General features: G+C 45.6%; 2 protein-coding genes and 1 long non-coding RNA gene across 3 annotated transcripts; 2 read left to right on the top strand and 1 right to left on the bottom strand.

Moving 5' to 3' along the window:
• The first annotated feature begins 55269 nt into the window (after positions 1–55269).
• Positions 55270–56197, top strand: LOC141595902 (uncharacterized). The gene is made up of 3 exons (XR_012522332.1): positions 55270–55542; positions 55724–55975; positions 56076–56197. It is a non-coding gene; the product is annotated as an uncharacterized LOC141595902 (long non-coding RNA).
• A 24-nt stretch (positions 56198–56221) lies between these two features.
• Positions 56222–59050, bottom strand: LOC141595901 (accelerated cell death 11-like). The gene is made up of 5 exons (XM_074415856.1): positions 58672–59050; positions 58053–58254; positions 57786–57958; positions 56984–57129; positions 56222–56607 (listed from the first exon to the last, which is right to left on the bottom strand). Exons 2-5 carry the CDS (start codon positions 58245–58247, stop codon positions 56501–56503), a joined length of 621 nt encoding a protein of 206 aa, XP_074271957.1. The 5' UTR covers positions 58248–58254; positions 58672–59050; the 3' UTR covers positions 56222–56500.
• Positions 59051–61038: 1988 nt separating this feature from the next.
• LOC141595899 (CASP-like protein 2B1) lies at positions 61039–63154 on the top strand. Its single transcript, XM_074415854.1, has 4 exons — positions 61039–61436; positions 61788–62033; positions 62133–62265; positions 62690–63154. Exons 2-4 carry the CDS (start codon positions 61810–61812, stop codon positions 62939–62941), a joined length of 609 nt encoding a protein of 202 aa, XP_074271955.1. The 5' UTR covers positions 61039–61436; positions 61788–61809; the 3' UTR covers positions 62942–63154.
• The last annotated feature ends 8935 nt before the right edge of the window (positions 63155–72089 follow it).

Below are 72089 nucleotides of genomic sequence, written 5' to 3'. Positions count from 1 at the left end.
GAAGTGTATAATACACGGTTTTTCGGGATTCCGAGGTCCCGGAACAAAATTCTCCGAAATCGCATAGGATGTTCCTGGGGTCAGATAAAGCGGCCACGCAAAATTTGAGCACCAACGGAAGACATATAGGGGTGCCGGTGTGCGAGAAACCAGCATTCGCCGAAACTCGGATTATCGTGAAAATGCGTTAAAACTCGTTATTTGAGGCTGAAATTGAACAGGTTAACTCCGGAAATGAGCTAGAACGCGTGATTGAAAAACAGGGAGAAAAAGAAACCGGGTCCGGTACGACCTCCCGAACGGCTGAAATTGAAGTGTATAATACACGGTTTTCAGATTCGGGGTCCGGAAAAAATTCTCCGGAAATTGCATAGGATGTTCCCGGGTTCAAATAAAGCGGCCACGCAAAATTTGAGCACCAACGGAAGACATTTGGGGGTGCCGGTGTGCCAGAAACCAGCATTCGCCGAAACTCGGATTATCGTGAAAAATGCGTTAAAACTCGTTATTTGAGTCTGAAATCGAACAGGTTAACTCCTGAAATAAGCTAGGACGCGTGATTGAAAAACAGGGAGAAAAAGAAACCGGGTCCGGTACGACCTCCCGAACGGCTGAAATTGAAGTGTATAATACACGGTTTTTCGGGATTCCGGGGTCTCGGAACAAAATTCTCCGAAAATCGCATAGAATGTTCCTGGGGTCAGATAAAGCGACGACGCAAAATTTGAGCACCAACGGAAGACATTTGGGGGTGCGGTGTGCGAAACCAAAGATTCGCGAAACTCGGATTATCGTGAAAAATGCGTTAAAACTCGTTATTTGACGCTGAAATAGAACAGGTTAACTTCTGAAATGAGCTAGGATGCGTGATTGAAAAACAGGGACAAAAAGAAACCGGGTCCGGTACGACCTCCCGAACGGCTGAAATTGAAGTGTATAATACACGGTTTTTCGGGATTCATGGGTTCCGGAGCAAAATTCTGCGGAAATCGCATAGGATGTTCCTGGGGTCAGATAAAGCGGCCACGTAAAATTTGAGCACCAACGGAAGACATTTGGGGGTGCCGGTGTGCCAGAAACCAGAATTCGCCGAAACTCGGATTATCGTGAAAAATGCGTTAAAACTCGTTATTTGAGGCTGAAATCGAACAGGTTAACTCCTGAAATGAGCTAGGACGCGTGATTGAAAAACAGGGAGAAAAAGAAACCGGGTCCGGTATGACCTCCCGAACATTTGAAATTGAAGTGTATAATAAACGGTTTTTCGGGATTAGGGGTCCGGAACAAAATTCTCCGGAAATGCATAGGATGATCCTGGGGTCAGATAAAGCGGTCACGCAAAATTTGAGCACCAACGGAAGACATTTGGGGGTCTTTGGTGTGCGAAACCAAACGCATTCGCCGAAACTCGGATTATCGTGAAAAATGCGTTAAAACTCGTTATTTGAGGTTGAAATCGAACAGGTTAACTCCTGAAATGAGCTAGAACGCGTGATTGAAAAACAGGGAGAAAAAGAAACCGGGTCCGGTACGACCTCCCGAACGGCTGAAATTGAAGTGTATATAATACACGGTTTCGGGATTCGGGGTCCGGAACAAAATTCTCGAAATCGCATAGGATGTTCCTGGGGTAAGATAAAGCGGCCACGCAAAATTTGAGCACCAACGGAAGACATTTGGGGGTACTGGTGTGCCAGAAACCGGCATTCGCCGAAACTCGGATTATCGTGAAAAATGCGTTAAAACTCGTTATATGAGGCTTAAATCGAACAGGTTAACTCCTGAAATGAGCTAGAACGCGTGATTGAAAAACAGGGAGAAAAAGAAACCGGGTCCGGTACGACCTCCCGAACGGCTGAAATTGAAGTATATAATACACGGTTTTTCGGGATTCCGGGGTCCCGGAACAAAATTCTCCGGAAATCGCATAGGATGTTCCTGGGGTCAGATAAAGCGGCGACGCAAAATTTGAGCACCAACGAAAGACATTTGGGGGTGCGGTGTGCGAGAAACCAAAGCATTCGCGAAACTCGGATTATCGTGAAAAATGCGTTAAAACTCGTTATTTGACGCTGAAATAGAACAGGTTAACTTCTGAAATGAGCTAGGATGCGTGATTGATAAACAGGGACAAAAAGAAACCGGGTCCGGTACGACCTCCCGAACGGCTGAAATTGAAGTGTATAATACACGGTTTTTCGGGATTCCGGGGTCGCGGAACAAAATTCTCCGAAATTGCATAGGATGTTCCTGGGGTCAGATAAAGCGGCCACGCAAAATTTGAGCACCAACGGAAGACATATGGGGGTGCCGGTGAGTGCGAGAAACCAAGATTCGCCGAAACTCGGATTATCGTGAAAAATGCGTTAAAACTCGTTATTTGAGGTTGAAATCGAACAGGTTAACTCCTGAAATGAGCTAAGACGCGTGATTGAAACACAGGGAGAAAAAGAAACCGGGTCCGGTACGACCTCCCGAACGGCTGAAATTGAAGTGTATAATACACGGTTTTTCAGGATTCCGGGGTCCCGGAAAAAAATTCTCCAGAAATTGCATAGGATGTTCCCGGGTTCAAATAAAGCGGCCACGCAAAATTTGAGCACCAACGGAAGACATATGGGGGTGCCGGTGTGCGAGAAACCAGCATTCGCCGAAACTCGGATTATCGTGAAAATGCGTTAAAACTCGTTATTTGAGGCTGAAATCGAACAGGTTAACTCCTGAAATGAGCTAGGACGCGTGATTGAAAAACAGGGAGAAAAAGAAACCGGGTCCGGTACGATCTCCCGAACGGCTGAAATTGAAGTGTATAATACACGGTTTTTCAGGATTTCGGGGTCCCGGAAAAAAATTCTCCAGAAATTGCATAGGATGTTCCCGGGTTCAAATAAAGCGGCCACGCAAAATTTGAGCACCAACGGAAGACATTTGGGGGTGCCGGTGTGCCAGAAACCAGCATTCGCCGAAACTCGGATTATCGTGAAAAATGCGTTAAAACTCGTTATTTGAGGCTGAAATCGAACAGGTTAACTCCTGAAATAAGCTAGGACGCGTGATTGAAAAACAGGGAGAAAAAGAAACCGGGTCCAGACGACCTCCCGAACAAATTTGAAATTGAAGTGTATAATACACGGTTTTTCGGGATTCGGGGTCCCGGAACAAAATTCTCCGGAAATCGCATAGGATGTTCTGGGGTCAGATAAAGCGGCGACGCAAAATTTGAGCACCAACGGAAGACATTTGGGGGTGCGGTGTGCGAAACCGAAGATTCGCCGAAACTCGGATTATCGTGAAAAATGCGTTAAAACTCGTTATTTGAGGCTGAAATCGAACAGGTTAACTCCTGAAATAAGCTAGGACGCGTGATTGAAAAACAGGGAGAAAAAGAAACCGGGTCCGGTACGACCTCCCGAACGGCTGAAATTGAAGTGTATAATACACGGTTTTTCGGGATTCCGGGGTCCCGGAACAAAATTCTCCGGAAATCGCATAGGATGTTCCTGGGGTCAGATAAAGCGACGACGCAAAATTTGAGCACCAACGGAAGACATTTGGGGGTGCCGGTGTGCCAGAAACCAGCATTCGTCGAAACTCGGATTATCGTGAAAAATGCGTTAAAACTCGTTATTTGAGGCTGAAATCGAACAGGTTAACTCCTGAAATAAGCTAGGACGCGTGATTGAAAAACAGGGAGAAAAAGAAACCGGGTCCGGTACGACCTCCCGAACGGCTGAAATTGAAGTGTATAATACACGGTTTTTCGGGATTAGGGGTCCGGAACAAAATTCTCGGAAATCGCATAGGATGTTCTGGGGTCAGATAAAGCGACGACGCAAAATTTGAGCACCAACGGAAGACATTTGGGGTGCGGTGTGCGAAACCAAAGATTCGCGAAACTCGGATTATCGTGAAAAATGCGTTAAAACTCGTTATTTGACGCTGAAATAGAAACAGTTAACTCTCGAAATGAGCTAGGATGCGTGATTGATAAACAGGGACAAAAAGAAACCGGGTCCGGTACGACCTCCCGAACGGCTGAAATTGAAGTGTATAATACACGGTTTTGTCGGGATTCCGGGGTCGCGGAACAAAATTCTCCGAAATCGCATAGGATGTTCCTGGGGTCAGATAAAGCGGCCACGCAAAATTTGAGCACCAACGGAAGACATTTGGGGGTGCCGGTGTGCGAAACCGAAGATTCGCCGAAACTCGGATTATCGTGAAAATGCGTTAAAACTCGTTATTTGAGGCTGAAATCGAACAGGTTAACTCTGGAAATGAGCTAGGACGCGTGATTGAAAAACGGGGAGAAAAAGAAACCGGGTCCGGTACGACCTCCCGAACGGTAGAAATTGAAGTGTATAATAAACGGTTTTCGGGATTCGGGGTCCGGAACAAAATTCTCTCCGAAATTGCATAGGATGATCCTGGGGTCGAGATAAAGCGGTCACGCAAAATTTGAGCACCAACGGAAGACATTTGGGGGTCTTTGGTGTGCGAGAAACCAAGCATTCGCCGAAACTCGGATTATCGTGAAAAATGCGTTAAAACTCGTTATTTGAGGTTGAAATCGAACAGGTTAACTCCTGAAATGAGCTAGAACGCGTGATTGAAAAACAGGGAGAAAAAGAAACCGGGTCCGGTACGACCTCCCGAACGGCTGAAATTGAAGTGTATATAATACACGGTTTTTCGGGATTCCGAGGTCCCGGAACAAAATTCTCCGGAAATCGCATAGGATGTTCCTGGGGTCAGATAAAGCGACGACGCAAAATTTGAGCACCAACGGAAGACATTTGGGGGTACCGGTGTGCCAGAAACCGGCATTCGCCGAAACTCGGATTATCGTGAAAAATGCGTTAAAACTCGTTATTTGAGGCTGAAATCGAACAGGTTAACTCCTGAAATAAGCTAGGACGCGTGATTGAAAAACAGGGAGAAAAAGAAACCGGGTCCGGTACGACCTCCCGAACGGCTGAAATTGAAGTGTATAATACACGGTTTTTCGGGATTCCGGGGTCTCGGAACAAAATTCTCCGGAAATCGCATAGAATGTTCTGGGGTCGATAAAGCGACGACGCAAAATTTGAGCACCAACGGAAGACATTTGGGGGTGCGGTGTGCGAAACCAAAGATTCGCCGAAACTCGGATTATCGTGAAAAATGCGTTAAAACTCGTTATTTGTATTTGAAATAGAACAGTTAACTTCGAAATGAGCTAGGATGCGTGAATGAAAAACAGGGACAAAAAGAAACGGGTCCGCACGACCTCCCGAACATTTGAAATTGAAGTGTATAATACACGGTTTTCGGGATTCATGGGTTCCGGAGCAAAATTCTCGGAAATCGCATAGGATGTTCCTGGGGTCAGATAAAGCGGCCACGTAAAATTTGAGCACCAACGGAAGACATTTGGGGGTGCCGGTGTGCCAGAAACCAGCATTCGCCGAAACTCGGATTATCGTGAAAATGCGTTAAAACTCGTTATTTGAGGCTGAAATCGAACAGGTTAACTCCTGAAATTAGCTAGGACGCGTGATTGAAACACAGGGAGAAAAAGAAACCGGGTCCGGTATGACCTCCCGAACGGCTGAAATTGAAGTGTATAACAAACGGTTTTTCGGGATTCCGGGGTCCCGGAACAAAATTCTCCGGAAATGCATAGGATGATCCTGGGGTCAGATAAAGCGGTTACGCAAAATTTGAGCACCAACGGAAGACATTTGGGGGTGCTGGTGTGCCAGAAACCGGCATTCGCCGAAACTCGGATTATCGTGAAAAATGCGTTAAAACTCGTTATTTGAGGTTGAAATCGAACAGGTTAACTCCTGAAATGAGCTAAGACGCGTGATTGAAACACAGGGAGAAAAAGAAACCGGGTCCGGTACGATCTCCCGAACGGCTGAAATTGAAGTGTATAATACACGGTTTTTCAGGATTTCGGGGTCCCGGAAAAAAATTCTCCAGAAATTGCATAAGATGTTCCCGGGTTCAAATAAAGCGGCCACGCAAAATTTGAGCACCAACGGAAGACATTTGGGGGTGCGGTGTGCGAAACCAAAGATTCGCCGAAACTCGGATTATCGTGAAAAATGCGTTAAAACTCGTTATTTGAGGTTGAAATCGAACAGGTTAACTCTTGAAATAAGCTAGGACGCGTGATTGAAAAACTGGGAGAAAAAGAAACCGGGTCCCAGACGACCTCCCGAACATTACGAAATTGAAGTGTATAATACACGGTTTTTCGGGATTCCGGGGTCCCGGAACAAAATTCTCCGGAAATCGCATAGGATGTTCCAATGTTCAAATAAAGCGGCCACGCAAAATTTGAGCACCAACGGAAGACATTTGGGGGTGCGGTGTGCTTAAACCAAAGATTCGCCGAAACTCGGATTATCGTGAAAAATGCGTTAAAACTCGTTATTTGAGGCTGAAATCGAACAGGTTAACTCCTGAAATAAGCTAGGACGCGTGATTGAAAAACAGGGAGAAAAAGAAACCGGGTCCGGTACGACCTCCCGAACTACGAAATTGAAGTGTATAATACACGGTTTTTCGGGATTCTGGGGTCCGGAACAAAATTCTCCGGAAATCGCATAGGATGTTCCTGGGGTAAGATAAAGCGGCCACGCAAAATTTGAGCACCAACGGAAGACATTTGGGGGTACCGATGCGGTGTGCGAAAAAGCGCATTCGCGAAACTCGGATTATCGTGAAAAATGCGTTAAAACTCGTTATATGAGGCTTAAATCGAACAGGTTAACTCCTGAAATGAGCTAGAACGCGTGATTGAAAAACAGGAGAAAAAGAAACCGGGTCGGTACGACCTCCCGAGCAATTTGAAATTGAAGTATATAATACACGGTTTTCGGGATTCGGGGTCCCGGAAAAAATTCTCGAAATTGCATAGGATGTTCCGGGTTCAAATAAAGCGGCCACGCAAAATTTGAGCACCAACGGAAGACATTTGGGGGTGCGGTGTGCGAGAAACCAAAGATTCGCCGAAACTCGGATTATCGTGAAAATGCGTTAAAACTCGTTATTTGAGGCTGAAATCGAACGGGTTAACTCTGAAATGAGCTAAGACGCGTGATTGAAACGGGGAGAAAAGAAACCGGGTCCGACGACCTCCCGAAATTTGAAATTGAAGTGTATAATACACGGTTTTTCGGGATTCCGGGGTCCCGGAAAAAAATTCTCCAGAAATTGCATAGGATGTTCCCGGGTTCAAATAAAGCGGCCACGCAAAATTTGAGCACCAACGGAAGACATTTGGGGGTGCGGTGTGCGAAACCAAAGATTCGCGAAACTCGGATTATCGTGAAAAATGCGTTAAAACTCGTTATTTGAGGCTGAAATCGAACAGGTTAACTCCTGAAATAAGCTAGGACGCGTGATTGAAAAACAGGGAGAAAAAGAAACCGGGTCCGGTACGACCTCCCGAACAATTTGAAATTGAAGTGTATAATACACGGTTTTTCGGGATTCCGAGGTCCCGGAACAAAATTCTCCGGAAATCGCATAGGATGTTCCTGGGGTCAGATAAAGCGACGACGCAAAATTTGAGCACCAACGGAAGACATTTGGGGGTGCCGGTGTGCCAGAAACCAGCATTCGCCGAAACTCGGATTATCGTGAAAAATGCGTTAAAACTCGTTATTTGAGGCTGAAATCGAACAGGTTAACTCCTGAAATAAGCTAGGACGCGTGATTGAAAAACAGGGAGAAAAAGAAACCGGGTCCGGTACGACCTCCCGAACGGCTGAAATTGAAGTGTATAATACACGGTTTTTCGGGATTCCGGGGTCTCGGAACAAAATTCTCCGAAAATCGCATAGAATGTTCCTGGGGTCAGATAAAGCGACGACGCAAAATTTGAGCACCAACGGAAGACATTTGGGGTGCGGTGTGCGAAACCAAAGATTCGCCGAAACTCGGATTATCGTGAAAAATGCGTTAAAACTCGTTATTTGATTTGAAATAGAACAGGTTAACTTCTGAAATGAGCTAGGATGCGTGAATGAAAAACAGGGACAAAAAGAAACCGGGTCCGGTACGACCTCCCGAACGGCTGAAATTGAAGTGTATAATACACGGTTTTTCGGGATTCATGGGTTCCGGAGCAAAATTCTGCGGAAATCGCATAGGATGTTCCTGGGGTCAGATAAAGCGGCCACGTAAAATTTGAGCACCAACGGAAGACATTTGGGGGTGCGGTGTGCGAAAACCAAAGATTCGCCGAAACTCGGATTATCGTGAAAAATGCGTTAAAACTCGTTATTTGAGGTTGAAATCGAACAGGTTAACTCCTGAAATGAGCTAGGACGCGTGATTGAAACACAGGGAGAAAAAGAAACCGGGTCCGGTATGACCTCCCGAACGGCTGAAATTGAAGTGTATAATAAACGGTTTTTCGGGATTCGGGGTCCGGAACAAAATTCTCGGAAATGCATAGGATGATCCTGGGGTCGAGATAAAGCGGTTACGCAAAATTTGAGCACCAACGGAAGACATTTGGGGGTGTCTTTGGTGTGCGAGAAAGAAACGCATTCGCCGAAACTCGGATTATCGTGAAAAATGCGTTAAAACTCGTTATTTGACGCTGAAATAGAACAGGTTAACTTCTGAAATGAGCTAGGATGCGTGAATGAAAAACAGGGACAAAAAGAAACCGGGTCCGGTACGACCTCCCGAACGGCTGAAATTGAAGTGTATAATACACGGTTTTTCGGGATTCATGGGTTCCGGAGCAAAATTCTGCGGAAATCGCATAGGATGTTCCTGGGGTCAGATAAAGCGGCCACGTAAAATTTGAGCACCAACGGAAGACATTTGGGGGTGCCGGTGTGCCAGAAACCAGCATTCGCCGAAACTCGGATTATCGTGAAAAATGCGTTAAAACTCGTTATTTGAGGCTGAAATCGAACAGGTTAACTCCTGAAATGAGCTAGGACGCGTGATTGAAACACAGGGAGAAAAAGAAACCGGGTCCGGTATGACCTCCCGAACGGCTGAAATTGAAGTGTATAATACACGGTTTTTCGGGATTCCGGGGTCCCGGAACAAAATTCTCCGGAAATCGCATAGGATGTTCCTGGGGTCAGATAAAGCGACGACGCAAAATTTGAGCACCAACGGAAGACATTTGGGGGTGCCGGTGTGCGTAAACCAAGCATTCGTCGAAACTCGGATTATCGTGAAAAATGCGTTAAAACTCGTTATTTGAGGTTGAAATCGAACGGGTTAACTCTGAAATAAGCTAGGACGCGTGATTGAAAAACGGGGAGAAAAAGAAACCGGGTCAGGTACGACCTCCCGAAATCGAAATTGAAGTGTATAATACACGGTTTTTCGGGATTCGGGGTCCCGGAACAAAATTCTCCGGAAATCGCATAGGATGTTCCTGGGGTCGAGATAAAGCGACGACGCAAAATTTGAGCACCAACGGAAGACATTTGGGGGTGCGGTGTGCCGAAAACCAAAGATTCGCGAAACTCGGATTATCGTGAAAAATGCGTTAAAACTCGTTATTTGAGGCTTAAATAGAACAGGTTAACTCCTGAAATGAGCTAGGACGCGTGATTGAAAAACAGGGACAAAAAGAAACCGGGTCCAGACGACCTCCCGAACGGTTTGAAATTGAAGTGTATAATACACGATTTTTCGGGATTCCCGGAACAAAATTCTCCGTAAATCGCATAGGATGTTCCTGGGGTCAGATAAAGCGGCCACGCAAAATTTGAGCACCAACGGAAGACATTTGGGGGTGCCGGTGTGCGAAAACCAAAGATTCGCCGAAACTCGGATTATCGTGAAAATGCGTTAAAACTCGTTATTTGAGGCTGAAATCGAACAGTTAACTCTCGAAATGAGCTAGGACGCGTGATTGAAACACGGGGAGAAAAAGAAACCGGGTCCGTATGACCTCCCGAACGGCCGAAATTGAAGTGTATAATACACGGTTTTCGGGATTCCGGGGTCCGGAACAAAATTCTCCGAAATTGCATAGGATGATCCTGGGGTCGATAAAGCGGTCACGCAAAATTTGAGCACCAACGGAAGACATTTGGGGGTGCTGGTGTGCCAGAAACCGCATTCGCCGAAACTCGGATTATCGTGAAAAATGCGTTAAAACTCGTTATTTGAGGCTGAAATCGAACGGGTTAACTCCTAAAATGAGCTAGGACGCGTGATTGAAAAACAGGGAGAAAAAGAAACCGGGTCCGGTACGACCTCCCGAACGGCTGAAATTGAAGTGTATATAATACACGGTTTTTCGGGATTCCGGGGTCCCGGAACAAAATTCTCCGGAAATCGCATAGGATGTTCCTGGGGTCAGATAAAGCGACGACGCAAAATTTGAGCACCAACGGAAGACATTTGGGGGTGCCGGTGTGCCAGAAACCAGCATTCGCCGAAACTCGGATTATCGTGAAAAATGCGTTAAAACTCGTTATTTGAGGCTGAAATCGAACAGGTTAACTCCTGAAATAAGCTAGGACGCGTGATTGAAAAACAGGGAGAAAAAGAAACCGGGTCCGGTACGACCTCCCGAACGGCTGAAATTGAAGTGTATAATACACGGTTTTCGGGATTCTGGGGTCCCGGAACAAAATTCTTCGAAAATCGCATAGAATGTTCCTGGGGTCAGATAAAGCGACGACGCAAAATTTGAGCACCAACGGAAGACATTTGGGGGTGCGGTGTGCGAAACCAAAGATTCGCCGAAACTCGGATTATCGTGAAAAATGCGTTAAAACTCGTTATTTGACGCTTGAAATAGAACAGTTAACTCTCGAAATGAGCTAGGATGCGTGAATGAAAACAGGGACAAAAAGAAACCGGGTCCGCACGACCTCCCGAACATTTGAAATTGAAGTGTATAATACACGGTTTTTCGGGATTCATGGGTTCCGGAGCAAAATTCTGCGGAAATCGCATAGGATGTTCCTGGGGTCAGATAAAGCGGCCACGTAAAATTTGAGCACCAACGGAAGACATTTGGGGGTGCCGGTGTGCCAGAAACCAGCATTCGCCGAAACTCGGATTATCGTGAAAATGCGTTAAAACTCGTTATTTGAGGCTGAAATCGAACAGGTTAACTCCTGAAATTAGCTAGGACGCGTGATTGAAACACAGGGAGAAAAAGAAACCGGGTCCGGTATGACCTCCCGAACGGCTGAAATTGAAGTGTATAATAAACGGTTTTTCGGGATTCCGGGGTCCCGGAACAAAATTCTCCGGAAATGCATAGGATGATCCTGGGGTCAGATAAAGCGGTTACGCAAAATTTGAGCACCAACGGAAGACATTTGGGGGTGCTGGTGTGCCAGAAACCGGCATTCGCCGAAACTCGGATTATCGTGAAAAATGCGTTAAAACTCGTTATTTGAGGTTGAAATCGAACAGGTTAACTCCTGAAATGAGCTAGAACGCGTGATTGAAACACGGGGAGAAAAAGAAACCGGTCCGTGACGATCCCGAACGGCTGAAATTGAAGTGTATAATACACGGTTTTTCAGGATTTCGGGGTCCCGGAAAAAAATTCTCCAGAAATTGCATAAGATGTTCCCGGGTTCAAATAAAGCGGCCACGCAAAATTTGAGCACCAACGGAAGACATTTGGGGGTGCCGGTGTGCCGAAAACCAAAGATTCGCCGAAACTCGGATTATCGTGAAAATGCGTTAAAACTCGTTATTTGAATTTGAAATCGAACAAAGTTAACTCTGAAATAAGCTAGGACGCGTGATTGAAAAACAGGGAGAAAAAGAAACCGGGTCCGGTACGACCTCCCGAACGGCTGAAATTGAAGTGTATAATACACGGTTTTTCGGGATTCCGGGGTCCCGGAACAAAATTCTCCGGAAATCGCATAGGATGTTCCAATGTTCAAATAAAGCGGCCACGCAAAATTTGAGCACCAACGGAAGACATTTGGGGGTGCCGGTGTGCCAGAAACCAGCATTCGCCGAAACTCGGATTATCGTGAAAAATGCGTTAAAACTCGTTATTTGAGGCTGAAATCGAACAGGTTAACTCCTGAAATAAGCTAGGACGCGTGATTGAAAAACAGGGAGAAAAAGAAACCGGGTCCGGTACGACCTCCCGAACGGCTGAAATTGAAGTGTATAATACACGGTTTTTCGGGATTCCGGGGTCCCGGAACAAAATTCTCCGGAAATCGCATAGGATGTTCCTGGGGTAAGATAAAGCGGCCACGCAAAATTTGAGCACCAACGGAAGACATTTGGGGGTACCGATGTGCCAGAAACCGGCATTCGCCGAAACTCGGATTATCGTGAAAAATGCGTTAAAACTCGTTATATGAGGCTTAAATCGAACAGGTTAACTCCTGAAATGAGCTAGAACGCGTGATTGAAAAACAGGGAGAAAACGAAACCGGGTCCGGTACGACCTCCCGAACACGAAATTGAAATTGAAGTATATTAATACACGGTTTTTCGGGATTCCGGGGTCCCGGAAAAAATTCTCCGAAATCGCATAGGATGTTCCTGGGGTCAAATAAAGCGGCCACGCAAAATTTGAGCACCAACGGAAGACATTTGGGGGTGCCGGTGTGCGAGAAACCAAAGCATTCGCCGAAACTCGGATTATCGTGAAAATGCGTTAAAACTCGTTATTTGAGGCTGAAATCGAACAGTTAACTCCTCGAAATGAGCTAGAACGCGTGATTGAAAAACAGGGAGAAAACGAAACCGGGTCCGGTACGACCTCCCGAACGGCTGAAATTGAAGTATATAATACACGGTTTTTCGGGATTCCGGGGTCCCGGAAAAAAATTCTCCAGAAATTGCATAGGATGTTCCCGGGTTCAAATAAAGCGGCCACGCAAAATTTGAGCACCAACGGAAGACATTTGGGGGTGCCGGTGTGCCAGAAACCAGCATTCGCCGAAACTCGGATTATCGTGAAAAATGCGTTAAAACTCGTTATTTGAGGCTGAAATCGAACAGGTTAACTCCTGAAATGAGCTAGGACGCGTGATTGAAAAACAGGGAGAAAAAGAAACCGGGTCCGGTACGACCTCCCGAACGGCTGAAATTGAAGTGTATAATACACGGTTTTTCGGGATTCCGAGGTCCCGGAACAAAATTCTCCGGAAATCGCATAGGATGTTCCTGGGGTCAGATAAAGCGGCCACGCAAAATTTGAGCACCAACGGAAGACATTTGGGGGTGCCGGTGTGCGTAAACCAAACATTCGCCGAAACTCGGATTATCGTGAAAATGCGTTAAAACTCGTTATTTGAGGCTGAAATCGAACAAATTAACTCCTGAAATGAGCTAGGACGCGTGATTGAAAAACAGGAGAAAAAGAAACCGGGTCCGGTACGACCTCCCGAACGGCTGAAATTGAAGTGTATAATACACGGTTTTTCGGGATTCGGGGTCCCGGAACAAAATTCTCCGGAAATCGCATAGGATGTTCCTGGGGTCAGATAAAGCGCGACGCAAAATTTGAGCACCAACGGAAGACATTTGGGGGTGCGGTGTGTGTGCGGAAACCAAAGATTCGCCGAAACTCTGATTATCGTGAAAATGCGTTAAAACTCGTTATTTGAGGCTGAAATAGAACAAAGTTAACTTCGAAATGAGCTAGGATGCGTGATTGAAAAACAGGGGAAAAAGAAACCGGTCCGACGACCTCCCGAACGGTTGAAATTGAAGTGTATAATACACGGTTTTTCGGGATTCCGGGGTCCCGGAACAAAATTCTCCGGAAATCGCATAGGATGTTCCTGGGGTCAGATAAAGCGGCCACGCAAAATTTGAGCACCAACGGAAGACATTTGGGGGTGCCGGTGTGCCGTAAAACCAGCATTCGCCGAAACTCGGATTATCGTGAAAATGCGTTAAAACTCGTTATTTGAGGCTGAAATCGAACAAAGTTAACTCCCGAAATGAGCTAGGACGCGTGATTGAAAAACAGGGAGAAAAAGAAACCGGGTCCGGTACGACCTCCCGAACGGCTGAAATTGAAGTGTATAATAAACGGTTTTTCGGGATTCCGGGGTCCCGGAACAAAATTCTCCGGAAATGCATAGGATGATCCGGGGTCGATAAAGCGGTTACGCAAAATTTGAGCACCAACGGAAGACATTTGGGGGTGCCGGTGTGTGTGAAACCAAAGCATTCGCCGAAACTCGGATTATCGTGAAAATGCGTTAAAACTCGTTATTTGAGGCTCGAAATAGAACAGTTAACTCCTCGAAATGAGCTAGGACGCGTGATTGAAAAAAGGGAGAAAAAGAAACCGGGTCCGGCACGACCTCCCGAACGGCCGAAATTGAAGTGTATAATACACGGTTTTCGGGATTCATGGGTCCCGGAACAAAATTCTCCGGAAATCGCATAGGATGTTCCTGGGGTCAGATAAAGCGGCCACGTAAAATTTGAGCACCAACGGAAGACATTTGGGGGTGCGGTGTGCCGAGAAACCAAAGATTCGCCGAAACTCGGATTATCGTGAAAAATGCGTTAAAACTCGTTATTTGAGGTCGAAATGAAATCGAACAGGTTAACTCGAAATGAGCTAGGACGCGTGATTGAAACACGGGGAGAAAAAGAAACCGGTCCGGTATGACCTCCCGAACGGCCGAAATTGAAGTGTATAATACATGGTTTTTCGGGATTCTGGGTCCCGGAACAAAATTCTCCGGAAATCGCATAGGATGTTCCTGGGGTAAGATAAAGCGGCCACGCAAAATTTGAGCACCAACGGAAGACATTTGGGGGTGCCGGTGTGCCATAAACCAGCATTCGCCGAAACTCGGATTATCGTGAAAATGCGTTAAAACTCGTTATTTGAGGCTTGAAATAGAACAAAGTTAACTCCTGAAATGAGCTAGGACGCGTGATTGAAAAACAGGGAGAAAAAGAAACCGGGTCCGTACGACCTTCCGAACGGCTGAAATTGAAGTGTATAATACACGGTTTTCGGGATTCGGGGGTTCCGGAACAAAATTCTCCGGAAATCGCATAGGATGTTCCTGGGGTCGGATAAAGCGGCCACGCAAAATTTGAGCACCAACGGAAGACATTTGGGGGTGCGGTGTGCGAAACCAAAGATTCGCCGAAACTCGGATTATCGTGAAAATGCGTTAAAACTCGTTATTTGAGGCAGAAATCGAACAGGTTAACTCCTGAAATGAGCTAGGACGCGTGATTGAAAAACAGGGAGAAAAAGAAACCGGGTCCGGTACGACCTCCCGAACGGCTGAAATTGAAGTGTATAATACACGGTTTTTCGGGATTCGGGGTCCCGGAACAAAATTCTCCGGAAATCGCATAGGATGTTCCTGGGGTCAGATAAAGCGGCCACGCAAAATTTGAGCACCAACGGAAGACATTTGGGGGTGCGGTGTGCGAAAACCAAAGATTCGCCGAAACTCGGATTATCGTGAAAATGCGTTAAAACTCGTTATTTGAGGCTGAAATAGAACAGTTAACTCGAAATGAGCTAGGACGCGTGATTGAAAAACAGGGAGAAAAAGAAACCGGGTCCGGAACGACCTCCCGAACGGCTGAAATTGAAGTGTATAATACACGTTTTTCGGGATTCATGGGTTCCGGAACAAAATTCTCCGGAAATCGCATAGGATGTTCCTGGGGTCAGATAAAGCGGCCACGCAAAATTTGAGCACCAACGGAAGACATTTGGGGTGCCGGTGTGCGTAAACCGCATTCGCCGAAACTCGGATTATCGTGAAAATGCGTTAAAACTCGTTATTTGATTTGAAATCGAACAAAGTTAACTCGAAATGAGCTAGGACGCGTGATTGAAAAACAGGGAAAAAAAGAAACCGGGTCCGGTACGACCTCCCGAACGGCTGAAATTGAAGTGTATAATACACGGTTTTTCGGGATTCCGAGGTCCCGGAACAAAATTCTCCGAAATCGCATAGGATGTTCCTGGGGTCAGATAAAGCGCCACGCAAAATTTGAGCACCAACGGAAGACATTTGGGGGTGCCGGTGTGCGTAAACCAAAGATTCGCCGAAACTCGGATTATCGTGAAAAATGCGTTAAAACTCGTTATTTGAGGTCGAAATCGAACAGTTAACTCTGAAATGAGCTAGGACGCGTGATTGAAAAACAGGGAGAAAAAGAAACCGGTTCCGGTACGACCTCCCGAACGGCTGAAATTGAAGTGTATAATACACGGTTTTTCGGGATTCCGGGGTCCCGGAACAAAATTCTCCGGAAATCGCATAGGATGTTCCTGGGGTCAGATAAAGCGGCCACGCAAAATTTGAGCACCAACGGAAGACATTTGGGGTGCGGTGTGCCGAGAAACCAAAGATTCGCCGAAACTCTGATTATCGTGAAAATGCGTTAAAACTCGTTATTTGAGGCTCGAAATAGAACAGTTAACTCCGAAATGAGCTAGGATGCGTGATTGAAAAACAGGGACAAAAAGAAACCGGGTCCGGTACGACCTCCCGAACGGCTGAAATTGAAGTGTATAATACACGGTTTTTCGGGATTCTGGGGTCCCGGAGCAAAATTCTCCGGAAATCGCATAGGATGTTCCTGGGGTCAGATAAAGCGGCCACGCAAAATTTGAGCACCAACGGAAGACATTTGGGGGTGCCGGTGTGCCAGAAACCAGCATTCGCCGAAACTCGGATTATCGTGAAAATGCGTTAAAACTCGTTATTTGAGGCTGAAATCGAACAGTTAACTCCTGAAATGAGCTAGGACGCGTGATTGAAAAACGGGGAGAAAAAGAAACCGGGTCCCGGATGACGACCTCCCGAACGGGTGAAATTGAAGTGTATAATAACGGTTTTTCGGGATTCCGGGGTCCCAGAACAAAATTCTCCGGAAATGCATAGGATGATCCTGGGGTCAGATAAAGCGGTTACGCAAAATTTGAGCACCAACGGAAGACATTTGGGGGTGCGGTGTGCGTAAACGCATTCGCCGAAACTCCTGATTATCGTGAAAATGCGTTAAAACTCGTTATTTGAGGCTTAAATCGAACAAAGTTAACTCCCCGAAATGAGCTAGAACGCGTGATTGAAAAACAGGAGAAAAAGAAACCGGGTCCAGACGACCTCCCGAACGGCCGAAATTGAAGTGTATAATACACGTTTTTCGGGATTCCGGGGTCCCGGAACAAAATTCTCCGGAAATCGCATAGGATGTTCCCGGGTTCAAATAAAGCGGCCACGCAAAATTTGAGCACCAACGGAAGACATTTGGGGGTGCGGTGTGCGTGAAACCAAAGATTCGCCGAAACTCGGATTATCGTGAAAATGCGTTAAAACTCGTTATTTGAGGTTGAAATCGAAACAGTTAACTCGAAATGAGCTAGGACGCGTGATTGAAAACGGGGAGAAAAAGAAACCGGTCCGGTACGACCTCCCGAACGGTCGAAATTGAAGTGTATAATACACGGTTTTTCGGGATTCCGTGGTCCCGGAACAAAATTCTCCGGAAATCGCATAGGATGTTCCTGGGGTCAGATAAAGCGGCCACGCAAAATTTGAGCACCAACGGAAGACATTTGGGGGTGCCGGTGTGCGTAAACCAAAGATTCGCCGAAACTCTGATTATCGTGAAAATGCGTTAAAACTCGTTATTTGAGGCTGAAATCGAACAGATTAACTCCTAAAATGAGCTAGGACGCGTGATTGAAAACAGGGAGAAAAGAAACCGGGTCCGGTACGACCTCCCGAACGGCTGAAATTGAAGTGTATAATACACGGTTTTTCGGGATTCCGGGGTCCCGGAACAAAATTCTCCGAAATCGCATAGGATGTTCCTGGGGTCAGATAAAGCGGCCACGCAAAATTTGAGCACCAACGGAAGACATTTGGGGGTGCCGGTGTGCGAAAAACCAAAGATTCGCCGAAACTCTGATTATCGTGAAAATGCGTTAAAACTCGTTATTTGAGGCTCGAAATCGAACAAAGGTTAACTCGAAATGAGCTAGGACGCGTGATTGAAAAACAGGAGAAAAAGAAACCGGGTCCGACGACCTCCCCCGAACGGCCGAAATTGAAGTGTATAATACACGGTTTTTTTCGGGATTCTGGGGTCCGGAACAAAATTCTCCGGAAATCGCATAGGATGTTCCGGGGTCAGATAAAGCGGCGACGCAAAATTTGAGCACCAACGGAAGACATTTGGGGTGCCGGTGTGCGAAAAACCAAAGATTCGCCGAAACTCCTGATTATCGTGAAAATGCGTTAAAACTCGTTATTTGAGGCCGAAATCGAACAGTTAACTCGAAATGAGCTAGGACGCGTGATTGAAAACAGGGAGAAAAAGAAACCGGTCCGACGACCTCCCGAACGGCTGAAATTGAAGTGTATAATACACGGTTTTTCGGGATTCCTGGGTCCCGGAACAAAATTCTCCGGAAATCGCATAGGATGTTCCTGGGGTCAGATAAAGCGGCCACGCAAAATTTGAGCACCAACGGAAGACATTTGGGGGTGCCGGTGTGCGTAAACCAAAGATTCGCCGAAACTCTGATTATCGTGAAAATGCGTTAAAACTCGTTATTTGAGGCTGAAATAGAACAAAGTTAACTTCGAAATGAGCTAGGACGCGTGATTGAAAACAGGGACAAAAAGAAACCGGGTCCGTACGACCTCCCGAACGGCCGAAATTGAAGTGTATAATACACGGTTTTTCGGGATTCGGGGGTCCTGGAACAAAATTCTCCGGAAATCGCATAGGATGTTCCCGGGGTCAGATAAAGCGCCACGCAAAATTTGAGCACCAACGGAAGACATTTGGGGTGCCGGTGTAGAAACCAAAGATTCGCCGAAACTCGGATTATCGTGAAAATGCGTTAAAACTCGTTATTTGAGGCTGAAATCGAACAGTTAACTCCTGAAATGAGCTAGGACGCGTGATTGAAAAACGGGGAGAAAAAGAAACCGGGTCCGGAACGACCTCCCGAACGCCAGAAATTGAAGTGTATAATACACGGTTTTTCGGGATTCCGGGTCCCGGAACAAAATTCTCCGAAATCGCATAGGATGTTCCTAGGGTAAGATAAAGCGGCCACGCAAAATTTGAGCACCAACGGAAGACATTTGGGGGTGCGGTGTGTGTAAAAAAAAGATTCGCCGAAACTCTGATTATCGTGAAAATGCGTTAAAACTCGTTATTTGAGGTTGAAATCGAACAGGTTAACTCCTGAAATGAGCTAGGACGCGTGATTGAAAAACAGGGAGAAAAAGAAACCGGTCCAGTACGACCTCCCGAAACGGTCGAAATTGAAGTGTATAATACACGGTTTTTCGGGATTCAGGGGTCCCGAACAAAATTCTCCGGAAATCGCATAGGATGTTCCCTGGGGTCGATAAAGCGGCCACGCAAAATTTGAGCACCAACGGAAGACATTTGGGGTGCGGTGTGCGAAACCAAAGCATTCGCCGAAACTCGGATTATCGTGAAAATGCGTTAAAACTCGTTATTTGAGGCTTAAATCGAACAAGCAGGTTAACTCCTGAAATGAGCTAGACGCGTGATTGAAAAACAGGGAGAAAAAGAAACCGGGTCCGGTACGACCTCCCGAACGGCTGAAATTGAAGTGTATAATACACGGTTTTTCGGGATTCCGGGGTCCCGGAACAAAATTCTCCGAAATCGCATAGGATGTTCCTGGGGTCAGATAAAGCGGCCACGCAAAATTTGAGCACCAACGGAAGACATTTGGGGGTGCCGGTGTGCGAGAAACCAGCATTCGCCGAAACTCGGATTATCGTGAAAATGCGTTAAAACTCGTTATTTGAGGCTTAAATCGAACAGGTTAACTCCTGAAATGAGCTAGGACGCGTGATTGAAAAACAGGGAGAAAAAGAAACCGGGTCCGGTACGACCTCCCGAACGGCTGAAATTGAAGTGTATAATACACGGTTTTTCGGGATTCCGGGGTCCCGGAACAAAATTCTCCGAAAATCGCATAGGATGTTCCTGGGGTAAGATAAAGCGGCCACGCAAAATTTGAGCACCAACGGAAGACATTTGGGGGTGCCGGTGTGCCGAGAAAACCAAACATTCGCCGAAACTCTGATTATCGTGAAAATGCGTTAAAACTCGTTATTTGAGGTTGAAATCGAACAGGTTAACTCTCTAAATGAGCTAGGACGCGTGATTGAAAACCAAGGAGAAAAAGAAACCGGGTCCGGTACGACCTCCCGAACGGCTGAAATTGAAGTGTATAATACACGGTTTTTCGGGATTCGGGTCCCGAACAAAATTCTCCGAAATCGCATAGGATGTTCCTAGGGTAAGATAAAGCGGCCACGCAAAATTTGAGCACCAACGGAAGACATTTGGGGTGCCGGTGTGCGAAACCAAAGCATTCGCCGAAACTCGGATTATCGTGAAAATGCGTTAAAACTCGTTATTTGAGGCTTAAATCGAACAAGTTAACTCCTGAAATGAGCTAGAACGCGTGATTGAAAAACAGGGAGAAAAAGAAACCGGTACGACCTCCCGAACGGCTGAAATTGAAGTGTATAATACACGGTTTTCGGGATTCGGGTTCCCGGAACAAAATTCTCCGGAAATCACATAGAATGTTCCTGGGGTCAGATAAAGCGGCCACGCAAAATTTGAGCACCAACGGAAGACATTTGGGGGTGCCGGTGTGCGTAAAACCAAAGATTCGCCGAAACTCTGATTATCGTGAAAATGCGTTAAAACTCGTTATTTGAGGTTGAAATCGAACAGGTTAACTCCTGAAATGAGCTAGGACGCGTGATTGAAAAACAGGGAGAAAAAGAAACCGGGTCCAGTACGACCTCCCGAACGGCTGAAATTGAAGTGTATAATACACGGTTTTTCGGGATTCCGGGGTCCCGGAACAAAATTCTCCGGAAATCGCATAGGATGTTCCTGGGGTCAGATAAAGCGGCCACGCAAAATTTGAGCACCAACGGAAGACATTTGGGGGTGCCGGTGTGCCAGAAACCAGCATTCGCCGAAACTCGGATTATCGTGAAAATGCGTTAAAACTCGTTATTTGAGGCTGAAATCGAACAGGTTAACTCCTGAAATGAGCTAGGACGCGTGATTGAAAAACAGGGAGAAAAAGAAACCGGGTCCGGTACGACCTCCCGAACGGCTGAAATTGAAGTGTATAATACACGGTTTTTCGGGATTCATGGGTCCCGGAACAAAATTCTCCGGAAATCGCATAGGATGTTCCTGGGGTCAGATAAAGCGGCCACGCAAAATTTGAGCACCAACGGAAGACATTTGGGGTGCCGGTGTGCGTAAACCAAAGATTCGCCGAAACTCGGATTATCGTGAAAATGCGTTAAAACTCGTTATTTGAGGCCGAAATCGAACAAAGTTAACTCCGAAATGAGCTAGGACGCGTGATTGAAAAACGGGAGAAAAAGAAACCGGTCCCAGACGACCTCCCGAACGGCCGAAATTGAAGTGTATAATACACGGTTTTCGGGATTCCGGGGTCCCGGAACAAAATTCTCCGGAAATCGCATAGGATGTTCCTGGGGTCAGATAAAGCGGCCACGCAAAATTTGAGCACCAACGGAAGACATTTGGGGGTGCGGTGTGGCAGAAACCCAGCATTCGCCGAAACTCGGATTATCGTGAAAATGCGTTAAAACTCGTTATTTGAGGTTGAAATGAACAGTTAACCCGAAATGAGCTAGGACGCGTGATTGAAAACGAGGAGAAAAAGAAACCGGTCCGGTACGACCTCCCGAACGGCTGAAATTGAAGTGTATAATAAACGGTTTTTCGGGATTCGGGGTCCCGGAACAAAATTCTCGGAAATGCATAGGATGTTCCCGGGGTAAGATAAAGCGGCCACGCAAAATTTGAGCACCAACGGAAGACATTTGGGGGTGCCGGTGTGCCGAAACCAAAGATTCGACGAAACTCGGATTATCGTGAAAATGCGTTAAAACTCGTTATTTGAGGCTTAAATCGAACAAGGTTAACTCCGAAATGAGCTAGAACGCGTGATTGAAAAACAGGAGAAAAAGAAACCGGGTCCAGACGACCTCCCGAACGGCCGAAATTGAAGTGTATAATACACGGTTTTTCGGGATTCCGGGGTCCCGAAACAAAATTCTCCGAAATCGCATAGGATGTTCCGGGGTCGATAAAGCGGCCACGCAAAATTTGAGCACCAACGGAAGACATTTGGGGGTGCCGGTGTGCGAGAAACCAAAGATTCGCCGAAACTCTGATTATCGTGAAAATGCGTTAAAACTCGTTATTTGAGGCTGAAATCGAACAGGTTAACTCCTGAAATGAGCTAGGACGCGTGATTGAAAAACACGGAGAAAAAGAAACCGGGTCCGGTACGACCTCCCGAACGGCTGAAATTGAAGTGTATAATACACGGTTTTTCGGGATTCCGGGGTCCTGGAACAAAATTCTCCGGAAATCGCATAGGATGTTCCTGGGGTCAGATAAAGCGGCCACGCAAAATTTGAGCACCAACGGAAGACATTTGGGGGTGCCGGTGTGCGAGAAACCAAAGATTCGCCGAAACTCTGATTATCGTGAAAATGCGAAAACTCGTTATTTGAGGTGAAATCGAACAGGTTAACTCCCGAAATGAGCTAGGACGCGTGATTGAAAAACAGGGAGAAAAAGAAACCGGGTCCGTACGACCTTCCGAACGGCCGAAATTGAAGTGTATAATACACGGTTTTTCGGGATTCGGGGGTCCTGGAACAAAATTCTCCGAAATGCATAGGATGTTCCTGGGGTCAGATAAAGCGGCCACGCAAAATTTGAGCACCAACGGAAGACATTTGGGGGTGCCGGTGTGCCAGAAACCAGCATTCGCCGAAACTCGGATTATCGTGAAAATGTGTTAAAACTCGTTATTTGAGGCTGAAATCGAACAGGTTAACTCCTGAAATGAGCTAGGACGCGTGATTGAAAAACAGGGAGAAAAAGAAACCGGGTCCGGTACGACCTCCCGAACGGCTGAAATTGAAGTGTATAATACACGGTTTTTCGGGATTCCGGGGTCCCGGAACAAAATTCTCCGAAATCGCATAGGATGTTCCTGGGGTCAGATAAAGCGGCCACGCAAAATTTGAGCACCAACGGAAGACATTTGGGGGTGCCGGTGTGCCAGAAACCAGCATTCGCCGAAACTCGGATTATCGTGAAAATGCGTTAAAACTCGTTATTTGAGGCTGAAATCGAACAGTTAACTCCTGAAATGAGCTAGGACGCGTGATTGAAAAACAGGGAGAAAAAGAAACCGGGTCCGGTACGACCTCCCGAACGGCTGAAATTGAAGTGTATAATACACGGTTTTTCGGGATTCCGGGGTCCCGGAACAAAATTCTCCGAAATCGCATAGGATGTTCCTAGGGTAAGATAAAGCGGCCACGCAAAATTTGAGCACCAACGGAAGACATTTGGGGGTGCCGGTGTGCCAGAAACCAGCATTCGCCGAAACTCGGATTATCGTGAAAAATGCGTTAAAACTCGTTATTTGAGGCTTAAATCGAACAGGTTAACTCCTGAAATGAGCTAGAACGCGTGATTGAAAAACAGGGAGAAAAAGAAACCGGTCCGGACGACCTCCCGAACGGGCCGAAATTGAAGTGTATAATACACGGTTTTTCGGGATTCGGGTCCCGAACAAAATTCTCCGAAATCGCATAGGATGTTCCTAGGGTAAGATAAAGCGGCCACGCAAAATTTGAGCACCAACGGAAGACATTTGGGGGTGCCGGTGTGCGAAACCAAAGCATTCGCCGAAACTCGGATTATCGTGAAAATGCGTTAAAACTCGTTATTTGAGGCTGAAATCGAACAGTTAACTCCTGAAATGAGCTAGGACGCGTGATTGAAAAACAGGGAGAAAAAGAAACCGGTCCCGCACGACCTCCCGAACGGCCGAAATTGAAGTGTATAATACACGGTTTTTCGGGATTCGGGGTCCCGGAACAAAATTCTCCGAAATCGCATAGGATGTTCCTAGGGTAAGATAAAGCGGCCACGCAAAATTTGAGCACCAACGGAAGACATTTGGGGTGCCGGTGTGCGTAAAACCAAAGATTCGCAAACTCGGATTATCGTGAAAAATGCGTTAAAACTCGTTATTTGAGGCTTAAATCGAAACAGTTAACTCCTGAAATGAGCTAGACGCGTGATTGAAAAACAGGAGAAAAAGAAACCGGTCCCAGACGACCTCCCGAACTACCGAAATTGAAGTGTATAATACACGGTTTTTCGGGATTCCGGGGTCCCGGAACAAAATTCTCCGAAAATCGCATAGGATGTTCCCGGGGTCGGATAACGCGGCCACGCAAAATTTGAGCACCAACGGAAGACATTTGGGGTGCGGTGTGCGTAAAACCAAAGATTCGCCGAAACTCGGATTATCGTGAAAATGCGTTAAAACTCGTTATTTGAGGCTTAAATCGAACAGGTTAACTCCTGAAATGAGCTAGAACGCGTGATTGAAAACAGGAGAAAAAGAAACCGGTCCGTACGACCTCCCGAACGGCTGAAATTGAAGTGTATAATACACGGTTTTTCGGGATTCCGGGGTCCCGGAACAAAATTCTCCGAAATCGCATAGGATGTTCCTGGGGTCAGATAAAGCGGCCACGCAAAATTTGAGCACCAACGGAAGACATTTGGGGGTGCCGGTGTGCGAGAAACCAAAGATTCGCCGAAACTCGGATTATCGTGAAAATGCGTTAAAACTCGTTATTTGAGGCTGAAATCGAACGGGTTAACTCCTGAAATGAGCTAGGACGCGTGATTGAAAAACAGGGAGAAAAAGAAACCGGTCCGGTACGACCTCCCGAACGGCTGAAATTGAAGTGTATAATACACGGTTTTTCGGGATTCCGGGTCTCAGAACAAAATTCTCCGGAAATCGCATAGGATGTTCCCGGGGTCAGATAAAGCGGCCACACAAAATTTGAGCACCAACGGAAGACATTTGGGGGTGCCGGTGTGCCAGAAACCAAGATTCGCCGAAACTCGGATTATCGTGAAAATGCGTTAAAACTCGTTATTTGAGGCTTAAATCGAACAAGGTTAACTCCGAAATGAGCTAGAACGCGTGATTGAAAAACGGGAGAAAAAGAAACCGGGTCCGTACGACCTCCCGAACGGCTGAAATTGAAGTGTATAATACACGGTTTTTCGGGATTCCGGGGTCCCGGAACAAAATTCTCCGAAATCGCATAGGATGTTCCTAGGGTAAGATAAAGCGGCCACGCAAAATTTGAGCACCAACGGAAGACATTTGGGGTGCCGGTGTGCGTAAACCAAAGATTCGCCGAAACTCGGATTATCGTGAAAATGCGTTAAAACTCGTTATTTGAGGCTGAAATCGAACAGGTTAACTCTGAAATGAGCTAGACGCGTGATTGAAAAACAGGAGAAAAAGAAACCGGTCAGTACGACCTCCCGAACGGCCGAAATTGAAGTGTATAAATACACGGTTTTTCGGGATTCCGGGTCCCGGAACAAAATTCTCAGGAAATCGCATAGGATGTTCCTAGGGTAAGATAAAGCGGCCACGCAAAATTTGAGCACCAACGGAAGACATTTGGGGGTGCCGGTGTGCCGTAAACCAAAGATTCGCCGAAACTCGGATTATCGTGAAAATGCGTTAAAACTCGTTATTTGAGGCTTAAATCGAACAGTTAACTCCCGAAATGAGCTAGACGCGTGATTGAAAAACAGGAGAAAAAGAAACCGGGTCCGGTACGACCTCCCGAACGGCTGAAATTGAAGTGTATAATACACGGTTTTTCGGGATTCCGGGGTCCCGGAACAAAATTCTCCGAAATCGCATAGGATGTTCCTAGGGTAAGATAAAGCGGCCACGCAAAATTTGAGCACCAACGGAAGACATTTGGGGGTGCCGGTGCAAAGCGAAACCAAGCATTCGCCGAAACTCTGATTATCGTGAAAATGCGTTAAAACTCGTTATTTGAGGCTGAAATCGAACAAGGTTAACTCCGAAATGAGCTAGGACGCGTGATTGAAACACGGGGAGAAAAAGAAACCGGTCCGCACGACCTCCCGAACGGCCGAAATTGAAGTGTATAAATACACGGTTTTTCGGGATTAGGGGTCCGGAACAAAATTCTCCGAAATCGCATAGGATGTTCCTGGGGTAAGATAAAGCGGCCACGCAAAATTTGAGCACCAACGGAAGACATTTGGGGGTACCGGTGTGCCAGAAACCGGCATTCGCCGAAACTCGGATTATCGTGAAAATGCGTTAAAACTCGTTATTTGAGGCTGAAATCGAACAAGTTAACTCCCGAAATGAGCTAGGACGCGTGATTGAAAAACAGGGAGAAAAAGAAACCGGGTCCCAGACGACCTCCCGAACGGCCGAAATTGAAGTGTATAATACACGGTTTTTCGGGATCATGGGGTCCGGAACAAAATTCTCCGAAATCGCATAGGATGTTCCTGGGGTCAGATAAAGCGGCCACGCAAAATTTGAGCACCAACGGAAGACATTTGGGGGTGCCGGTGTGCGAAAACCATTCGCCGAAACTCGGATTATCGTGAAAATGCGTTAAAACTCGTTATTTGAGGCTTAAATCGAAGTGTTAACTCCCGAAATGAGCTAGAACGCGTGATTGAAAAACAGGGAGAAAAAGAAACCGGGTCCGGTACGACCTCCCGAACGGCTGAAATTGAAGTGTATAATACACGGTTTTTCGGGATTACGGGGTCCCGGAACAAAATTCTCCGAAAATCGCATAGGATGTTCCTGGGGTCAGATAAAGCGGCCACGCAAAATTTGAGCACCAACGGAAGACATTTGGGGGTGCCGGTGTGCCAGAAACCAGCATTCGCCGAAACTCGGATTATCGTGAAAATGCGTTAAAACTCGTTATTTGAGGCTGAAATCGAACAAAGTTAACTCCGAAATGAGCTAGGACGCGTGATTGAAAAAACAGGAGAAAAAGAAACCGGTCCGAGACGACCTCCCGAACTACCGAAATTGAAGTGTATAATACACGGTTTTTCGGGATTCGGGTCCCTTAGAACAAAATTTCCGAAATCGCATAGGATGTTCCCGGGGTCGATAAAGCGGCCACACAAAATTTGAGCACCAACGGAAGACATTTGGGGGTGCCGGTGTGCCAGAAACCAGGATTCGCCGAAACTCGGATTATCGTGAAAAATGCGTTAAAGCTCGTTATTTGAGGCTTAAATCGAACAAAGTTAACTCCCGAAATGAGCTAGAACGCGTGATTGAAAAACAGGGAGAAAAAGAAACCGGGTCCAGTACGACCTCCCGAACGGCCGAAATTGAAGTGTATAATACACGGTTTTTCGGGATTCGGGGTCCCGAAACAAAATTCTCCGAAATCGCATAGGATGTTCCTAGAGTAAGATAAAGCGGCCACGCAAAATTTGAGCACCAACGGAAGACATTTGGGGGTACCGGTGTGCGTAAAACAAAGCATTCGCCGAAACTCGGATTATCGTGAAAATGCGTTAAAACTCGTTATTTGAGGCTGAAATCGAACAGTTAACTTCGAAATGAGCTAGGACGCGTGATTGAAAAACAGGAGAAAAAGAAACCGGTCCGCACGACCTCCCGAACGGTGAAATTGAAGTGTATAAATACACGGTTTTTCGGGATTCCGGGGTCCCGGAACAAAATTCTCCGAAATCGCATAGGATGTTCCTAGGGTAAGATAAAGCGGCCACGCAAAATTTGAGCACCAACGGAAGACATTTGGGGGTACCGGTGTGCGTAAACCAAAGATTCGCCGAAACTCGGATTATCGTGAAAAATGCGTTAAAACTCGTTATTTGAGGCTTAAATCGAACAAAGTTAACTCCGAAATGAGCTAGACGCGTGATTGAAAAACAGGAGAAAAAGAAACCGGGTCCCAGACGACCTCCCGAACGGCTGAAATTGAAGTGTATAATACACGGTTTTTCGGGATTCCGGGGTCCGGAACAAAATTCTCCGAAAATCGCATAGGATGTTCCTGGGGTCAGATAAAGCGGCCACGCAAAATTTGAGCACCAACGGAAGACATTTGGGGGTGCCGGTGTGCCAGAAACCAGCATTCGCCGAAACTCGGATTATCGTGAAAATGCGTTAAAACTCGTTATTTGAGGCTTAAATCGAACAAAGGTTAACTCGAAATGAGCTAGAACGCGTGATTGAAAAACGGGGAGAAAAAAACCGGGTCTGTACGACCTCCCGAACGGCCGAAATTGAAGTGTATAATACACGGTTTTTCGGGATTCGGGGTCCCGGAACAAAATTCTCCGGAAATCGCATAGGATGTTCCTGGGGTCAGATAAAGCGGCCACGCAAAATTTGAGCACCAACGGAAGACATTTGGGGGTGCCGGTGTGCCAGAAACCAGCATTCGCCGAAACTCGGATTATCGTGAAAATGCGTTAAAACTCGTTATTTGAGGCTGAAATCGAACAAAGTTAACTCGAAATGAGCTAGGACGCGTGATTGAAAAACAGGGAGAAAAAGAAACCGGGTCCGGTACGACCTCCCGAACGGCTGAAATTGAAGTGTATAATACACGGTTTTTCGGGATTCCGGGGTCCCGGAACAAAATTCTCCGAAATCGCATAGGATGTTCCTAGGGTAAGATAAAGCGGCCACGCAAAATTTGAGCACCAACGGAAGACATTTGGGGTACCGGTGTGCGTAAACCCAAAGATTCGCCGAAACTCGGATTATCGTGAAAAATGCGTTAAAACTCGTTATATGAGGCTTAAATCGAACAGGTTAACTCCTGAAATGAGCTAGAACGCGTGATTGAAAAACAGGGAGAAAAAGAAACCGGGTCCGGTACGACCTCCCGAACGGCTGAAATTGAAGTGTATAATACACGGTTTTTCGGGATTCCGGGGTCCCGGAACAAAATTCTCCGGAAATCGCATAGGATGTTCCTGGGGTCAGATAAAGCGGCGACGCAAAATTTGAGCACCAACGGAAGACATTTGGGGGTGCCGGTGTGCCAGAAACCAGCATTCGCCGAAACTCGGATTATCGTGAAAAATGCGTTAAAACTCGTTATTTGACGCTGAAATAGAACAGGTTAACTTCTGAAATGAGTTAGGATGCGTGATTGAAAAACAGGGACAAAAAGAAATCGGGTCCAGTACGACCTCCCGAACGGCTGAAATTGAAGTGTATAATACACGGTTTTTCGGGATTCCGGGGTCCCGGAGCAAAATTCTCCGAAAATCGCATAGGATGTTCCTGGGGTCAGATAAAGCGGCCACGTAAAATTTGAGCACCAACGGAAGACATTTGGGGGTGTCGGTGTGCTAGAAACCAGCATTCGCCGAAACTCGGATTATCGTGAAAATGCGTTAAAACTCGTTATTTAAGGTTGAAATCGAACAGGTTAACTTCTGAAATGAGCTAGGACGCGTGATTGAAACACAGGGAGAAAAAGAAACCGGTCCCAGACGACCTCCCGAATTTGAAATTGAAGTGTATAAATACACGGTTTTTCGGGATTCCGGGGTCCCGGAACAAAATTCTCCGAAATCGCATAGGATGTTCCTAGGGTAAGATAAAGCGGCCACGCAAAATTTGAGCACCAACGGAAGACATTTGGGGGTACCGGTGTGCCAGAAACCGGTATTCGCCGAAACTCGGATTATCGTGAAAAATGCGTTTAAACTCGTTATATGAGGCTTAAATCGAACAGGTTAACTCCTGAAATGAGCTAGAACGCGTGATTGAAAAACAGGGAGAAAAAGAAACCGGGTCCGGTACGACCTCCCGAACGAATGAAATTGAAGTGTATAATACACGGTTTTTCGGGATTCCGGGGTCCCGGAACAAAATTCTCCGGAAATCGCATAGGATGTTCCTGGGGTCAGATAAAGCGGCGACGCAAAATTTGAGCACCAACGGAAGACATTTGGGGGTGCCGGTGTGCGAAAACCAAAGATTCGCCGAAACTCGGATTATCGTGAAAAATGCGTTAAAACTCGTTATTTGACGCTGAAATAGAACAGGTTAACTTCTGAAATGAGCTAGGATGCGTGATTGAAAAACAGGGACAAAAAGAAACCGGGTCCGGTACGACCTCCCGAACGGCTGAAATTGAAGTGTATAATACACGGTTTTTCGGGATTCGGGGTCCGGAGCAAAATTCTCGGAAATCGCATAGGATGTTCCTGGGGTAAGATAAAGCGGCCACGTAAAATTTGAGCACCAACGGAAGACATTTGGGGGTGCCGGTGTGCGAGAAACCAAAGATTCGCCGAAACTCGGATTATCGTGAAAATGCATTAAAACTCGTTTTTGAGGTGAAATCGAACGGGTTAACTCCTGAAATGAGCTAGGACGCGTGATTGAAAAACAGGGAGAAAAAGAAACCGGGTCCGGTATGACCTCCCGAACGGCTGAAATTGAATATATAATACACGGTTTTTCGGGATTCCGGGTTCCCGGAACAAAATTCTCCGGAAATCGCATAGGATGTTCCAAGGGTCAGATAAAGCGGCGACGCAAAATTTGAGCACCAACGGAAGACATTTGGGGGTGCCGGTGTGCCAGAAACCAGCATTCGCCGAAACTCGGATTATCGTGAAAAATGCGTTAAAACTCGTTATTTGACGCTGAAATAGAACAGGTTAACTTCTGAAATGAGCTAGGATGCGTGATTGATAAACAGGGAGTAAAAGAAACCGGGTCCGGTACGACCTCCCGAACGGCTGAAATTGAAGTGTATAATACACGGTTTTTCGGGATTCCGGGGTCCCGGAGCAAAATTCTCCGGAAATCGCATAGGATGTTCCTGGGGTCAGATAAAGCGGCCACGTAAAATTTGAGCACCAACGGAAGACATTTGGGGGTGCCGGTGTGCCAGAAACCAGCATTCGCCGAAACTCGGATTATCGTGAAAAATGCGTTAAAACTCGTTATTTGAGGCTGAAATTGAACAGGTTAACTCCTGAAATGAGCTAGGACGCGTGATTGAAACACAGAGAGAAAAAGAAACCGAGTCCGGTATGACCTCCCGAACGTCTGAAATTGAAGTGTATAATAAACGGTTTTTCGGGATTCCGGGGTCCCGGAACAAAATTCTCCGGAAATGCATAGGATGATCCTGGGGTCAGATAAAGCGGCCACGCAAAATTTGAGCACCAACGGAATACATTTGGGGGTGCCGGTGTGCCAGAAAACGACATTCGACGAAACTCGGATTATCGTGAAAAATGCGTTAAAACTCGTTATTTGAGGCTTAAATCGAACAGGTTAACTCCTGAAATGAGCTAGAACGCGTGATTGAAAAACAGGGAGAAAAAGAAACCGGGTCCGGTACGACCTCCCGAACGGCTGAAATTGAAGTGTATAATACACGGTTTTTCGGGATTCCGGGGTCCCGGAACAAAATTCTCCGAAATCGCATAGGATGTTCCTGGGGTCAGATAAAGCGGCCACGCAAAATTTGAGCACCAACGGAAGACATATGGGGGTGCCGGTGTGTGAGAAACCAGCATTCGCCGAAACTCGGATTATCGTGAAAATGCGTTAAAACTCGTTATTTGAGGCTGAAATCGAACAGGTTAACTCCTGAAATGAGCTAAGACGCGTGATTGAAACACAGGGAGAAAAAGAAACCGGGTCCGGTACGACCTCCCGAACGGCTGAAATTGAAGTGTATAATACACGGTTTTTCAGGATTCCGGGGTCCCGGAGCAAAATTCTCCGGAAATTGCATAGGATGTTCCCGGGTTCAAATAAAGCGGCCACGCAAAATTTGAGCACCAACGGAAGACATTTGGGGGTGCCGGTGTGCCAGAAACCAGCATTCGCCGAAACTCGGATTATCGTGAAAAATTCGTTAAAACTCGTTATTTGAGGCTGAAATCGAACAGGTTAACTCCTGAAATGAGCTAGGACGCGTGATTGAAACACAGAGAGAAAAAGAAACCGAGTCCGGTATGACCTCCCGAACGTCTGAAATTGAAGTGTATAATAAACGGTTTTTCGGGATTCCGGGGTCCCGGAACAAAATTCTACGGAAATGCATAGGATGATCCTGGGGTCAGATAAAGCGGCCACGCAAAATTTGAGCACCAACGGAAGACATTTGGGGGTGCCGGTGTGCCAGAAACCGGCATTCGCCGAAACTCGGATTATCGTGAAAAATGCGTTAAAACTCGTTATTTGAGGCTTAAATCGAACAGGTTAACTCCTGAAATGAGCTAGAACGCGTGATTGAAAAACAGGGAGAAAAAGAAACCGGGTCCGGTACGACCTCCCGAACGGCTGAAATTGAAGTGTATAATACACGGTTTTTCGGGATTCCGGGGTCCCGGAACAAAATTCTCCGGAAATCGCATAGGATGTTCCTGGGGTCAGATAAAGCGGCCACGCAAAATTTGAGCACCAACGGAAGACATTTGGGGGTGCCGGTGTGCGAGAAACCAGCATTCGCCGAAACTCGGATTATCGTGAAAATGCGTTAAAACTCGTTATTTGAGGCTGAAATCGAACAGGTTAACTCCTGAAATGAGCTAGGACGCGTGATTGAAAAACAGGGAGAAAAAGAACCGGGTCCGGTACGACCTCCCGAACGGCTGAAATTGAAGTGTATAATACACGGTTTTTCGGGATTCCGGGGTCCCGGAACAAAATTCTCCGAAATCGCATAGGATGTTCCTAGGGTAAGATAAAGCGGCCACGCAAAATTTGAGCACCAACGGAAGACATTTGGGGGTACCGGTGTGCCAGAAACCGGTATTCGCCGAAACTCGGATTATCGTGAAAAATGCGTTAAAACTCGTTATATGAGGCTTAAATCGAACAGGTTAACTCCTGAAATGAGCTAGAACGCGTGATTGAAAAACAGGGAGAAAAAGAAACCGGGTCCGGTACGACCTCCCGAACGGCTGAAATTGAAGTGTATAATACACGGTTTTTCGGGATTCCGGGGTCCCGGAGCAAAATTCTCCGAAAATCGCATAGGATGTTCCTGGGGTCAGATAAAGCGGCGACGCAAAATTTGAGAACCAACGGAAGACATTTGGGGGTGCCGGTGTGCCAGAAACCAGCATTCGCCGAAACTCGGATTATCGTGAAAAATGCGTTAAAACTCGTTATTTGACGCTGAAATAGAACAGGTTAACTTCTGAAATGAGCTAGGATGCGTGATTGAAAAACAGGGAGTAAAAGAAACCGGGTCCGGTACGACCTCCCGAACGGTATTTGTAATTGAAGTGTATAATACACGGTTTTCGGGATTCCGGGGTCCGGAACAAAATTCTCCGAAAATCGCATAGGATGTTCTGGGGACGAGATAAAGCGGCCACGTAAAATTTGAGCACCAACGGAAGACATTTGGGGGTGCGGTGTGCCAGAAACCAGCATTCGCCGAAACTCGGATTATCGTGAAAAATGCATTAAAACTCGTTTTTGAGGTGAAATCGAACAGGTTAACTCCTGAAATGAGCTAGGACGCGTGATTGAAACACGGGGAGAAAAAGAAACCGGGTCCGTATGACCTCCCGAACGGTGAAATTGAAGTGTATAATAAACGGTTTTCGGGATTCCGGGGTCCCGGAACAAAATTCTCCGGAAATGCATAGGGTGATCCTGGGGTCAGATAAAGCGGCCACGCAAAATTTGAGCACCAACGGAAGACATTTGGGGGTGCCGGTGTGCCAGAAACCGGCATTTGCCGAAACTCGGATTATCGTGAAAAATGCGTTAAAGCTCGTTATTTGAGGCTTAAAAATCGAACAGTTAACTCCTGAAATGAGCTAGAACGCGTGATTGAAAAACAGGAGAAAAAGAAACCGGGTCTGTACGACCTCCCGAACTACAGTGAAATTGAAGTGTATAATACACGGTTTTCGGGATTCCGGGGTCCCGGAACAAAATTCTCCGAAATCGCATAGGATGTTCCTGGGGTCAGATAAAGCGGCCACGCAAAATTTGAGCACCAACGGAAGACATTTGGGGGTACCGGTGTTTGAAAACAGCATTCGCCGAAACTCGGATTATCGTGAAAATGCGTTAAAACTCGTTATTTGAGGCTTAAATCGAACAAGTTAACTCCTGAAATGAGCTAGAACGCGTGATTGAAAAACAGGGAGAAAAAGAAACCGGGTCCGTACGACCTCCCGAACGGCCGAAATTGAAATGTGTATAATACACGGTTTTTCGGGATTAGGGGTCCGGAACAAAATTCTCGAAATCGCATAGGATGTTCCTGGGGTCGATAAAGCGGCCACGCAAAATTTGAGCACCAACGGAAGACATTTGGGGTACCGGTGTGTGCCGGAAAGCAAGCATTCGCCGAAACTCGGATTATCGTGAAAAATGCGTTAAAACTCTTATTTGAGGCTTAAATCGAACAGGTTAACTCCTGAAATGAGCTAGAACGCGTGATTGAAAAACAGGGAGAAAAAGAAACCGGGTCCGGTACGACCTCCCGAACGGCTGAAATTGAAGTGTATAATACACGGTTTTTCGGGATTCCGGGGTCCCGGAACAAAATTCTCCGGAAATCGCATAGGATGTTCCTGGGGTTAGATAAAGCGGCGACGCAAAATTTGAGCACCAACAGAAGACATTTGGGGGTGCCGGTGTGCCAGAAACCAGCATTCGCCGAAACTCGGATTATCGTGAAAAATGCGTTAAAACTCGTTATTTGAGGCTTAAACCGAACAGGTTAACTCCTGAAATGAGCCAGAACACGTGATTGAAAAACAGGGAGAAAAAGAAACCGGGTCCGGTACGACCTCCCGAACGGCTGAAATTGAAGTGTATAATACACGGTTTTCGGGATTCCGGGGTCCCGGAACAAAATTCTCCGAAATCGCATAGGATGTTCCTGGGGTCAGATAAAGCGGCCACGCAAAATTTGAGCACCAACGGAAGACATATGGGGGTGCCGGTGTGCGAGAAACCAGCATTCGCCGAAACTCGGATTATCGTGAAAATGCGTTAAAACTCGTTATTTGAGGCTGAAATCGAACAGGTTAACTCCTGAAATGAGCTAGAACGCGTGATTGAAAAACAGGGAGAAAAAGAAACCGGGTCCTGTACGACCTCCCGAACGGCTCAAATTGATGTGTATAATACACGGTTTTTCGGGATTCCGGGGTCCCGGAACAAAATTCTCCGAAATCGCATAGGATGTTCCTGGGGTCAGATAAAGCGGCCACGCAAAATTTGAGCACCAACGGAAGACATTTGGGGGTACCGGTGTGTCAGAAACAGGCATTCGCCGAAACTCGGATTATCGTGAAAAATGCGTTAAAACTCGTTATTTGAGGCTTAAATCGAACAGGTTAACTCCTGAAATGAGCTAGAACGCGTGATTGAAAAACAGGGAGAAAAAGAAACCGGGTCCGGTACGACCTCCCGAACGGCTGAAATTGAAATGTGTATAATACACGGTTTTTCGGGATTCCGGGGTCCCGGAACAAAATTCTCCGGAAATAGCATAGGATGTTCCAAGGGTCAGATAAAGCGGCCACGCAAAATTTGAGCACCAACGGAAGACATTTGGGACTGCCAGTGTGCCAGAAACCTGCATTCGCCGAAACTCGGATTATCGTGAAAAATGCGTTAAAACTCGTTATTTGAGGCTGAAATCGAACAGATTAACTCCTTAAATGAGCTAGGACGCGTGATTGAAAAATAGGGAGAAAAAGAAACCGAGTCCGGTACGACCACCTGAACGGCTGAAATTGAAGTGTATAACACACGGTTTTTCGGGATTCCGGGGTCCCGGAACAAAATTCTCCGGAAATCACATAGGATGTTCCTGGGGTCAGATAAAGCGGCCACGCAAAATTTGAGCACCAACGGAAGACATTTGGGGGTGCCGGTTTGCTAGAAACGAGCATTCGCCGAAACTCGGATTATCGTGAAAAATGCGTTAAAACTCGTTATTTGAGGCTGAAATCGAACAGATTAACTCCTGAAATGAGCTAGGACGCGTGATTGAAAAACAGGGAGTAAAAGAAACCGGGTCCGGTACGACCTCCCGAACGACTGAAATTGAAGTGTATAATACACGGTTTTTCGGGATTTCGGGGACCCGGAACAAAATTCTCCGGAAATCGCATTGGATGTTCCTGGGGTCAGATAAAGCGGCGACGCAAAATTTGAGCACCAACGGAAGACATTTGGGGGTGCCGGTGTGCCAGAAACCAGCATTCGCCGAAACTCGGATTATCGTGAAAAATGCGTTAAAACTCGTTATTTGACGCTGAAATAGAACAGGTTAACTTCTGAAATGAGCTAGGACGCGTGATTGAAAAACAGGGACAAAAAGAAACCGGGTCCGGTACGACCTCCCGAACGGCTGAAATTGAAGTGTATAATACACGGTTTTTCGGGATTCCGGGGTCCCGGAACAAAATTCTCCGAAATCGCATAGGATGTTCCTGGGGTCAGATAAAGCGGCCACGCAAAATTTGAGCACCAACGGAAGACATTTGGGGGTACCGGTGTGCCGGAAACCGGCATTCGCCGAAACTCGGATTATCGTGAAAAATGCGTTAAAACTCTTATTTGAGGCTTAAATCGAACAGGTTAACTCCTAAAATGAGCTAGAACGCGTGATTGAAAAACAGGGAGAAAAAGAAACCGGGTCCGGTACGACCTCCCGAACGGCTGAAATTGAAGTGTATAATACACGGTTTTTCGGGATTCCGGGGTCCCGGAACAAAATTCTCCGAAATCGCATAGGATGTTCCTGGGGTCAGATAAAGCGGCGACGCAAAATTTGAGCACCAACGGAAGACATTTGGGGGTGCCGGTGTGCCAGAAACCAGCATTCGCCGAAACTCGGATTATCGTGAAAAATGCGTTAAAACTCGTTATTTGAGGCTTAAATCAAACAGGTTAACTCCTGAAATGAGCTAGAACACGTGATTGAAAAACAGGGAGAAAAAGAAACCGGGTCCGGTACGACCTCCCGAACGGCTGAAATTGAAGTGTATAATACACGGTTTTTCGGGATTCCGGGGTCCGGAACAAAATTCTCCGAAAATCGCATAGGATGTTCCTGGGGTCAGATAAAGCGGCCACGCAAAATTTGAGCACCAACGGAAGACATTTGGGGGTGCGGTGTGCGAGAAACCAAAGATTCGCCGAAACTCGGATTATCGTGAAAATGCGTTAAAACTCGTTATTTGATGCTGAAATCGAACAGGTTAACTCCTGAAATGAGCTAGGACGCGTGATTGAAAAACAGGGAGAAAAAGAAACCGGGTCCGGCACGACCTCCCGAACGGCTGAAATTGAAGTGTATAATACACGGTTTTTCGGGATTCCGGGGTCCCGGAACAAAATTCTCCGAAATCGCATAGGATGTTCCTAGGGTAAGATAAAGCGGCCACGCAAAATTTGAGCACCAACGGAACACATTTGGGGGTACCGGTGTGTCAGAAACAGGCATTCACCGAAACTCGGATTATCTTGAAAAGTGCGTTAAAACTCGTTATTTGAGGCTTAAATCGAACAGGTTAACTCCTGAAATGAGCTAGAACGCGTGATTGAAAAACAGGGAGAAAAAGAAACCCGGTCCGGTACGACCTCCCGAACGGCTGAAATTGAAATGTGTATAATACACGGTTTTTCGGGATTCCGGGGTCCCGGAACAAAATTCTCCGGAAATCGCATAGGATGTTCCAAGGGTCAGATAAAGCGGCCACGCAAAATTTGAGCACCAACGGAAGACATTTGGGACTGCCGGTGTGCCAGAAACCAGCATTCGCCGAAACTCGGATTATCGTGAAAAATGCGTTAAAACTCGTTATTTGAGGCTGAAATCGAACAGATTAACTCCTGAAATGAGCTAGGACTCGTGATTGAAAAACAGGGAGAGAAAGAAACCGGGTCCGGTACGACCTCCCGAACGGCTAAAATTGAAATGTATAATACACGGTTTTTCGGGATTCCGGAGTCCCGGAACAAAATTCTCCGGAAATCGGATAGGATGTTCCTGGGGTCAGATAAAGCGGCGACGCAAAATTTGAGCAGCAACGGAAGACATTTGGGGGTGCCGGTGATTCAGAAACCAGCATTCGCCGAAACTCGGATTATCGTTAAAAATGCGTTAAAACTCGTTATTTGAGGCTGAAATCGAACAGGTTAACTCCTGAAATGAGCTAGGACGCGTGATTAAAAAACAGGGAGTAAAAGAAACCGGGTCCGTGACGACCTCCCGAACGATCGAAATTGAAGTGTATAATACGGGGTTTTTCGGGATTAGGGGTCCCGGAGCAAAATTCTCCGGAAATCGCATAGGATGTTCCTGGGGTCAGATAAAGCGGCCACGCAAAATTTGAGCACCAACGGAAGACATTTGGGGGTACCGGTGTGCGGAAACGCATTCGCCGAAACTCCTCGGATTATCGTGAAAAATGCGTTAAAACTCTTATTTGAGGCTTAAATCGAACAGTTAACTCCCGAATTGAGCTAGAACGCGTGATTGAAAAACAGGGAGAAAAAGAAACCGGACCGTACGACCTCCCGAACGGCCGAAATTGAAGTGTAATACACGGTTTTCGGGATTCCGGTACCCGAACAAAATTCTCCGGAAATCGCATTGGATGTTCCTGGGTCAGATAAAGCGGCGACGCAAAATTTGAGCACCAACGGAAGATATTTGGGGGTGCGGTGTGCGAAAACCAAAGCATTCGCCGAAACTCGGATTATCGTGAAAATGCGTTAAAACTCGTTATTTGACGTTCGAAATAGAACAGTTAACTTCTGAAATGAGTTAGGATGCGTGATTGAAAAACAGGGACAAAAAGAAACCGGGTCCGGTACGACCTCCCGAACGGCTGAAATTGAAGTGTATAATACACGGTTTTTCGAGATTCCGAGGTCCCGGAACAAAATTCTCCGAAATCGCATAGGATGTTCCTGGGGTCAGATAAAGCGGCCACGCAAAATTTGAGCACCAACGGAAGACATATGGGGGTGCCGGTGTGCGAGAAACCAGCATTCGCCGAAACTCGGATTTTCGTGAAAATGCGTTAAAACTCGTTATTTGAGGCTGAAATCGAACAGGTTAACTTCTGAAATGAGCTAGGACGCGTGATTGAAACACAGGGAGAAAAAGAAACCGAGTCCGGTACGACCTCCCGAACGGCTGAAATTGAAGTGTATAATACACGGTTTTTCGGGATTCCGGGGTCCCGGAACAAAATTTTCCGAAATCGCATAGGATGTTCCTAGGGGTAAGATAAAGCGGCCACGCAAAATTTGAGCACCAACGGAAGACATTTGGGGGTACCGGTGTGCCAGAAACCGGCATTCGCCAAAACTCGGATTATCGTAAAAAATGCGTTAAAACTCGTTATATGAGGCTTAAATCGAACAGGTTAACTCCTGAAATGAGATAGAACGCGTGATTGAAAAACAGGGAGAAAAAGAAACCGGGTCCGGTACAACCTCCCGAACGGCTGAAATTGAAGTGTATAATACACGGTTTTTCGGGATTCCGGGGTCCCGGAACAAAATTCTCCGGAAATCGCATAGGATGTTCCTGGGGTCAGATAAAGCGGCGACGCAAAATTTGAGCACCAACGGAAGACATTTGGGGGTGCGGTGTGCGTAAACCAAAGATTCGCCGAAACTCGGATTATCGTGAAAAATGCGTTAAAACTCGTTATTTGACACTGAAATAGAACAGGTTAACTTCTGAAATGAGCTAGGATGCGTGATTGAAAAACAGGGACAAAAAGAAATCGGGTCCGGTACGACCTCCCGAACGGCTGAAATTGAAGCGTATAATACACGGTTTTTCGGGATTCCGGGGTCCCGGAGCTAAATTCTCCGGAAATCGCATAGGATGTTCCTGGGGTCAGATAAAGCGGCCACGTAAAATTTGAGCACCAACGGAAGACATTTGGGGGTGCCGGTGTGCGAGAAACCAGCATTCGCCGAAACTCGGATTATCGTGAAAATGCGTTAAAACTCGTTATTTGAGGCTGAAATCGAACAGGTTAACTCCAGAAATGAGCTAGGACGCGTGATTGAAACACAGGGAGAAAAAGAAACCGGGTCCGGTATGACCTCCCGAACGGCTGAAATTGATGTTTATAATAAACGGTTTTTCGGGATTCCGGGGTCCCGGAACAAAATTCTCCGGAAATGCATAGGATGATCCTGGGGTCAGATAAAGCGGCCACGCAAAATTTGAGCATCAACGGAAGACATTTGGGGGTACCGGTGTGCCAGAAACCGGCATTCGCCAAAACTCGGATTATCGTGAAAAATGCGTTAAAACTCGTTATTTGAGGCTGAAATCGAACAGGTTAACTCCTGAAATGAGGTAGGACGCGTGATTGAAAAACAGGGAGAAAAAGAAACCGGGTCCGGTACAACCTCCCGAACGGCTGAAATTGAAGTGTATAATACACGGTTTTTCGGGATTCCGGGGTCCCGGAACAAAATTCTCCGGAAATCGCATAGGATTTTCCTGGGGTCAGATAAAGCGGCCACGCAAAATTTGAGCACCAACGGAAGACATTTGGGAGTGCCGGTGTGCCAGAAACCAGCATTCGCCGAAACTCGAATTATCGTGAAAAATGCGTTAAAGCTCGTTATTTGAGGCTGAAATCGAACAGATTAACTCCTTAAATGAGCTAGGACGCGTGATTAAAAAACAGGGAGAAACAGAAACCGAGTCCGGTACGACCTCCTGAACGACTGAAATTGAAGTGTATAACACACGGTTTTTCGGGATTCCGGGGTCCCGGAAAAAAATTCTCCGGAAATCACATAGGATGTTCCAGGGGTCAGATAAAGCGGCCAAGCAAAATTTGAGCTCCAACGGAAGACATTTGGGGGTGCCGGTTTGCTAGAAACGAGCATTCGCCGAAACTCGGATTATCGTGAAAAATACGTTAAAACTCGTTATTTGAGGCTGGAATCGAACAGATTAACTCCTGAAATGAGCTAGGACTCGTGATTGAAAAACAGGGAGAGAAAGAAACCGGGTCCGGTACGACCTCCCGAACGGCTAAAATTGAAATGTTTAATACACGGTTTTTCGGGATTCCGGGGTCCCGGAACAAAATTCTCCGTAAATCGCATAGGATGTTCCTGGGGTCAGATAAAGCGGCGACGCAAAATTTGAGCACCAACGGAAGACATTTGGGGGTGCCGGTGTGCCAGAAACCAGCATTCGCCGAAACTCGGATTATCGTGAAAAATGCGTTAAAACTCGTTATTTGACACTGAAATAGAACAGGTTAACTTCTGAAATGAGCTAGGATACGTGATTGAAAAACAGGGACAAAAAGAAATTGGGTCCGGTACGACCCCCGAACGGCTGAAATTGAAGTGTATAATACACGGTTTTTCGGGATTCCGGGGTCTCGGAGCAAAATTCTCCGGAAATCGCATAGGATGTTCCTGGGGTCAGATAAAGCGGCCACGTAAAATTTGAGCACCAACGGAAGACATTTGGGGTGCGGTGTGCGAAACCAAAGATTCGCCGAAACTCGGATTATCGTGAAAATGCGTTAAAACTCGTTATTTGAGGCTGAAATCGAACAGGTTAACTCCAGAAATGAGCTAGGACGCGTGATTGAAACACAGGGAGAAAAAGAAACCGGGTCCGGTATGACCTCCCGAACGGCTGAAATTGATGTTTATAATAAACGGTTTTTCGGGATTCCGGGGTCCCGGAACAAAATTCTCTGGAAATGCATAGGATGATCCTGGGGTCAGATAAAGCGGCCACGCAAAATTTGAGCATCAACGGAAGACATTTGGGGGTACCGGTGTGCCAGAAACCGGCATTCGCCAAAACTCGGATTATCGTGAAAAATGCGTTAAAACTCGTTATATGAGGCTTAAATCGAACAGGTTAACTCCTGAAATGAGATAGAACGCGTGATTGAAAAACAGGGAGAAAAGAAACCGGGTCCGGTACAACCTCCCGAACGGCTGAAATTGAAGTGTATAATACACGGTTTTTCGGGATTCCGGGGTCCCGGAACAAAATTCTCCGTAAATCGCATAGGATGTTCCTGGGGTCAGATAAAGCGGCGACGCAAAATTTGAGCACCAACGGAAGACATTTGGGAGTGCCGGTGTGCCAGAAACCAGCATTCGCCGAAACTCGGATTATCGTGAAAAATGCGTTAAATCTCGTTATTTGAGGCTGAAATCGAACAGATTAACTCTTTAAATGAGCTAGGACGCGTGATTAAAAAACAGGGAGAAAAGAACCGAGTCCCACGACCTCGAACGATCGAAATTGAAGTGTATAACACACGGTTTTTCGGGATTCCGGGGTCCCGGAAAAACATTCTCCGGAAATCACATAGGATGTTCCAGGGGTCAGATAAAGCGGCCAAGCAAAATTTGAGCTCCAACGGAAGACATTTGGGGGTGCCGGTTTGCTAGAAACGAGCATTCGCCGAAACTCGGATTATCGTGAAAAATACGTTAAAACTCGTTATTTGAGGCTGAAATCGAACAGATTAACTCCTGAAATGAGCTAGGACTCGTGATTGAAAAACAGGGTGAGAAAGAAACCGGGTCCGGTACGACCTCCCGAACGGCTAAAATTGAAATGTATAATACACGGTTTTTCGGGATTCCGGGGTCCCGGAACAAAATTCTCCGGAAATCGCATAGGATGATCCTGGGGTCAGATAAAGCGGCGACGCAAAATTTGAGCACCAACGGAAGACATTTGGGAGTGCCGGTGTGCCAGAAACCAGCATTCGCCGAAACTCGGATTATCGTGAAAAATGCGTTAAATCTCGTTATTTGAGGCTGAAATCGAACAGATTAACTCTTTAAATGAGCTAGGACGCGTGATTAAAAAACAGGGAGAAACAGAAACCGAGTCCGGTACGACCTCCTGAACGACTGAAATTGAAGTGTATAACACACGGTTTTTCGGGATTCCGGAGTCCCGGAAAAAAATTCTCCGGAAATCACATAGGATGTTCCAGGGGTCAGATAAAGCGGCCAAGCAAAATTTGAGCTCCAACGGAAGACATTTGGGGGTGCCGGTTTGCTAGAAACGAGCATTCGCCGAAACTCGGATTATCGTGAAAAATACGTTAAAACTCGTTATTTGAGGCTGAAATCAAACAGATTAACTCCTGAAATGAGCTAGGACTCGTGATTGAAAAACAGGGTGAGAAAGAAACCGGGTCCGGTACGACCTCCCGAACGGCTAAAATTGAAATGTATAATACACGGTTTTTCGGGATTCCGGGGTCCCGGAACAAAATTCTCCGGAAATCGCATAGGATGTTCCTGGGGTCAGATAAAGCGGCGACGCAAAATTTGAGCAGCAACAGAAGACATTTGGGGGTGCCGGTGTGCCAGAAACCAGCATTCGCCGAAACTCGGATTATCGTGAAAAATGCGTTAAAACTCGTTATTTGAGGCTAAAATCGAATAGGATAACTCCTGAAATGAGCTAGGACGCGTGATTGAAAAACAGGGAGTAAAAGAAACCGGGTCCGGTACGACCTCCCGAACGACTGAAATTGAATTGTATAATACAGGGTTTTTCGGGATTCCGGGGTCCCGGAACAAAATTCTCCGGAAATCGCATAGGATGATCCTGGGGTCAGATAAAGCGGCGACGCAAAATTTGAGCACCAACGGAAGACATTTGGGCATGCCAGTGTGCCAGAAACCAGCATTCGTCGAAACTCGGATTATCGTGAAAAATGCGTTAAAACTCGTTATTTGACGCTGAAATAGAACAGGTTAACTTCTGAAATGAGCTAGGATGCGTGATTGAAAAATAGGGACAAAAAGAAACCGGGTCCGGTACGACCTCCCGAACGGCTAAAATTGAAGTGTATAATACACGGTTTTTCGGGATTCCGGGGTACCGGAACAAAATTCTCCGGAAATCGCATAGGATGTTCCTGGGGTCAGATAGAGCGGCGACGCAAAATTTGAGCACCAACGGAAGACATTTGGGGGTGCCGGTGTGCCAGAAACCGGCATTCGCCGAAACTCGGATTATCGTGAAAAATGCGTTAAAACTCGTTATTTGAGGCTTAAATCGAACAGGTTAACTCCTGAAATGAGCTAGGATGCGTGATTGAAAAACAGGGACAAAAAGAAAACGGGTCCGGTACGACCTCCCGAACGGCTGAAATTGAAGTGTATAATTCATGGTTTTCGGGATTCCGGGGTCCAGGAACAAAATTCTCCGAAATCGCATAGGATGTTCCTGGGTTCAGATAAAGCGGCCACCCAAAATTTGAGCACCAACAGAAGAAATATGGGGGTGCCGGTGTGCGAGAAACCAGCATTCGCCGAAACTCGGATTATCGTGAAAATGCGTTAAAACTCGTTATTTGAGGCTGAAATCGAACAGGTTAACTCTTGAAATGAGCTAGGACGCGTGATTGATAAACAGGGAGAAAAAGAAACTGGGTCCGGTACGACCTCCCGAACGTCTGAAATTGAAGTGTATATAATTCACGTTTTTCGGGATTCCGGGGTCCCGGAACAAAATTCTCCGAAATCGCTTAGGATGTTGCTGGGGTAAGATAAAGCGGCCACGCAAAATTTGAGCACCAACGGAAGACATTTGGGGGTGCCGGTGTGCCAGAAACCAGCATTCGCCGAAACTCGGATTATCGTGAAAAATGCGTTAAAACTCGTTATTTGAGGCTTAAATCGAACAGGTTAACTCCTGAAATGAGCTAGAACGCGGGATTGAAAAAAAGGGAGAAAAAGAAACCCGGTCCGGTACGACCTCCCGAACGGCTGAAATTGAAGTGCATAATACACGGTTTTTCGGGATTCCGGGGTCCCGGAACAAAATTCTCCGAAATCGCATAGGATGTTCCTGGGGTAAGTTAAAGCGGCCACGCAAAATTTGAGCACCAACAGAAGACATTTGGGGGTACCGGTGTGCCAGAAACCGGCATTCGCAGAAACTCGGATTATCGTGAAAAATGCGTTAAAACTCGTTATTTGAGGCTTAAATTGAACAGGTTAACTCCTGAAATGATACGCGTGATTGAAAAACAGGGAGAAAATGAAACCTGGTCCGGTACGACCTCCCGAACGGCTGAAATTGCAGTGTATAATACACGGTTTTTCGGGATTCCGGGGTCCCGAAACAAAATTCTCCGGAAATCGCATAGGATGTTCCTGGGGTCAGATAAAGCGGCGACGCAAAATTTGAGCACCAACGGAAGACATTTGGGGTTGCCGGTGTGCCAGAAACCAGCATTCGCCGAAACTCGGATTATCGTGAAAAATGCGTTAAAACTCGTTATTTGACGCTGAAATAGAACAGGTTAACTTCTGAAATGAGCTAGGATGCGTGATTGAAAAACAGGGACAAAAAGAAACGGGTCCGTACGACCTCCCGAACGCATTTGAAATTGAAGTGTATAATACACGGTTTTTCGGGATTCCGGGTCCCGAAACAAAATTCTCCGGAAATCGCATAGGATGTTCCTGGGGTCAGATAAAGCGGCGACGCAAAATTTGAGCACCAACGGAAGACATTTGGGGTTGCGGTGTGCGAAAACCAAAGCATTCGCCGAAACTCGGATTATCGTGAAAATGCGTTAAAACTCGTTATTTGAGGCTGAAATAGAACAGTTAACTTTCGAAATGAGCTAGGATGCGTGATTGAAAAACAGGACAAAAAGAAACCGGGTCCAGACGACCTCCCGAACGGTGAAATTGAAGTGTATAATACACGGTTTTTCGGGATTCCGGTCACGGAAAAAATTCCCGAAATCGCAAAGGATGTTCCTGGGGTCGATAAAGCGGCCACGCAAAATTTGAGCACCAACGGAAGACATATGGGGGTGCCGGTGTGCGAGAAACCAGCATTCGCCGAAACTCGGATTATCGTGAAAATGCGTTAGAACTCGTTATTTGAGGCTGAAATCGAACAGGTTAACTCCTGAAATGAGCTAGGATGCGTGATTGATAAACAGGGAGAAAAAGAAACCGGGTCCGGTACGACCTCCCGAACAGCTGAAATTGAAGTGTATAATACACGGTTTTTCGGGATTCGGGGTCCCGGAACAAAATTCTCCGGAAATCGCATAGGATGTTCCCGGGGTCAGATAAAGCGGCCACGCAAAATTTGAGCACCAACGGAAGACATATGGGGTGCGGTGTGCGAGAAACCAAAGATTCGCCGAAACTCGGATTATCGTGAAAATGCGTTAGAACTCGTTATTTGAGGTGAAATCGAACAAGGTTAACTCCGAAATGAGCTAGGATGCGTGATTGATAAACAGGGAGAAAAAGAAACCGGGTCCGGTACGACCTCCCGAACAGCTGAAATTGAAGTGTATAATACACGGTTTTTCGGGATTCCGGGGTCCCGGAACAAAATTCTCCAAAATCGCATAGGATGTTGCTGGGGTAAGATAAAGCGGCCTCGCAAAATTTGAGCACCAACGGAAGACATTTGGGGGTACCGGTGTGTCAGAAACTGGCATTCGCCGAAACTCGGATTATCGTGAAAAATGTGTTAAAACTCGTTATTTGAGGCTTAAATCGAACAGGTTAACTCCTGAAATGAGCTAGAACGCGTGATTGAAAAACAGGGAGAAAAAGAAACCGGGTCCGGTACGACCTCCCGAACGGCTGAAATTGAAATGTGTATAATACACGGTTTTTCGGGATTCCGGGGTCCCGGAACAAAATTCTCCGGAAATCGCATAGGATGTTCCTGGGGTCAGATAAAGCGGCGACACAAAATTTGAGCAAAGAATGAAGACATTTGGGGGTGCCGGTGTGTGTAAAACCAAAGATTCACGAAACTCGGATTATCGTGAAAAATGCGTTAAAACTCGTTATTTGAGGCTAAAATCGAATAGGTTAACTCCTGAAATGAGCTAGGACGCGTGATTGAAAAACATGGAGTAAAAGAAACCGGGTCCGGTACGACCTCCCGAACGACTGAAATTGAATTGTATAATACAGGGTTTTTCGGGATTCCGGGGTCCCGGAACAAAATTCTCCGGAAATCGCATAGGATGATCCTGGGGTCAGATAAAGCGGCGACGCAAAATTTGAGCACCAACGGAAGACATTTGGGCGTGCCAGTGTGCCAGAAACCAGCATTCGTCGAAACTCGGATTATCGTGAAAAATGCATTAAAACTCGTTATTTGACGCTGAAATAGAACAGGTTAACTTCTGAAATGAGCTAGGATGCGTGATTGAAAAATAGGGACAAAAAGAAACCGGGTCCGGTACGACCTCCCGAACGGCTAAAATTGAAGTATATATAATACACGGTTTTTCGGGAATCCGGGGTACCGGGGTCCCGGAACAAAATTCTCCGGAAATCGCATAGGATGTTCCATGGGTCAGATAAAGCGGCCACGCAAAATTTGAGCACCAACGGAAGACATATGGGGGTGCCGGTGTGCGAGAAACCAGCATTCGCCGAAACTCGCATTATCGTGAAAATGCGTTAAAACTCGTTATTTGAGGCTGAAATCGAACAGGTTAACTCTTGAAATGAGCTAGGACGCGTGATTGATAAACAGGTAGAAAAAGAAACCGGGTCCGGTACGACCTCCCGAACGGCTGAAATTGAAGTGTATAATACACGGTTTTTCGGGATTCCGGGGTCCCGGAACAAAATTCTCCGAAATCGCAAAGGATGTTCCTGGGGTCAGATAAAGCGGCCACGCAAAATTTGAGCACCAACGGAAGACATATGGGGGTGCCGGTGTGCGAGAAACCAGCATTCGCCGAAACTCGGATTATCGTGAAAAATGCGTTAAAACTCGTTATTTGAGGCTTAAATCGAACAGGTTAACTCCTGAAATAAGCTAGAACGCGTGATTGAAAAACAGGGAGAAAAAGAAACCGGGTCCGGTACGACCTCCCGAACGGCTGAAATTGATGTGTATAATACACGGTTTTTCGGGATTCCGGGGTCCCGGAACAAAATTCTCCGGAAATCGCATAGGATGTTCCAAGGGTCGGATAAAGCGGCCACGAAAAATTTGAGCACCAACGGAAGACATTTGAAGGTGCCGGTGTGCTAGAAACCAGCATTCGCCGAAACTCGGATTATCGTGAAAAATGCGTTAAAACTCGTTATTTGAGGCTTAAATCGAACAGGTTAACTCCTGAAATGAGCTAGAACGCGCGATTGAAAAACAGGGAGAAAAAGAAACCGAGTCCGGTACGACCTCCTGAACGGCTGAAATTGAAGTGTATAACACACGGTTTTTCAGGATTCCGGGGTCCCGGAAAAAAAATTCTCCGTAAATCACATAGGATGTTCATGGAGTCAGATAAAGCGGCCACGCAAAATTTGAGCACCAACGGAAGACATTTGGGGGTGCCGGTGTGCTAGAAACGAGCATTCGCCGAAACTCGGATTATCGTGAAAAATGCGTTAAAACTCGTTATTTGAGGCTGAAATCGAACAGGTTAACTCCTGAAATGAGCTAGGACTCGTGATTCAAAAACAGGGAGAGAAAGAAACCGGGTCCGGTACGACCTCCCGAACGGCTAAAATTGAAGTGTATAATACACGGTTTTTCGGGAATCCGGGGTCCCGGAACAAAATTCTCCAGAAATCGCATAGGATGTTCCAGGGGTCAGATAAAGCGGCGACGCAAAATTTGAGCACCAACGGAAGACATTTGGGGTGCGGTGGGCGAAACCAAAGATTCGCCGAAACTCGGATTATCGTGAAAAATGCGTTAAAACTCGTTATTTGAGGCTGAAATCGAACAGGTTAACTCCTGAAATGAACTAGGACGCGTGATTGAAAAACAGGGTGTAAAAGAAACCGGGTCCGGTACGACCTCCCGAACGGCTGAAATTGAAGTGTATAATACAGGGTTTTTCGGGATTCCGGGGTCCCGGAGTAAAATTCTCTGGAAATCGCATAGGATGTTCCTGGGGTCAGATAAAGCGGCCACGAAAAATTTGAGCACCAACGGAAGACATTTGGCGGTGCCGGTGTGCCAGAAACCACCATTCGCCGAAACTCGGATTATCGTGAAAAATTCGTTAAAACTCGTTATTTGAGGCTGAAATCGAACAGGTTAACTCCTAAAATGAGCTAGGACGCGCGATTGAAAAACAGGGAGAAAAAGAAACCGGGTCCGGTACGACCTCCCGAACGGTTGAAATTGATGTGTATAATACACGGTTTTTCGGGATTCCAGGGTCCCGGAACAAAATTTTCCGGAAATCGCATAGGATGTTCCTGGGGTTAGATAAAGCGGCCACGAAAAATATGAGCACCAACGGAAGACATTTGGCGGTGCCGGTGTGCCAGAAACCACCATTCGCCGAAACTCGGATTATCGTGAAAAATTCGTTAAAACTCGTTATTTGAGGCTGAAATCGAACAGGTTAACTCCTGAAATGAGCTAGGACGCGTGATTAAAAAACAGGGAGAAAAAGAAACCGGGTACGACACGACCTCCCGAACGGCTGAAATTGAAGTGTATAATACACGGTTTTTCGGGATTCCGGGGTCTCGGAACAAAATTCTCCGGAAATCGCATAGGATGTTCCTGAGGTCATATAAAGCGGCCACGCAAAATTAGAGCACCAACGGAAGACATTTGGGGGTGCCGTTTGTGTAAACCAAAGATTCGCCGAAACTCTGATTATCGTGAAAAATGCGTTAAAACTCGTTATTTGAGGCTGAAATCGAACAGGTTAACTCCTGAAATGAGCTAGGACGCGTGATTGAAAAACAGGGAGAAAAAGAAACCGAGTCCGGTACGATCTCCCGAACGGCTGAAATTGAAGTGTATAATACACGGTTTTTTTGGGATTCCGGGGTCCCGGAACAAAATTCTCCGGAAATCGCATAGGATGTTCCTGGGGTTGGATAAAGCGGCCACGAAAAATTTGAGCACCAACGGAAGACATTTGGGGGAAAATGCGTTAAAACTCGTTATTTGAGGCTGAAATCGAAGAGGTTAACTCCTGAAATGAGCTTGGACGCGTGATTAAAAAACATGGAGAAAAAGAAACAGGGTCGGGTACGACCTCCCGAACGGCTGAAATTAAAATGTATAATACATGTTTTTTCGGGATTCTGGGGTCCCGGAACAAAATTCTCCGGAAATCGCATAGGATGTTCCTGGGGTCCGAGCATTAATCCATTTTTCACGATTATCCGAGGTTCGACGAAATCTTGGTTTATGGCATAACGGCACCCCCAACTGTCTTCCGTTACGACTCAAATTTTGCGTGGCCGCGTTATATGACCCGAGGAATTTTCTATGTGATTTCCGGAGAATTTTGTTCCGGGACCTTGGAATCCCGAAAAACCGTGTATTATACACTTCAATTTGAGCCGTTCGTGAGGTCGTACCAGACCATGTTTATTTTTCTCCCGGTTTTTCAATCACGCTTCCAAGGTTATTTCAGGAGTTAACCTATTCGATTCAGCCTCAAATAACGAGCATTTAACGAGCATTAATCCATTTTTCACGATTATCCGAGGTTCGACGAAATCTTGGTTTATGGCATACCGGCACCCCCAAATGTCTTCCGTTGCGACTCAAATTTTCGTGGCCGCGTTATCTGACCCGAGGAACTTTCTATGTGATTTCCGGAGAATTTTTCTCCGGGACCCTGGAATCCCGAAAAACCGTGTATCATACACTTCAATTTGAGCCGTTCGGGAGGTCGTACCGGACCCTGTTTCTTTTTCTCCCGGTTTTTCAATCACGCGTCCGAGGTCATTTTAGGAGTTAACCTATTCGATTCAGCCTCAAATAACGAGCATTAATCCATTTTTCACGATTATCCGAGGTTCGACGAATATTGGTCTATGGCATACCGGCACCCCCAAATGCCTTCCGTTCGGGAGGTCGTACCGGACCCAGTTTCTTTTTCTCCCGGTTTTTCTATAACGCATCCGAGGTCATTTCAGGAGTTAACCTATTCGATTCAGCCTCTAATAACAAGCATTAAACGAGGATTAATCCATTTTTTCACGATTATCTGAGGTTCGACGAATGCTGGTTTATGGCAAACTGGCACTCCCAAATGTTTTCCGTTGCTATTTAATTTTTCGTTGCCGCTTTATCTGACCCGAGGAACTTTCTGGGTCATTTCCGGAGAATTTTGTTCCGGTACTCTGGAATCCCGAAAAACCGTGTATTATATACACTTCAATTTGAGTCGTTCGGGAGATCGTACCGGAACCTGTTTCTTTTTCTCCCTGTTTTTCAATCACGCGTCCGAGGACATTTCTGGAGTTAACCTATTCAATTTCAGCCTCGGATAACGAGTATTAATACATTTTTCACGATTATTCGAGTTTCGACGAATGCTGGTTTATGGCATATATACCAGCACCCCCAAATGTCTTCCATTGCTACTCAAATTTTCCGTAGCCGCTTTATCTGACCTGAGGAACATTTTGCGTGATTTCCGCAGAATTTTGTTCCGGTAACCTGGAATCCCGAAAAACCGTGTATTATACACTTTATTTTGAGCCGTTCCGGAGATCGTACCGGATTCTTTTTATCCCGGTTTTTGTATCACGCGTCCGAGATCATTTCAGGAGTTAACCTATTCGATTTCAGCGTCGGATAACGAGTATTAATACATTTTTCACGATTATCCGAGGTTCGACGAATGCTGGTTTATGGCATACCGGCTCCTCCAAATGTCTTCCGTTGCTACTCAAATTTTATGTGGCCGCTTTATCTGACCCGATGAACTTTCTGCGTGATTTCCGGAGAATTTTGTTCCGGGACCCTGGAATCCCGAAAAATTGTGTATTAACACACTTCAATTTGAGCCGTTCGGGAGATCATACTGGAACCTGTTTCTTTTTCTTCGTATTTTTCAATCACGCGTCCGAGGTCATTTCTGATGTTAACCTATTCGATTTCAGCCTCGTATAATGAGTATTAATACATTTTTCACGATTATCCGAGGTTCGACGAATGCTCGTTTATGGCATACCGGCACCACCAAATGTCTTCCGCTGATACCCAAATTTTGTGTGGCCGGTTTATCACACCCGAGAACTTTCTGCGTGATTTCTGGGGAATTTTGTTCCGGTACCCTAGAATCTCGAAAAACCGTGTATTATACACTTCAATTTGAGTCGTTCGGGAGATAGTACTGAAACCTGTTTCTTTTTCTTCGTATTCTTCAATCACGTGTCCGAGGTCATTTCTGAAGTTAACCAATTCGATTTCAGTCTCAAATAACGAATATTAATACATTTTTCACGATTATCCAACGTTCGACGAATGCTGGTTAATGGCATACCGACACCCTTAAATGTCTTCCGTTGCTACTCAAATTTTGCATGTCCACTTTATCTGACCCGAGAAACTTTCTGCATGATTTCCGGAGAATTTTGTTCCGGGATCCTAGCATCCCGAAAAACCGTGTATTATATACTTCAATTTGAGTCGTTCGGGAGATCGTACCGGACCCTCTTTCTTTTTCTCCCTGTTTTTCAATCACGCGTCCGAGATCATTTCAGGAGTTATCCTATTCGATTTCAGCATCGTATAACGAGTATTAATACATTTTTCACGATTATCCGAGGTTCGACGAATGATGGTTTATTACATACAGGCACCACCAAATGTCTTCCGTTGATACCCAAATTTTGTGTGGCCGCTTTATCTGACCCGAGGAACTTTCTGCGTGATTTCCGGAGAATTTTGTTCCGAGACCCTTGAATCCTGAAAAACCGCGTATTATACACTTCAATTTGAACCGTTCGGGAGATTGTACCGGACCCTGTTTCTTTTTCTTCGTATTTTTCAATCACGCGTCCGAGGTCATTTCTGAAGTTAACCTATTCGATTTCAGTCTCAAATAACGAGTATTAATACATTTTTCAAGATTATCCGAGGTTCGACGAATGCTGGTTAATGGCATACCGGCACCCCCCATGTCTTCCGTTGCTACTCAAATTTTGCGTGTCCGCTTTATCTGACCCGAGGGACTTTCTGCGTGATTTCCGGAGAATTTTGTTCCGGGACCCTGGAATCCCAAAAAACCGTGTATTTATTCACTTCAATTTGAGCCGTTCGGGAGATCGTACCGGACCCTGTTTCTTTTTTTCCCTGTTTTTCAGTCACGCGTCCGAGGTCATTTATGGAGTTAACCTATTCGATTTCAGCCTCGGATAACGAGTATTAATACATTTTTCACGATTATCCGAGGTTCGACGAATACTGGTTTATGTACCGGCATCCCCAAATGTCTTCCGTTGCTACTCAAATTTTGCGTGGCCGCTTTATCTGACCCGAGGAACTTTGTGCGTGATTTTCGTAGAATTTTATTCTTGGACCCTGGAATCCCGAAAAACCGTGTATTATATACACTTCAATTTGCGCCGTCCGGGAGATCGTACCGGGCCTTGTTTCTTTTTCTCCCTGTTTTTCAATCACGCGTCCGAGGTCATTTCAGGAGTTAACCTATTCGATTTCAGCCTCGTATAACGAGTATTAATACATTTTTCACGATTATCCGAGGTTCGACGAATGCTGGTTTATGGCATACCGGCACCACCAAATATCTTTCTTTGCTACCCAAATTTTGTGTTGCCGCTTTATCTGACCCGAGGGACTTTTTGCGTGATTTCCGGAGAATTTTGTTCCAGTAACCTGGAATCCCGAAAAACCGTGCATTATATATACTTCAATTTGAGCCGTTCCGGAGATCGTACCGGACCCTGTTTCTTTTTCTCCCGGTTTTTTTTTATCACGTGTACGAGGACACTTCAGGAGTTAACCCATTCGATTCTAGCCTCAGATAACGAGTATTAATACATTTTTCAATTTTATTTTAATTTGGTTAAATACTTTTATCTACTTTTGTACAGGAAATTTATATTATCTTTTGTCCTATCTACTCCCTCCGATCCAGACAGATGTAAAATAAGCAAAAAGCGGTTATTTAAGAAAAGGTGGAAAACTGAGGGATAAAGTAGGAAATATTGATTGGGGCCACATGAGTTTAGGTGGATTAAATATGTAGTTGGTGAGTGGGTGAGTGGATGGTAAAATTATAAATAGGTAGTGGATATAAGGGTAATTTAGTTATTTTTCATGCCAAATATGGTATGTTATCATTGGTGTGGTTCATCCATTTTAGGTAAGTGTTACCATCTGTCTGGATTGGAGGGAGTATTTCCTAAAGCTTGTATTTTCTATAATCAATTGAAAAAAAAAACTATTTTTAATAATATAAATAGATATTGCTTTGAGCTCAATATAAGTAGTTGATGGTTGGTGAATTAAGTAAAATATTAAACAATTGCTTAATTGTAGAAGAAATCTGCAACATAATATACTACTCCCTCCGTACCACACCAAAGGTAACGTAGGGAAAAATGGAGTATTTAAGAAAATGTGGAAAAAGTAAGGGTAAAAAGGGAAAAAATAGGTGGGGTATGTAATTGTGGGTTTAATTGTGGATTGATAGGTGGGGTATGTAATGACATTTTGTGTAAATATCAAATGGGTATAAGGATAACTTGGTAATGTTATGGGCCAAATAAGGAATGTTACCTTTGGTGTGGTACGTCCGTTTATAGTAAGTGTTACCTTTGGTCTGGTACGGAGGGGGTATATTACACTAGTAGCTTTACCAATTCAGCTAGTTGAACAAAATCAAAGATACAAATAAAAAAAATGGATAAGTGGAATAGCTACAAAAAGGATAAGAGTAAATTTTCCATAAATTTTAAATTTCTAACAATTAATAATTACTCAGATTGGAAATAAGGGGGTGTTTGGTTGGGGGAGTTAGAATGGAATGGAATGGATTTAATCCATTCTAGTGTTTGGTTGAGCCATTTTGGAATGGAGTTAGAATCCGGATGGATTCTAAATCCATTCCAACCCCCTCTAATCTCATACCCAACCTTTAACCCAATATTCTAACTCCATTCCATAATATTTAACATTTCATTCCATCCCAAAATTCAACCAAACAATATAAACCAAGTATGGGGTTTAGAATCCATACCACAATGGTATGAGATTCCAATCCAATCCATTCCTTTCCTTCGAACCAAACGCCCCCTAAAATCGTTGATAAATTCAAAAACAGAAGAAGATGGTAACAAATAGAGGGAAAAAAAAAAGAGTCATAAAAGAGCAAGGAGTACCAATCGTTGGTTGGCGCGATGGTAGCGTACAAAATTGCGACTTGGTAGGGAGGCAACGGATCGATCCCCCACAACTGCGATTGGGAGGGGTTTAAATACCGTAATCCTTGGACACGCCCCGAAATCCGGATTAGTCGGCCCAATGTGGTTCGGATTACCGGATGGTTTAGACCAAAAAAATAAAAGAGCAAGGAGTAATTCACTCAACACAAACACAAATCATGTGCCGATGTTAAGCGCACAATTAATTCAATCACGTACACTATATATCAGTTAACCTACCCTTGTTGTCTATTAAGTTGTTTCGACATCATTTACAAGTTTAAAACGCTCATTTCTTTTGAATTATTTACACTTCATTTCTTCATTCATTTCAAACATGCCTTCTAATTCTACCGCTTCCTCATCTCTTCCTGCTCTTACCTGCCTTTTTTTCATTTTCTTGGCTCATTTTTCTGGTATTTCATTTCTTTAAATTGCCTCCTTATTTTGTTTTCTATTTCTCTGTTTTTTTTTTTTGTATAATTTTAGTAGAAGCTCCGCGTACCTGGTAGATTCTAGATATGTATGATTGCACGAGATTTACATTATTTTTGCAAAATGTGACCTGAATGAAAATTTATGTGATGGATGTTAAAGGTTGTGTTTGTTGCTCGGACTGGTGTGTGGCATCAAATGAAGCACCGGACTATGTGATCCAAAAAGAATTGGACTGGGTATGTCTGTATGGGAGTGCATGCAATAGGATCAAACCGGACCAGCCTTGTTACGAACCCAACAATTTGAGGGCCGTGGCTTCTGTAGCCTTCAACCAGTACTGGCAGCAAGTTAAGAATGGTGGAACTAACTGCAGCCTGTCTGGTGCGGCCACTTTGGTTCACACTGATCCTAGTAAGTCATCTGCTTCCTCTTTCAAATCCTTGTTTATTACTGTACTCCATATATATATACATTCCTTTTCTTGATCCTTGTCTTTTGCTCCTTGTCACAGGTCGTTCAAATTGCAAAATTCCCTGCGTTTAGCCGTGTATTCACTTGTGGTTCTCTCATTCCCAAATATGGCCGATTTGTAGTTACTTGCAATTTGTATTAGACAATTAAGATTTTCAATCATATATGCAGAAGAAATACATTCTATTTTGTCTCTCCTACACCAACGCAGCTTACTCGACTGTGATGGATTTCAATACATTAATTCTATAATCAACGGAAAAGGATTTGATTAGTTTCACACAACATTTATTGAAGTTATATGTACATAATCAAGTAACATGAAGTAGATATCAAAAGTGCAAAGTAGTTCACATACTTTCTGACTCAATGTATGGTTTTCCATACTAAAATACTGAGTATTACATTTTGAATTAATTAGCAAAGTTAATTGTCGACATTCAAAGTCTAGGAGTCCAATTTTTCTTACCAATCGATCCCCAAGTCTTTTGATAGGTACAACTTGTCAACATTCCGAACTACAGCATCCACTGAAGTTACGTAGCTTTGCATATAAACCTTGGCTGTGTTCTCTGCACAAGACAAATATATCACAACATAAGGACATCACCTACACAGGCAGGACATGTCCTTGGAATCTATTTACTCAATAATTTTCATTATTTCTACAAGTTTCTCTTCCAATCTGCAAATCTTATCCTAATCTCTGACGGACCAACTAATTCTCAATACGCATTACAATTACAATTTACAACATTACACGCAATGAGTGATAGATACACAACAAATGGTTTTGTAGTATTTCGTTGGAAAGCAACCGACTCAACTGTGTCCAAGCCACAACAAATGGCTATCCACTGCTTAAAATCATTCTGAACGTACTTGTAAAAATGACAAAACTACTCTCAAATTAAATTTTAGATGGTAATAAAAAAAAGGATGACATACCATCCTCATTAAGCTTCCTTAGCAACTGTGCTTTAGTAGGTAGAGCATACATCCCAGCAGCAACAGCTTTTCTGATTGCCCAACCATGATATGGAGCAAATACTTGAGAATAAGCATTAGAAGCTGCATCTTTCAAAGAGTCCCCCCTGCAAACACCAGAGTGTTTTCAGCAACAAATAGATACAAAATGGGGGGTAGGTATTGTCCGAAATGCATGGTGAGATGTAACGCTTTTCCATCCCAACATCACTTCTAATAATAGCAGCTAACCCATGTCACTTGGTGAGTTATTTGCATGCAAATTAGCCTAAACGTCATTTCCAAGTAAACAACTAAACAAGATTAATTTAAGGTTGCAGTCTTGCAGGTTACCACCCTGATAGTACCAAATGAATCCCCCGAAGGATAGAAAATAGAATGTTAGCAGTTGGATAGTATGTTACCAGTTACCACTAAGTATGCATAAGGTAGAAGTTGGAAAACACGGGTTAAGGATATTTATTAGCAATCAACTATTTTTAAAAACAAACGAACGTTGAAGGTATTGACATGAACAGCAATGACAATACCTCAAACGTTGAAGGTATCTAATATACTTGAACGACAACAAAAATGCTCCAAACGTCTATGGTCAGTTAGCCTCGGCCATGTATGTTTTAGAAGAGACTGTTTTATATACATCATTTTAAAAGATATTGACATACTGCAAGTGTGGCATTGTGTCAATTAAAGTTGTATGAGTAGAAAACAAAGACAAAGATAGATATAAAAAGAGGATAAAGAGAAAGAGAGATGTAGATACTCAGTAAGAATGATGTGCTCAAAGAGTACTTTGACCATGTCAAGACCACGCTTAACTCTCAAAAGGTTTCTGGTGTGGCTACCAGGTTTTTGTACAGTTTTAGCTTGGATGTCTTGCTCCAACACTGCTTGTAACGTAGAAATAGAGCTCGAGGCGTCACAAAGGTCCTTAACCTGTTTAAAAATCATACAAAAATGAAGTCGGGAGTGTTGGGGTTTGGCTTTAAGAAGGAGTCTTGGTTTATCAAATAAAAGGAGGCAAGGTTACCTTAGCAACATAGTCCCTCTCAGCAAACTTAAAGGCAATGCCAAGACAACCAAACAAGGGGGAAACAAGGGTACAAGCATGGGAAAAGGGAGCAACCGCAAGAAGAGAGTCATCCTGGGAATTAACAGTGAGTGCCAGATCCTCGAATGCTTTAGCTATCTCCCGCAATGGCTTATTCCCACCATCCTCGGCCATGGTGACACTGGTTAATAACGTTGAAAATAAGGACAAGATACTCACTCTAAACTAAAAACAACACATTTCATACATGTAAATAAGCCATTAAGTAAGCATGTAAATTTAGTTTCACTAATGCAACCTCATTTGAATCAAAAAATGATTTTGCTTAATTAACAGGATGCGAGTTGATGCCTTTATATTAGTTTCTATGTCTTGATTGATTTAACACAAAAATAAAATCCAACTTTATCAATTCAAAATGCCATCAAATATCCAAATAGCACAAGAAAATAACGTAATAATCGACTCAAAACATAGATAGATAGATGATGATGATGATGATTCAAGGATGAAGATAGCGCAGACGATGATTACTCAGAAGAAGTGAGAAAAAGTAACAAGGGAGAATTGAAAAGAAGAAGAGATTAAGAAAGCGTACCCAAAATTAAAGGAATATTGAAATGGAAGCGATCTTATTAATACTCGTATCAATCAACAACAGAATGTGGTCTGGTGATTTACTGAGTTGATGTCCTCATGTCCCTAATGGAAGCTTCAACCAATCTCAATTTCTCAATCTTCACTGCTTTCCTTTTTCCTTTTTTTTCTTTGGAAACAAACATTCAATCGAATCCTCTTTGTCTAGGATCTATTACCATTTACGACCGACTTTACAAGTACTAATTTATTTTTAAACTGAGTTAACTATCATTCTCTCACAAGTTGTAAAATATCTTTAATCAAATGTATAAACAAAATATTCTTAGTAATGGTTGATATGGCTCGTACTCTAAATAATCTATTAATAATTCACCTAAAAGAGGCCGGGACGGTTAGACACATACCCAAATATATTAGACTTGTATTCACCTAAGTTAAACGGACCTAAAATGATTGATTTTTTTATCAAGTCAACTATAGAGTATGTTTGGCCTAGTTTCAAAAAAATGAGTTTCTATTTTTTCAGTTTAATTTTATAAAAGTAGTTTTCAAGAAGTTAAAGCAGCAAATTGATGCTTCTATTTCTATGGGTAAAAAGAAAGCATTTTTAGTTTTTGAGAATTTATTATTAACTTTTAGATATATAATGTGTTTGGCCAAAAAATATTTTTAAGCCCAAAAACATTTGAAAAGTTAGACAAACACACCCTAAATTGTGGAGAGTTAAGTATATGTAAAGTGCAAGATTACAAACTTAAAGAGTTGTTCTAACTTATGCACATTAATAAGAGCAATAACAATAGTGGTTCTTATTCTCGGAGTTATCAATAAAAACCCAAAATAAAAAGTTATTCTATTGCAACTACAAGGTTGTTCTTAATTTTAAGAATTAAGTTCTAAAATAAGAACTTGGTTGTTTATACATGGGAATTTGGAGACCAATAAACATGACTTTGAAAATTGTGAATACCAATTACATATTTACTATTTTCCATTTAAAAACTTTATAAAAATGTTATCTATTGTGAATAAAAGTTCTTAAACATTGGAATTAATGAAATGTGAAATGACAAGATAAGAACTTTATGTATAGTTCTTCTATTGTTATTGCTCTAAGTCGACCCAATTACAATTAATCGGGATCAAGTTGTAAGTGGTAAATAGTGAAACATAAATACTATTAGAGAATATATGAAGATATTATTAGAGGATACGAAGTATTAGTTAGGATATTATTTAGAAATAGATATTATTAGAGGATATTAGTTAGGATATTATTTAGAAATAGATATTATTAGAGGATATTAATTAGGATATTATTTAGAAATATTCCTAACTAATATCCTCTAATAATATCTCCATATATTCTCTAATAATAAATATGAACCGAAATTGAAGCACGTAATGCAAAGAGAGTAAAAAAAGGAGGAGGGTGAGGCGATGGTATGTTAAGCGTATGAGAGCAACGAAAGCAAGTGAAGGTGTGGGACTGTGGGTTTATTAAGTGTGTTTGGTGGTTGAGAATGAATGATGAATGTGAATGAAGATAAAAGCGGTGCGATCCTGATGAATGAATGAATGAATCCAAGACGTGACCCTCAAAGACCGACACATGTGCTAAATTCCACTCACTACTCACTTAGTTAGAGTAGTAATCTAATACGGAGTAACTAATAATAATGTGATCAGTCATTGTTCACCAACCTTTCGTACTTTATTATTATTATTATAAACACACACGTAACACTGACCTCAATCCTACTTCACAAATCACAATTATGGAACTCCATATCTATCTATTTGGGCATACTCGATCAGCTAGCTCTACTTACGGTACCTCCCTTCCCCTTAATTAATATTACAAGAGGTACGCATATATATGAATACATTGTACTCCCTTCATTCAACTCTACACTACACATATATTATTTACATCCATTCAACTTCACACTACACCTTTCCTAAAACGCAAATGAAAAAGACAATTTTATCCTAATTCCAACAACTTATTTACATCAAATGTCATTGTTGGCCCACTTTATTCCACCATAAAACCCCACATTTATATTTTTTTAACATTTTTAACCCCACCATTCTTTTTCCTATGTACTTTTAAACGTTTTTTTAATCCATTCCTTAATACCTGTGCAAAACGCATAAGGGTAGTGTGGAGTTGAATGGAGGGAGTATGAAATTGAGAATGGTTGGCAGGACAAATTAATAAGTGAGTAACAAGTAATGGGCTTCCATAATAAATAGAGACTCGTACCACAACTCACATAAGTACTACTCTAGAAGACCGACTTTAAATGAAGTTGATTAATAATAAATGATATGATCACACCATTTTCTTTCTTTCCTTCTTGGGACGAGGAACTGTTTATGTAATTAATTGTGTACTTATAAGAGTAGTAAATGACACTTGTACTTCCCCATATCAAATCTCCAACTCTTTGATTGCAATGCAATGCACACTTTAATCATTCATTTCCTCCCTTGTTTCTCTTTTTTTTTTTTTTTTTTTTTTTTATTCTACTCTACATCTCCATCCATACTTTACTCCTTTTATTTAAAATGTATTTGTCAATAGTTATTTATAAAGCAATTGTAAACTATTAACTACAACTGTTTGAAAAATATTATTTCACTTGTCTTTATAAAAACTAGCCTGCCTTGTACTTTTCACTTGTCACCTCACCTCTTCTTTCTGTTGCTGGTTGCTGGTTGCTGGCTGCTGCTGCTTTCAGTTCCTCAACTTTACTTGTACGCTCTTCTCTACTTCATTTTTTCAATGTCATCATCCTATGTACTGTATGTATGTACGTCTTGTTGTTGTCAAAACCATCAATTTGTCATCTTCATGTTATCAGTTTGTGATTCTCATTATTGGGTCCACACTATTTTGTTATTTGAATGCTTAACTCCCTCCCAACTCCCAATATATATATATTATATATATTATTCTGCATGGATCTGCAATTGCCTCCAAAGTTTGCATTAATTTTCTAGTTTTGCTTGATTATATCCATCATATCAATCAAATATTTTGAGTTTGTCATATATTGTTGATTTGATTATTTGTCATATATTGTTGATTTGATTATTATTGTGTAGGTGTAGTACAAGTGTGAATGTGATGATGAGTAGTCCAGGGAATGTAGCAGTCTACCATGGCAGCTGTAGTAGTAGTAGCAATTCAAGAGTTTCTGAAAGCAGGCTTAAAATAGCAGAGTTGGTGTTAAGGATTTTGATATTGGGTTTGGGTGTCCTTGCAACTTCCCTTATTGTGTCTAACACTCAGGTCCAACTCATCTTCTCCATCAAAAAGAAGGCTAAATACACTGACATGAAGTCTCTCGTGTAAACAACCTTAACCCTCACAACTCATATCTATCACCATCACAATTCACACGTACACGTCGTCTTTGCTGCTTTTGTTAATTGCATTTTCTGTAACAGGTTCTTGGTCGTAGTCAATGGGATCGTTGCTGCCTATTCCTTGCTACATATACTCAGATGTCTTACAGGAATCGCCACAGGGACCATTCTCTTTAGCAAACCTATAGCATGGCTCATCTTCTCCGGCGATCAGGTTTACATACTTGATACTTGCTCTTTTTCTGCTTATGTTCTTCTACACTAGGATCCTCATGACAAAATTTGTTAGCAGAATCATACAAGTGGGCCTTTAATTTGTGTGTATTTGGTTATAGGTTTCTTATTGATATGAATGACTAGAAAAATTGAAATGGGAATTCTTTGCATCAGTAATAATTTTCAAGAATAGTTGGGTTTTGTGTACCTTTCTGCTTTCTTCTTCTTGTCTCTCAACTAATCAAATGTTGAGAGTGCTGCTACTGTTTTTTTGTTGTAAGAGCTAAAGACATGGTCCACAGCCCGATCAAGTATTCGTCCTGTTCATTTGCTGAAGCAACACCTAAAAAACATAGCAGTGGGTCATTAAGAATTTAAGATGCAAGTATGTTACTGACTGGAGTAGTTTTGAGTTATTGCAGGTAGTGGCATATTTGAGTGTGGCAGCTGTAGCAGCAGCAGCGCAATCATCCGTGCTTGCAAAGTTTGGGCAAACCGAATTGCAGTGGATGAAAACTTGTGACTTGTTTCAAAAATTCTGCAACCAAATTGGAGAAGGAATTGCAGCTGCAATGCTCCTCACTCTCTCCACTGTCATTCTGTCTTCTATATCGGCTTATAGCCTATTTCGCTTGTACGGAGGGCGTAAAGGGAAGAACAATGCTAGATGGTAGACTACTCAAACTAAGATTATCTACACCTGCAGTATTAGCCAACTCACGTCGTATTGGGATCTTTAGATCACCAGGAATCATGTCATTAATGTATGCTATTGCTACCCGCATTTCTGTAATTTGGCCAGTATAAAAAGGTGCCATTTGTATTGCTCTGTCTATCCCACTTGGGTTACAAAAATGAAATGTTGACAAAGATGAGAACCAAACAAAGATACTCCATTTGCTTTGAATGTCTCTCTAAGGGAGGAGTGTTTTCTACAAACTCAAAATTCGACTTGTAAAAGTAAAACCACACTGATGGGGCATATTCTGCACCGCTGACCAAGTCAAACATACTGAGCAAGGTCAAAGATGTCCACAGCAAGTCAACGACTTAGACAACCTAGCCGATGCCGCCCATCGGCCTGTCAACCTGGGTCCCGTGACGTGACAACCGCCCGGTAGGGACACATATCCGCGTACTCATATCCAAGACCTCTCGGCGGTGAGTCAACAGGCCCGCCGGCCGCCATAGGTCCCTCGGCCGAGGGGTAGATCAGTCTTTCCACCTGCTAGCCACTTGGCCACTTGGCCACTACGTGACAAAAGGTGAAGTCTATAAATACTCCTCAACCTTCATTGAGGAAGGGATCCAATCCAGAAACGCACAACTTGACCTAAATACACTATTCATCTGGTATAATCTTCCTTATCTCTCTACAATATATTCCTAGCCAATTAGCATACAACTTATACATCTAAGTTTACTGACTTGGGCGTCGGAGTGGGTACGCTTGGCACAAAGCCAAGCCCTCAGTTCGTTCATTGTTGCAGGAGAGGCCGAGAGGAACGATTAAGACCAAGGGAGAATCCAACTCAAGACATCATTCAACAAGCCACGGGTGGTAACTATACTTGCTCTGGAATTACACCCGGAACAATTGGCGCCGTCTGTGGGAAGAGACACTAGAAGCTAGTCACATTCATTCCCAAACAAAAAAAAAAAAAAAAAAACAACAAAAACCCACCCAAAAAGCTGAGAAGATGTCGAAACAACAAGACGCAGTCGTGACCGACGAAACCGCGTTCCACCAAGATGATACCTTCAACCATTCTGGAGTCGTGCAGCCCTCCACCGGCGGGGTAATCCAACCGGAGTTCGGGATGCCAATAATACCAGACACGCCGCTGCCAGCCAACCAGGTCACCATCATGGGGCACGTGGTTGACATAGCAAAACTGAAAATGGTCCTGGACCTAATTAGTAATACGTCTGCTCACACTGTCACGCCGACAAGAGCGGCGGAAACTGTCCAGAAGACCAGGGCCCGAAATGTGACTCCGAGAAATTTGAACGGAGCGCTAGGAGAAGCTGACCCAGCAAAATCGCCGGGGGAGCCCAAAGTGGGCGTGGTAGACCTAAGTCCTTCCCGTACTCATGGGAGGACAGCGTCCCCGCAACACGAACGAGGCATACCCCAAAGGAGCCAGAGGAGTCCGACTCAGCAGAGTTGGAGAAGAAGTCCAAGTCGAAGGAGCCCCTCCCGCTACGAGGAGAGGAGCCGGGTTAGGAATGCGAGGAGCCGATCGCCACGTGCCATCCGGCATGTGATCAGACAGCCCCTCAGCGCCTACGTCCTAGAAGTCCAGGTGCCAACTAAGCTCAAGTTGCCGCCCATATCATACAAAGGGGAAGGCGATCCAGCCGACCACGCTGAGGCTTTCGAGTCTCACATGTCGGTATGGGAGCACTGGAGCAGCCCGATGAAGTGTGGTGCCGAGTTTTCCCAACAACGTTGCATGGGATGGCTCAAAGTTGGTACAAGGGGCTTCCCGACGGCTCGGTGTACTACTACGCCGACCTAAGGGACGCCTTTTTAGCCCAGTACTCTTGCAACAAGAGAAGGGCCGTGGAGACATCGGACCTCCTAACTATCAAACAGGAGGGGGGCGAGTCTCTACGAAGCTACATGAAGAGGTTCGACGGAAAGGTCCAACAGATTCGAGAGATTAATCCCGAATCGGCGGCCTTCGCGGCGATGAAGGGCCTCCCAAGGGGAGATTTGAAAAATGAGCTCATCAAGTGCGGAGGCCTGGGCTTGGATGCCGCTAGGAAAATGGCCGACCAGGCCATCAAAGTAGAAGACTATCACAAGACGTGGTTAGGCCCCAACGAGGCCGAGCACTCGAAAAGAAGAGCGCGGGAGGGCAACCACGATGAAAGACGCCGTGACAATAATAGGTCACGGTCGACAAATCGCCAGAGACGGGACTCGACGGGCGCCGGGGAGTTCGGGAGCGTACTACAAAAACGGTGCGGCAATCACACCCCCTAGTCGTGTCGGCCGCCGAGGTATTCGCTCTGAGCAAGAGCGAAGGCCGGAAGTGGGAAAGGCCCCCTAGGCCGAGGAGTGACGGTGACACGAGCCAATATCGTGAGTACCACGGCCACACCAGGACACTTAACCAACGATCGCCGACATCCGAAGGATGCCATTGAAGAGCCGATCGGAAGGGGAGCCTCGGCAAGTATGTCGCCAAAGGCCGAAACCGAATGCCGGCGGGTCAAACAACAAAGAAATCCGTCTTTGAACGGATAGGAGTAATCCATGTTGTCATCGAGGCAACGGGAACGATGGGTCCGCTCATGGACACAAACGGCAAGAATCGGATGAGCCATGTCGGGCCGTCAACTTTGTGCCCAACACAGCCACCCCCGCTCCCAAAATCCCCGATATGACTATCGGACAGGCGGACTACGAGGGAGTCATTGCTCCTCACAGCGACCCACTCACAGTCCACCTGAACCTAGCCAACCATTTGGTAAAGAGGTGCCTAATCGACACGGGCGCCTACACGAACATTATGTACAGAGAATGCTTTCTCGGCCTCGGCCCGAGAGTCGAAGATTTGAACCCCGCACCAACCCATTTGTACAGCTTTTTCGGGGGTCGGCCTGGTACCCCTGGGGTCGGTCGGCTGCCGGTAAGGTTCGGCGAGGAACTGCGACCAGAACGTTATGACCGATTTTATAGTCATCGGCGGCACATCTGCCCACGACGTCCTCATAGGCCGGGTCACTTTGAGTGAAATCCAAGCCGTAATATCCATCCGGGCCTTGACATTAATATACGTCTCGGACCGGGGGGAAGCTCATAAACTCACCTCGAAGAACGAGAAGGATCCCGGCGTATGGGAGATACACACCGACGGCCCTTCCACGACGGATAGCTCGAAAGCCAGCGTCGTTATCACTAGCCCGAACGGAGATGTGTTTGAGCACGCCTTGGAGCTCACCTCCTCGACCTCAGACAACGAACGCAAGTACGAGGCAATGATAACCGGAGTCAGGCTAGCCAGAACCGCCGGGGCAGAACACGTCGTGGTAAAAACAGACTCGCTCTCATTGACCAACCAGATCAAAGGAGAATACAAGGCTCGGGACTATAAGACGACGAGGTATCTAGAGAGGGTGAGAGCCGGCGCTTCAAAATTAAAATCCTTCCGATACAAAGACACTCCCTGTGCCCGAGCACGACCGAGCCATTAGCATGGTCGAAGGAGCAGAAACCGAAGAGGTTGAGATTGACCAGCCGCACCGTAACCATCGGTACCAACCCGGAGCCAAAATTCGAGCCAAACTCCTGGACTCGCTAAGGGAAAACAAAGACGTCTTCGCCTACTCGGCGGCCGAGATGCGGGTGTGAGCCGGGAGGTGATTATTCACAAGCCGAACGTACTCCCCACCGCTCGCCCTATCACAAAGAATGAGGAACTCCTCACCGAGAAAGACGAGGCCATCAAAGCCGAGGTAGACAAACTACTTACGGCGGGCTTTATTATGCCTTGCACCTACCCGGAGTGGTTAGCCAATGTTGTGATGGTAAAGAAGTCATCGGGGGCATGGAGAATGTGTGTAGACTTTACCCAACTTAATAAAAGCATGCCCCAAAGGCTGTTACCCGCGCACGGATAGACGGCTTAATCGATGCCACGGCAGGCTACACCATGCCGAGCCCGCTAGACGCCTTCTCGGGATATCACCAGGTTTTCATGGCTGAGGAAGACATGCCCAAATGCGCATTCATCACCGCTAACGGCACATACATGTACAAAATGATGCCGTTCGGTTTGAAAAACGCCGGCGCAACGTATACAAGGCTAGTGGACAAAGTGTTCCAAAACCAAAAAGGGCGAAACATTGAGGCCTACGTCGACGATGCTATTGTAAAAAGCAAGTCCGACAAACGGCGAACACCGCCGATTTACACGAAACATTTTGTTCACTAAGGAAGTACAAGATGAAGCTCAACCCAATGAAATGCAACTTCGGTGTCCGGGCAGGTAAATTTCTCGGTGTACTTGTCAGTGCCAGAGGCATCGATGCAAAACCCTACTTCGACGCGCACCCCGTGACGGTCCTAACCGATCAGCCGTTAGAGAAAGCTTTGGAAAAATTCGAGCAATCCGGCAGGCTCATCAAGTGGGCAGTGGAACTCTCGGCTTCGGCATTCAAGAGTACAAACCAAGACCTTCGATAAAGGGGCAAGCACTTGCAGATTTCCTGGCCGAATGCACGTATCAAGAAGAGCCAAACCCAGGCGTGTGGGAGGTCTACACCGACGGCTCCTCCACGACGAACAGCTCAGGAGCCGGCATCCTCATCATCAGCCCAAACGGGGACGAGTTCGAGTACGCCTTGAAATTCACCTTCTCGGCCTCGAACAACGAATCCGAATACGAGGCGGTGATAACCGGGGTCGAGCTAGCTAGGGCTGCCGGAGCAGAGCACATTGTGTTAAAGACAGACTCACTGTTGGTTACTAACCAAATCAGAGGGGAGTTTGAGGCTCGGGACGACGGAATGGTAAGGTACCTAGAAAGGGTAAAGGCCGACATAGCGAAATTGAAGTCTTTCCAAATCCAATGCGTTCCCAGATTCGAGAACAACCGGGCCGACGCTCTCTCCAAACTTGCCAGCTCAACCATCAAGAACGTCAGCCGAACCGTGCTGGTAGATATCCGGAATGCGAAGAGCATCACTGAGATCGACGGCATGGTGGGCATCGTAGAAGCCGAGACAACGTGGATGACTCCGATAATGAAATACAAACTTACAGGTGAATTACCGGAGGGCCGCAATCCCTCGGCCAAAATAAAACGGATCGCCGCCAGGTACTTAGTGTTCGAAGGAGAACTGTACAGAAGGTCCGTAATAAGGCCACTTTTGAAGTGTGTCGGTCCGGCCCGACGCAGAGCGAGCATCGACAGAGATTCACGAAGGCATCGTGGACACCACATGGGGGCAAGAACGCTAGCCCACAAAGCTCTACGAGCCGCTACTTCGGCCCACCATGCTTCAAGATTCCGAACAAAGACCAAGAAGTGCACGAAGCGTCAGATGCATGCCCCGGTAATACACGCTCCCTCCAGGGACCTACAACCGGTGCTCAGCCCTCTTCCCTTCGCACAGTGGGGGATGGACATGCTAGGACCATTCCCAACAGCCTCCGGAGGAAGGAAATTCTTGATCGTCGCTGTTGATTACTTCACCAAATGGGTCGAAGTCGTAGCAAGCGATGCGAAGACCAAGACCACGCCGCCGTCGAGAAAGGTAAACTGGGAAAATGTTATAACCCGTTTCGGATTACCCCAAGTTATAGTATTTGACCACGGCCGAGAGTTCGGAGTGACACGATAATGAATTGGTTAGAAGAGCTTGGTATCAAGTTTGCATACTCCTCCGTCCGCCACCCACGAAAACGGACAAAGCGGAGGCGGCCAACAAAACGATCCTCAACGGTTTGAAGAAGACGGTCGAAGACCTTAAGGGAAGGTGGGCCGATGAACTACCCGGCGTCCTATGGTCCCTTCGAACCACGGAGAAAGAAGCAACGGGGTACACCCCTTTCCACCTAGTCTACGGTTCCGGCGTCCTACCAATTGAAGCAACGGTGCCAACATTCGAACGGCTACCTTCACCCGATTGAAAATGAGGATGGCACGAAAGCTTCCTTAGACCTGGTCGAAGAAAGCCGAGATACAAAGACGCCTCAACTTGGCAAAGTATATCAAAGCCGGATGAAAAGAGCCTACAATGAAGGGTCCATAAGAGGGATTTAAAAGTAGGAGACCTAGTCCTAAGGAAGTCGGCTGCCACCAACAAAGGAAGTATTCATGGTAAACTGACGGCCAACTGGGAGGGTCCCTACAAGGTGATTGAAGAGATGAGACCGGGCACATACCGGTGACACGGACATGGGAGGTGTGCCTTTGATGAGCCATTGGAACACCGACAACTTGAGGAAATACTTTGTGTAGCGGCGGAGGTGTCCAAATCCATTGTGGACACCCCAACGCATGATCATAGCAAACGAATGAATCACCCAACTTTTCCATCGAAGTGTTTGTCACTCAAAGAGAAGAATCGCTACCGAGCCATTAACCCCGATTACCTCGGCCTCAGCCGAGAGCGACGGGGACACAATGACCGGTACACTAGAAGAATCGCTATCGAGCCATAACCCCGATTACCTCGGCCCTAGCCGAGAGCGACGGGGACACAATGACCGATAAGCGCTATCGAGCCGTAACCCCGATTACCTCGGCCAAAGCTGAGAGCGACGGGGACACAACGACCGATATGCTAGAAGAAACGTATACTCAGTGCAGTTGAGACGCGAGTCTGGCGGTCAATATGCCTACAGTTACGGCCCTAGACGAGAGCGACGGGGACACAATGACCGGCACGCTAGAGGAAATGCTAAAGACGTTAACACAGTTGTGATGCGCGTACTAACTGCCTCGGCCATGCCGACGGTAAAAACAAAGGCACTCAATTAAAACAACGCAAGAAGACAAGTGAAGAATAATATGATCAAAGCCCCGGCCAGAGCCGAGGACCCAAAAGATGAAACTCCATTAAAAAAATAATAACTGCAAGAAGAGTACAAGCGACGGCCGTCCCCATAAGGATAGCCTAAAACTCTACCTACCAAAGTTTTACAAGAAGCAAGGGAATAAGGAAACAAAAGGGTACAGCCTTAGGATTTGAAGCGCCAAAAGATGGCAGGGAGAGAAGGCTCAATAATTGGCCCCCGAACAGCTAAAGCTATCCGAGACGCCGGGGGAGTCTGGTGACGACCGCCCGTCTCCCTATGCCTGTTGATTCCCTCCATCAGCAGCAGCAGCAGCAGCCTCCTCGTTGGCTGGCTCAGACGAGGGCTCGACATTTTCAAGCACCTCAGCTACCTGAGCCACCTTCGCCGCCTCCGTCTTCTCTGCAGCCGCTGCCTCCGCAGCCTCAGCCATCTCGTCCAAGAGCTTCTCAAATTTATCCCACGGAAAGGAACCATCGGGGACGACCCTTTTTATCGCCTCCCTAGTCGCCTCCTCGGCCTGGTCCCGGAATTGGGCGCACATTTTTGGGAGAAGTTCATCTTGGAGCATGGCAATGTCCTTCTCCCTTTGAGAAATGACAGCCTGCGCGTCCTTAAGCGCCTCCGCCTGATTGTGGAACTGATTCTTCCACTTTTCCCCCTCGGCAACCGCGGCTTTATGAGCGTCCTTGTACCTATCCCGCTCCTCCATCATCTTGGCAGTAGCGCCATCAGCTTCCTCAACTTTGGCCCTCTCGGCCCCCAAAGCAGCCTTCTCAACCTCCTCCCGCGCTTCTTGGCGTAAAAGAAATCCAGTTTAAACTTCGCGGCCTCCCCCTTTGCGGCAGAGAGGTCAAGTCTAAGCTTCGCCATCAGCGGCGCAGCTTGGCCCATGGTTTTCTCCTGCTCCGCGATATAGGAGCCGGCTTGTTGGGTCCACTTCGCCAGCCTCTTATACATTCTCAGACCCTCCGCCACAAGCTCGGAGGCAGAGATGTTCTGAGCGGAGGAGTCAACAATGACATTTCCGTCACCCGCCGTCTCGATAGCCCTCTCGGGCTGCTTCCCTGATTGCCGTTCAATAAGAACGGCGGCCGCCGAGGAAGGATCTGCAAAAAATTTGCACAAAGCATCCATGTCACCGTGCATTGACACATCAGAAAGCCGGTCGTCTGGGATGTCCAGCGAACCAGCCAAATCCGAACCACAAGTTAGATCCGTACCAGTTTGGGCCCTTTTTGTTCGAGGGCCGGATGGATCGGTTTTCTCCCCGGCAACAACGGAAGAAGACGGTGGCTCTTTCCTCTTCTCCCCAACAACGGTAGAAGCAAGCGGCGGCTCCTTAGCAATGGTCACCGACCCCCCGGTAATATCAACGACCTCCACAGGTTCCCTCTGAACCACGGGGTCGAAGAGGGAGGAGCACGACGCCGCCGCCGCCGTAGTCGCAGACCCTCTTCGTTCTCTTTGGCACGCTCCGAGAACCCTTGCTCGAGCCGCCACCGGATCCACCCCTTTTAGCTGCTTATCCATGAGCTCGTTGGGAGACGGTCTGCGATCGCGCAATTCAGCCGTAGGATGCCGCACAACTACCTTCCCGTCCTTATCAAGGCCTAACCGCTTCAAGGTACTCTCGGACAGATCCTGGCCAACCCGGTCTGCAAAAAGAAAACCAAACAAGAATTACACGACAGGAATAGAACATAGCTCTAAAAGTCCAAGAAAAAAAAAAAAAAAAAAAAAAAAAAAAAAAAAAAAAAAAAACAGAGCATAACAGTAAAAAAAATAGGCCTCACACCGACCCCACTCACCCCGGGCCGAGGGCGGATGAGGCCGACGTGACCGAGCAGCTCATCTTGAAGAATAATCCGAGTCTGGGGCAGCCATCCCTTCTCAAAGATCGAACATTTGATCGCCCGCTCCTCATCCTCGCAAGAGGAACCTTCGAAGCGTCCATTTTCACCTTACCCGGGAGGTACATTCCTCATACTCTTCCGGTTCTCACACCGCAAGTAAACAGGGCTCTGGAAAGACGGGGCAATGGGTAATCCTCCGCACTTGGACATAAACCCACCGCCGTTGCCGCGTCTTTGCGGGAAGTAAGCTTGTTCACGGAAATATAGCCTCGGCTCCGTCTCGACGCCGTACCACCCCACCTTACCAAAGAATTGACGGTCGAAGGCGTGAAGTCGGCGGAATAAGTTGACCGTCGGGATCTCCCCCTTAAAGAGACAAAGCCACACAAAGCCAACTATCGTCCTCATGGCCAGCGGATGTAGTTGGGCCAC

Source organism: Silene latifolia, chromosome 8, assembly GCF_048544455.1.
Source record: "Silene latifolia isolate original U9 population chromosome 8, ASM4854445v1, whole genome shotgun sequence".
NCBI classification, from domain to species: domain Eukaryota; kingdom Viridiplantae; phylum Streptophyta; class Magnoliopsida; order Caryophyllales; family Caryophyllaceae; genus Silene; species Silene latifolia.
This window is presented reverse-complemented; position numbering and strand designations above follow the sequence as displayed.

Bases quoted from the DNA above. Each gene is read 5' to 3' on its own strand.
- LOC141595899 (XM_074415854.1), top strand. From the start codon at position 61,810: ATGATGAGTAGTCCAGGGAATGTAGCAGTCTACCATGGCAGCTGTAGT. The intron at 62,034-62,132 runs GTAAACAACCTT...TTTCTGTAACAG, and splicing joins ACTGACATGAAGTCTCTCGT to GTTCTTGGTCGTAGTCAATG. The intron at 62,266-62,689 runs GTTTACATACTT...GAGTTATTGCAG, and splicing joins TCATCTTCTCCGGCGATCAG to GTAGTGGCATATTTGAGTGT.
- LOC141595901 (XM_074415856.1), bottom strand. From the start codon at position 58,247: ATGGCCGAGGATGGTGGGAATAAGCCATTGCGGGAGATAGCTAAAGCA. The intron at 57,959-58,052 runs GTAACCTTGCCT...ATTTTTAAACAG, and splicing joins AGAGGGACTATGTTGCTAAG to GTTAAGGACCTTTGTGACGC. The intron at 57,130-57,785 runs GTATCTACATCT...TGGTGTTTGCAG, and splicing joins GAGCACATCATTCTTACTGA to GGGGGACTCTTTGAAAGATG.